The sequence below is a fragment of the Nesoenas mayeri genome (genome assembly GCF_963082525.1).
Source record: "Nesoenas mayeri genome assembly, chromosome: 23".
In the NCBI taxonomy this organism is placed as follows: domain Eukaryota; kingdom Metazoa; phylum Chordata; class Aves; order Columbiformes; family Columbidae; genus Nesoenas; species Nesoenas mayeri.
In genome coordinates, this window is record NC_137574.1 from 378,951 (window position 1) to 445,025 (window position 66,075).

General features: G+C 63.7%; 6 protein-coding genes across 8 annotated transcripts in view; 1 reads left to right on the forward strand and 5 right to left on the reverse strand.

The window, feature by feature from the left end:
- FANCE (FA complementation group E) overlaps window positions 1–3,171 on the reverse strand; it is a 3,979-nt gene extending 808 nt beyond the window's left edge. Inside the window, exons 1-9 of one of the 2 annotated variants that reach the window (XM_080358272.1) lie at window positions 2,964–3,171; window positions 2,617–2,839; window positions 1,705–2,338; window positions 1,578–1,622; window positions 1,215–1,274; window positions 990–1,106; window positions 791–914; window positions 173–248; window positions 3–69 (exon numbers count right to left, since the gene is read on the reverse strand). In XM_080358272.1, coding sequence (XP_080214398.1) covers window positions 3–69; window positions 173–248; window positions 791–914; window positions 990–1,106; window positions 1,215–1,274; window positions 1,578–1,622; window positions 1,705–2,338; window positions 2,617–2,839; window positions 2,964–2,994 — 1,377 coding nt within the window. In that variant the 5' untranslated portion in view covers window positions 2,995–3,171. Of the gene's footprint in view, window positions 1–2; window positions 70–172; window positions 249–790; window positions 915–989; window positions 1,134–1,214; window positions 1,275–1,577; window positions 1,623–1,704; window positions 2,339–2,616; window positions 2,840–2,963 lie in introns of both variants that reach the window. The other variant, XM_080358271.1, reaches the window with a different exon arrangement.
- Window positions 3,172–8,363: 5,192 nt separating this feature from the next.
- On the reverse strand, window positions 8,364–18,551 carry PPARD (peroxisome proliferator activated receptor delta). 2 transcript variants are annotated; one of them, XM_080358366.1, is made up of 7 exons: window positions 18,463–18,551; window positions 12,089–12,323; window positions 11,278–11,429; window positions 10,472–10,610; window positions 9,720–9,922; window positions 8,996–9,446; window positions 8,364–8,612 (listed from the first exon to the last, which is right to left on the reverse strand). In XM_080358366.1, exons 2-7 carry the CDS (start codon window positions 12,222–12,224, stop codon window positions 8,365–8,367), a joined length of 1,329 nt encoding a protein of 442 aa, XP_080214492.1. In that variant the 5' UTR covers window positions 12,225–12,323; window positions 18,463–18,551; the 3' UTR covers window position 8,364. The 2 variants fall into 2 exon arrangements, with proteins under 2 accessions (XP_080214492.1, XP_080214491.1); XM_080358365.1 differs by having other exon boundaries at window positions 8,996–9,449.
- A 4,160-nt stretch (window positions 18,552–22,711) lies between these two features.
- On the reverse strand, window positions 22,712–32,446 carry DEF6 (DEF6 guanine nucleotide exchange factor; the record flags this gene model as incomplete). The annotated part of the gene is made up of 11 exons (XM_080358191.1): window positions 22,712–23,028; window positions 23,129–23,219; window positions 23,582–23,780; window positions 23,872–24,038; window positions 24,483–24,781; window positions 24,860–24,968; window positions 25,067–25,213; window positions 25,290–25,517; window positions 26,976–27,161; window positions 28,451–28,591; window positions 32,339–32,446. The coding sequence occupies 11 exons, from the start codon at window positions 32,444–32,446 to the stop codon at window positions 22,835–22,837; spliced, it is 1,869 nt and encodes a 622-aa protein (XP_080214317.1). The 3' UTR covers window positions 22,712–22,834.
- A 549-nt stretch (window positions 32,447–32,995) lies between these two features.
- ZNF76 (zinc finger protein 76) lies at window positions 32,996–37,282 on the reverse strand. The gene is given in 8 exon segments (XM_080358126.1): window positions 32,996–33,332; window positions 34,031–34,167; window positions 34,377–34,396; window positions 34,398–34,605; window positions 34,868–35,047; window positions 35,385–35,510; window positions 35,818–35,893; window positions 36,963–37,282. Coding segments are annotated over 8 exon segments (1,173 nt in total). The 5' UTR covers window positions 37,209–37,282; the 3' UTR covers window positions 32,996–33,152.
- Window positions 37,283–37,285: 3 nt separating this feature from the next.
- On the forward strand, window positions 37,286–40,360 carry RPL10A (ribosomal protein L10a). The gene is made up of 6 exons (XM_080358125.1): window positions 37,286–37,306; window positions 37,535–37,609; window positions 37,699–37,779; window positions 38,097–38,245; window positions 38,773–38,945; window positions 40,153–40,360. Exons 1-6 carry the CDS (start codon window positions 37,302–37,304, stop codon window positions 40,321–40,323), a joined length of 654 nt encoding a protein of 217 aa, XP_080214251.1. The 5' UTR covers window positions 37,286–37,301; the 3' UTR covers window positions 40,324–40,360.
- A 4,040-nt stretch (window positions 40,361–44,400) lies between these two features.
- Window positions 44,401–66,075, reverse strand: part of SCUBE3 (signal peptide, CUB domain and EGF like domain containing 3) — a gene marked incomplete at both ends in the record, with an annotated part of 26,932 nt that continues 5,257 nt past the window's right edge. The window contains 22 exons of the mRNA XM_080358273.1: window positions 44,401–44,550; window positions 44,711–44,790; window positions 44,967–45,119; window positions 45,529–45,726; window positions 45,970–46,131; window positions 46,205–46,372; window positions 46,641–46,802; window positions 46,903–47,106; window positions 47,381–47,542; window positions 47,613–47,729; window positions 47,806–47,898; window positions 48,168–48,284; window positions 48,668–48,790; window positions 49,844–49,960; window positions 50,812–50,934; window positions 52,155–52,271; window positions 54,811–54,858; window positions 58,874–58,990; window positions 59,785–59,910; window positions 61,147–61,281; window positions 63,504–63,629; window positions 64,138–64,260. Of these exons, the coding sequence (XP_080214399.1) occupies window positions 44,401–44,550; window positions 44,711–44,790; window positions 44,967–45,119; window positions 45,529–45,726; window positions 45,970–46,131; window positions 46,205–46,372; window positions 46,641–46,802; window positions 46,903–47,106; window positions 47,381–47,542; window positions 47,613–47,729; window positions 47,806–47,898; window positions 48,168–48,284; window positions 48,668–48,790; window positions 49,844–49,960; window positions 50,812–50,934; window positions 52,155–52,271; window positions 54,811–54,858; window positions 58,874–58,990; window positions 59,785–59,910; window positions 61,147–61,281; window positions 63,504–63,629; window positions 64,138–64,260 (2,921 nt within the window). The remainder of the gene's footprint in view (window positions 44,551–44,710; window positions 44,791–44,966; window positions 45,120–45,528; window positions 45,727–45,969; window positions 46,132–46,204; window positions 46,373–46,640; window positions 46,803–46,902; window positions 47,107–47,380; window positions 47,543–47,612; window positions 47,730–47,805; window positions 47,899–48,167; window positions 48,285–48,667; window positions 48,791–49,843; window positions 49,961–50,811; window positions 50,935–52,154; window positions 52,272–54,810; window positions 54,859–58,873; window positions 58,991–59,784; window positions 59,911–61,146; window positions 61,282–63,503; window positions 63,630–64,137; window positions 64,261–66,075) is intronic.

Below are 66,075 nucleotides of genomic sequence, written 5' to 3' on the forward strand. Positions count from 1 at the left end.
ACCTGCCGCCCCAGCACGGCCTGCACCACGGGCAGCAGCTCCTCAGACAGAGGCAGCTCCAGGACCTGGCTGTGGCGGCGGAGGGTGAGGAGGAGCCGCGGTGCTCACGCAGCCTCGCGGGAGCTGCGGAGCCGCCGGGCAGCGGCAGAGCCGGCGCGGCGCCGGCGCTCACCCGAGCAGCAGCCGCACGCAGTCCGGCGCCAGGCACTCCTCCACAAGCTCACACACCAGCTTGGTCTGCTCAGCACCTGCAAGGGAAAGCAGAAGGGGGCAGAGCCTCCAGACCGCCCAATCCACAGGGACACGCCTGACCCCTCCTGGCACCCCTTCCCGCAGGGGTGCACCCCAGTCAGGACACCCAGGAACCGCAGTGTGCCCCCTTCTGCTGTTGGGGATAACCCAGCTTCTTTACCCAGCCGCAGCAAGGGTTTAATTAGCACCAACCCTAAGAAAAGGGGATGCTGCTGCGGCAGAGGTCCGTGCAGGACCCCCCTCATGCCAACGGGTCCTTCTTGGGGCAGTTTTGGCCCCAGCGCGAGGAGCTGCCAGGAACCCTCCAGCTCACGGAGAAACGACAGCCGTCCTTTGTGAGAAGCGATGCTGGAACCAGCCTGGCCTGCTCTCCCCCTCATCTGTAAACCCACCCGCAATCCTAACTCCACCTGCCCAGATACAACCAGCACCACATTCTGGGTGATAAACGCCCCCCAGGAGCCAACACTGCAGCCGGGGCTCCCCTCCCGCTGGGTGCGGCTCAGCCCCCCGCCGTGTCTCCGCGAGCCCACCGCACCTTCCCCCGGCTGCCGCAGGACCGCCGCCACCACGACGCCGCAGAAGGGCTGGTAATACTTGGAGCAGAACGACGCCAGGGCAGCCATGAGGTGTCGGGAGGGCGGGTGGGCGAGGGACCGGACCTGCGCAGAAAGGGCAGGAGGTGGGGATGCGGAGGGGGGAACGGGGGTGCAGGAAACCTCTGCCCCCACACTTACTCGCCCCAGGAAGAGCTGCTCTGCCAGGACGGCCGCGCTGGTGTAGCTGAGGTCGGGGCTGAGCGCCAGCAGCCAGCTGCAGAAACGCAGCAGGACATGCTCGGGGCACGTGGAGAGCTGGAGGAAGGAGCACAGCCCCTGGAGCTGGGGACAGAGGGGAGAGGGGTGTTCGGGACAGCAGCAGGCTCCCGCGGCACTGCTGGTGCAGGAGGGCGCTGAGCTCACCTGGCCAGGAGAGCAGTTGTTCAGGACACGCAGCTCGGGGGGGACGCTCAGCTCCGGGTGCTACAGGAAAACAGGGTCCCTGAGTAACAAGTCAAACAAAGCAACCCACAAAATACAGCTCTGGGGCTTTTCTGCTCCCCGCGCCCCCGCCTGGGCCAGCACAGACCCCGCGGGCTGCCGTCACCCAGCAGGTCCCCGCAAGGCAGAGGCAGGTGTCAGCGCCCCAGCCCAGAGGTGGCCATGGGGCGCTTTACTCTTCTCCAGCCACCCCTGCGAAACCCACCTCCCGTCCCTCTCCCACCCCTCCGGCATGACCCTGGTTAGACCATCAGCTCCAGAAGAGACACAGAAGAAGCCACTTACGTTGGATTCCTTCTGCAGCAGCATTTTCAGCCTCGGTCCATGCACCTGGGGAAAATGAGGTGAAGGAACAGAAATCGGATTGCAAAGGCTCCCTGGCTGGAAGGGGGAAGCAATCCCTGCGCAGTACCTGCAGAAAGGACTGGAGCTCCGCTGCCAGCTCCGCCTGGGAAACCTTCCCAGGGCCGCCGGCCGCGTCCTGCTGGGAGCTCCCCTGAGCAGCTCCGGACGGGCTCCGCGCAGACCTGTCCCCCAGAGGCTCCCCAGGCCCCTCCTCTTCCACCCCTGGCACATCCCCGCTCTCCTGGGCTCCCGGCGGGTCAAATGCTGCCTCCTCCAGCAGCGGCCTCTTCCCCACTCTCCCCTCGTCCATCTCTGGGCTCCCCTCCAGCACCTTCTTGCGCTTCCCACCCTGAAGCGCAGAGTCTGCCACATCACCAGTGGCACTGGGCTGCTTGCTGAAGCACCAGTTCAGTCTTCTTTGCCCCTCTGGCTCGTTCCGGGCAATTCTCCGACACAGACACCAGAGCTGCTGCTGGCACGCTGCAGACAAGGGAGGGCGAGGTGGGGAGCACGGCTCCCGCTGCGGCCCCCGCCGGAGCAGGTTCCCCAGCGCCTGCACCCAGGGGTCCCCGCGGGAGTCCCGCTCCACGGCCCGGAGCAGCCGCGCGAGGCAGCTCCCCGGCACCACGGCGTGCACCGCGAGGAGCAGGGAGAAGAGGTTTCTCTGGCACACGACCGGGAGCAGCAGCAGCCGCGGTTTGCTGGAAACGGAGAGAAAAGGTAGAGATGACAGGTCAGAGCAAAACCCCGAGTCTCTATCGCCAACCCGCCTCACGGAGCAGAGTCGAACAGGACAGGAGGCAGCAGACGCCTCCGCCAGCTCGTGCAGACACACGCTGGAAGACCCGCGGGTCCCCGCTGCGATCCCGACTTCACGTACGGACTGTTGCACAGCGGGAAGACACACAGTGCAAAACGGGGCACGCAAGGCGCCAAACCTCCCACAAAACACCGAGTTCAAGAAAAGCAGCCGACTCACACAGCCAGGGCCCCCCCCGGCCCCTCCAGCGCGGGCTCCTCGGCACACAGGGCTGCGACGAGGTGCTGCCAGGAGAACGCCGGCCCCGGCCCCCGCTGCAGCAGCCGGAGGGCGCCCAGCGGCCCGGAGCGGCCGCAGAGCGCGCGGAGCAGGAGGCGGCACGGCCGGTCCAAGCGCTGCAGCCACGGGGGCTCCATCGCCGCCGGGGGCGCTTCACAGCCACCTGTAAGCACACCGTGGCAAGCCCGGGGTGGGTCACACCGAGAGGGGTGCGGGATGATGCCGAGCTCCCGAGCCAGCCCGGGGGTCTGACCAGCAGCAGCAGCAACTTCGGGGGCCGCTCTCACCTGTGCGCGGGGGGTCCGCGGTCCCACGCATCACCGCAGGGTGCAGAAGCGCCGCTGGGCCGGGGGACCCGGAGCTCCCGGAGCGCCCTGGAGCCCTTCGGCTCACAGCTCCCCCATCACCAGCTCCGCGCTCCCGGGGGCTCCCGGCCCCGGCGAACCAGGGAGCGCAGGATGCCCGGTGGCCCCCCCGGGACCGCCCGGTGGCCCCCGCGTTCCACCCCGGGACCGGCAGCCCGCGCCGCTTCCGGCCCCGCCCCCTCGAAAAGCGCGGCACGTATGCAAATCAACCCCACGTGCAAAAGTTACGCGCCATGCAAATGAATCCTTAAAGGAAAAGCGTACCCCCCCGACCCCGCAAAGCGTTACGTTAAGCAGAGCATTTTATTTGGCTAAAAGCAGATTAAAACAGCCCCACAGCTGCCCGGCTTGCCCCTCTCCGGCCCCGTGGGTGTTAAAACCTCCCACCGGCCCCCCAGCTCCTGCGGGGTCCCCCACGGGTGCAGAGTGCGGCACCACCAAGGGGGGGAGGGAAAGAGAAAGGGGCAACTGTGCCCCACTGCCCAACACCCCCAGTTTCCTGAGGATGTGAGACCTGCTGGGGGCTCAGTCATGGACACGGGGGTGGCTGATAAACACCAGCCGGACTGTTTCCCACCCCGCAACACTCTCCGTATCCAGAGCCCTCCAAACCAATAGTGGGAACAGCTAAACACGACAAAAGCAGATGCCTCCCCCTCCCAGAAGACATTTCCTCGCCCTTAACAGCACCCAGACCCGCAGGGGATCTCATGGCTTAGTCAGAGTCACTGAAGGTGGTGAAGAGCACCTCGTGGCCATAACCTGAGTAGTGAAAGTCCGTGCCCAACAGGGCCAGCGTGAGAGCCCATTCCAGCGTGCAGAGCTCCTCGTCCTCCTCATCAGAGCTCCCTGAGGCAGAAGGGCTGAATTCCTGCAGCACAGGAGAGGGGATGAGCCCTGGCCCCCAGCCCCACTGCACGGCTGCACTGCACCCAGCCCCAGGACACGCCGCTCCACTTACCACAGGCACCCCAAGCCGCTGGCGCTGGCGCCGTGGCGGCCGGCCGGCGGGCAGCTCGTGCAGGTAGATGCAGTCTGACCCGAACGGGCAGCGGCCGCGGTTCCGGACGAAGAACTTGCACCTGATTTTCCTGCAGGATTCGAAGCGCAGGCGTGAGCACAGATCCCGGAGCAGCACAGGACCCGCAGCGCCAGGCACTCACCCTGTCCGCGCCTTGAAGGTTTCGATGAGCTTCTCCTTCTCAGCCCTGTCTGAGACCCAGTATTTGTGGGGGATGTAGTAACTGGAGGTGACCCGGCACTCTGGACAGGCCCTGGGTAAAGGCAACGGGTGCAGGTGGCTCTCCCGAAAATGGAGCAGGGAGCACAGGCTCAGCACCCACTGACACAGCCTCACCCAACATCCCTATCCCAGCTCCAAAGCGCCTGTTCCTGAAGTAAAGTCGCCACAGTCCCAAAGCAACACCACCAGACCCAAGAAAGGATTTCAGGATGCAGAAGCGGTGATGGTGACCACCCTGCCATGTCCCTGTCCCCACTCACTTGATGACTGAGCTCTGGAAGTCCTGGCTGCGGCGCCACTTGCGGATGCAGCCCACGCAGTACGCGTGGCTGCAGTTTGGGAGGATCCCGAAGAGCCGCTCCTCCGGCAGTGGCTTCTCGTACACCCGGTCCATGCAGATGCCGCACACCACGGCCGCGCTGCGGGCCCTCAGTGCTGTGCTGGAGACCAGGGCTGCTGCAGCACCCGGCTCTGCAGGGACCTGCAAGCAGAGCAGCGCAGAATTGCAACCCCTGTCTCCGCTGCCCCGGCCCAGGGGACCAACACGGCATGAGGGGACTGCTCAGCCTCAGGGGACGCCCAAGCCCACCTCCGCAGGGTCGGTCTCCGTCACAGCCTCCACCGCTGCACCTCCGGGGTCAGAGCAGTTTGGATCCAGACGCAGCGCGCGCAGCTGGGAGCCTGCAGGCAGGAGAGCTCTTAGAGGAGAAAAGCACGTCCAGCCCCACCATCAAAGAGACAGGCTGGCTGCTGGGAGAGCACAGGCTGGGCAGTTAAGGTCCCCACCCTAAAAAAGCTGCTAAGAGAGCTTTGCACAGCCCCAGCTGGGCCCTGCCTGAGCTGGAGGGAGGATGATTTGGTCAAGAGCAGGCACAAGTACAGGATGATCCACCGTGATCGCCCCAGTATCCTCAGCTGCAGACCTACCTGAGGCACCCCGAGCTTGTGCAGGGACGGATTCTCCACCCATGGCCCCATGGGGGACATTATCAGGTGCTGGGATGTTCTCGTCTTTCTCTTCCTCCTCCGCATTTGGGAACTTGAGGGCCATGTACATCATGCTGGGGACAGGACGGGCCACGCTGCGCTGGGCTCCCCCCCAGCCCCTGGCCGCAGCCACGGGCACGCTGCCGGGCTCTGAGACCCAGTGGCTGTGGGACACGGCGGGCACAGGACCATAGCGGGTCCCCACCGGCACCAGCTCGTCTCGGATGTGCTGGTAGCTGGAGGGAACCAGGGACACACAGACAGAGGGTCTCATCAGTCCAGCACGACACCTGCTGGCTCCCAGCCCGTCCTCGTGGCACCAGGTGGCACCAGGTCCCTCCTCGCCGCTCCTCACCTGCACCGCTCCCCGTAGCTGCAAAACCCGCTCTGGAAGTACCGGCAGACCGGGGCTGGCTTTCTGCCGTGCGAGAAGCGGCAGTTCTGGCCCCATTGACAGGATCCACGGGCAAAATTCCTGCCAGGTGGAGAAGCCCCATGGCCAGGGTCAGATCCCCGCTCCTGGGAGTAGATCCTGCTCCATATGGCCTGGGTGGGGCCATATTTTTGGAGCCCCCAGGCTTGCACCTGCGTTCAGGAGCCCTGCCCAGGGCTCCCCCTGCCCCATCCAGCCTTATCTCCTGGCTCACTGCAAAGCAAACAAAGCCCAGGGCTGGGCCCGACCGCGGGGGCTCCGGCAGCCGTTGCACGAGCCTGGGGGCTCCCCCCGGGGCCGGGGGAGCACAGACCAGCGGGGCCGTACGGAGCGCTGGGGTGCCCCAGCTCCCCGTGCGGACACGGAGGGGCCGAGCCCTGGGCTGGGGGCTGGCGGCGCGGGGGCAGCCGGACGGGGGGACGAGTTCCAGGGCATCACAAACCACCCGGCCCCGCAGCCCCATCTCGGCCCATCTCCCCCAGAGCTGCTCGCAGCCGCCCCCCCGCTGCCAACCGCGCTACCTGCACACGGGTCTCGGACACCCCCCCCGGGCCCGGGGCGCCCCAGACGCCACCAGCGAGCGCGGCTCCATCTGCTCCGGCCGCCGAGGGGCCAGGAGCCCTCCCGGGGCTATTTATGGCCGGTGGGTGCAGCCGGTCCCACCCCGGTGACCGGCCCCACCCCGGTGACCGGCCCCACCCCGGTGACCGGCCCCACCTCGGTAACCGCCGCCTGCCCGGAGGCCCCGGCGGCTTAACCCCCGCCCCGCCGGGCTCTGCGGGGCCCCCCGGGGTCCGCGCGGCGCGGGAACGGCTGGGGACCCCGCCGGGGGGCCGCAAACTCCGGGCTGTCCCCGACCCATCGCGGGGTGCCCCTGGGAGTCAAACAACGCAGCCAACCCCAGCGCCTCTGCGGGACACCCTTCCCCGCCAGCCCCCCCGGGAAGTCCCGTCAAGAAGGGCCGAGTGCTAAGACGTTCTTAAATATTTAGTTCAGGTTTATTTAAAGTCAAGTCAGTTCGCGGACACTATATTATTAAAAACTCGTGGAGGTTTGTACTTCTAGCAAAAATATACATTTCAGTTTGGGGTTTGTTACACTGCTGAGGAGGGAGAGCAAGAAGCTCCCCGGGTGACGAGCACTCACGAGCCCCACGCGGCGGTGCCACCGGGGGCTTTGGGAAGGACGAGTCCCTCGGCTCCGGGCAGCACCCGAGCGCCTCCGGCTCCTTCCCCGAGAGCGCTTCAAAGTGCTTCAGAAACGGTAACTCGTAACTCCTGCGAGGCAGGGACGGGAGGGGGCTGGGCACGCAGGCGGCAGGGAAACTGAGGCACGGCCAGGAGCCCGAGGGCGGCAGCGGGGGCGGGTTTGGGACCAGCCAGCCCCGTGGTGTGCAGGGGAAGCCCAGAGCTCTTCCCCTGTGGGTTTTGAAGTAGTTATTGCACCAGGGAAATCTGCTACCCAAAGAAGAGGAAAATAAAATAAAAGTGACTAATTTGTTCCCACAGCCCCTCCCTGGGAAGATCAGTGTTTCAATAAGGCTGCTGGGGACACGGGGGAGCACGAGCTGCAGACGGGGAGGTCCCGCTTTTCGGGTCAGACACCACTGTCCCGGGAGGGGACGAGCCCTTCCCGGCTGTGCCCCCGCCAGCGCCGCGCCGGGTGCCGTCCGGGCAGCGCCGCCGCGATCCCCGCAGCCGCGTGAAGCCCCGGGCGGGCCCCGGAACGCACAGCCGTCCCCGCGCTCGGGACGGCGGCAGCAGAGGGCACAGCAGCTTCCGCACAGCTGCGCTCACCCGGAGGCTCCTGCTCACTGTGAGCATCCCGGCCCCTCCCTCCCCTTCTGTACAATCTGGCATCTACGCCGTGCCGCACGCTGCACCCCGCGCAGCCCCAGCCCTGCCCTGGCCCTACAGACCTTCCTGGTAACTCACGTCTGCTCAGAACAGCCCGGGGAAGCAAACAGACTCCGGCCTCTGCTCTGAAGGTGAATTTTCATGAGCCAAACTCTTTCCCTCTCCCCTCCTCATCCCTCCGTCTCTTGTACCGAGGTGCCGGGTCCCCCTGAAGCCGGGGCACCGGGAGCAAAGGCTGCCATGCGGCTCGCACCATCCCGCTGGAGACAGGAAGGGAACTGCAGCTGAGGGTCTGTGCCAGGACACCCCGACCCAGCTTCAAATGCTCTGGCTTTTCTTTGGAAAAGAGAAACTTGCTTTTGTCACGCTGTCCCAGGCTTCCTGGCTCAGGACTACATCTCCGGAGTGCAATAGAAGAAAGAACACAAAGACACACGGTAAGTGCTGTCGCTGGCCCCGCGGGACACCCGCACCGTGCCCGGGCCACCTGGCGACCGGAGCATCCCGCACCGTCCACCCGGGACACGTAAAGCGGGCAGCCGCGCCAGAGCTGCGCTGCAGTAACGGACACAGTAGCTTACGATTTGCCTTTGTAAATCTGTTAGTGTGTGTTAACGGAAGCCCTGGCCTAGCAGGTGGTGGCTGCAAAATCTCACGGCGTCTTGCCCTATGTACCATACATCAGGGTCACGTAGAAAAGAGTTTCCAGTATAAGAAATGGAAGACACAGGGAAACGTTTTCTTTGTTTTGTACAAAAAGTCTTGCTGGGAATCCATGGCTTCGTTCTCATAAATAACAGGTCCTTAGTACATGTCCTTGTAGATCTCCTGCAGAAGTGGGTGCAGAGATGTCTCCGTCTCTGTCTTCTTGATCTTCTGCACCAGCTGGGCGTGCTCGGTCACAAGCTGCCGCAGGTCGGCCATCTTCTGCAGCAGCTTGGGGAAGAGGTACTGGGCGTCGGGGTGGTTGGACTGCAGGTGGAACTCCAGCACTCGCAGGATGTTGTCCTGGATCTCCTCTACCTGCTTCACGTTCACCAGGCCAGGCCGGTCTGTGGGGAAGAAGCGCGGCAGCTGTAGCATTACGGTGTAGCCCTCCAGAGCACACGCTCCTCCTGGGAGAGGGAGACAGGGACTGCAACCCACCCACCGCGCCTCCAGCCTGTCAGCTAGACAAGGGCTGAAACGTGCCCTTGGACAACACATCCCACAGCACGCTAGAAGGAGATGCTGCTTCTACGCCCCTTGTTCTCGGTGCAAGCTTGCTAGGCGTCCCCACCGCAGAGCAGCTTTGGTTCTGGAACTGTTCAGCTCTTCTCCTGTCCCTCGAGACGCCCCTGGCTGATGACAGGGCCGGCTGCCGCGCCCCAGCCCAACCGCCCCCGGCACCGGAGGGCTCTGCCCAACACGTGCACGGCCCAGAGCACCCGCTCACCTCCGCACAGGATAATGGCGGCCACGAACAGAGACAGGTCGCTGTCATCCAGCTCCAGCGCGTTGAACTTGACAGCAAACTCGAATTTGGGCTCCATGATCTCGTTGAAGGGCTTGCGCAGGCTACGCAGGAACTCACGGGTCACAAAGCCGTTCCCGTTGGCCACCAACAGCCCATCCTTGTTCATGATAGAGGCCAGCATGGCGAAGATGGCCTCGTGCACCCCGTACTTCAGCAGAGTCACTTGGTCGTTCAAGTAGAGGCCCACGAAGCTGGGGATGCTCTTGGCAAACTCGGTGAGCTCCCGCACGGTCTCCACCGTGGTGCACTGGCAGCGGTAGAAGACGTGCACCCCGATCTCCTTGTAGGGGGGAATGCCGTTCACCAGTTGTTTCCACACCAGCCCCTTTTCTGCCTGCCACAGCGTGTCCATGTCGTGGATCACAAAAGGCTGCTTGAAAAAGAAACGAGCAGTTAGGAACCCGCTGTGGGGACCTGAGGTACCAGCCCTGCCAAGGACACCGGCGTCCGCCTGTCAGCGCCCGGGCGACCTGCATCAGCACAGGTGTGCAGAGCAGGGGCAGGACGCGCAGAGCCCCACGGCTGCAGCTGGGACGGGTGCGCGCGGAGCAGATCCCGCAGGAGGGAGACGTGCAGCATCTCCCCAGGAACAGCCGCCCCCGTGTTTCACAGCCAACCCCGCTGGCCCCGGGAAGGAACTTACTGGGGTGCTGCTGGCCTTCCCGGTCAAGATACCTCTCGCCTTCTTTTTGGTCATGTTGAAGTTCTTCAGGTAGGCGTTGTAGATGTGCTTGGAGAAAGCTTTCAGGTCGGCCACCTGCGGGTTCTGGCAGCTGATCTCGTTGGCCGTCAGCCCCGCCACCAGCTTCCTCTTCTCTGCCTCTGGCATGCGGCCAAAGCGGATTGCTGCGGTGGGGGACAAAGCCAGCGGGTCAGGACACTGGGGTGACCCCTGGACAGCGATGTGCCCTGCTGGCGCAGACAGAGGTCTGCTAGAACACCTGCGCTACAAACGCCCTGCTTCTCCAGGGCTCAGCTCCTCCGGCATCGACACCTTCCTGAGCCAGCGCAACCTCACGCAAAGCTCCCATCCACAGCTCTCTGGGCTCTGGCACAAACCTGCTTCCCACAGAAACACCTTTATTTGGCCAGGAACAAGATGGTTACACCTGAACTTAAAAAATCCCAGCACAGAAGATCAGTCTGTGTGCCCAGTTCCCTCTGGGTCAACCCGTAAGGGAGAGCTGAGTGCGGACAGCCAGCCCGCCACGTGGGAGCAAACAGCCCCTGCTCGTGCGGAAGAAGGGGATGAAGAGCCAAAGGCTCAAAGCATTGGGTTTGAAAGACAATCTCCTAGCAAGACGAGAGCCACAGGATAAAGCAAGCGCCATACAGCCTCTGTATGTGAACCTTCACAGAAGGGCAGCCAGCTCTGGGGACAGAGGTGACACTCACCATTATGTGACATGCCCAGCGAGAGGCATTTCTGGAAGCGGCAGTACTGGCACTTGTTCCGGTTCTTCTTCTGAATCTTGCAGGTCCTCTCGCACTTCTCGTACTTCAGCTTCATGCGGATCGTTCGGCGGAAGAAACCCTGTGGGCAGGTGGCACAAAGGGGGACGTGGAGCAGGGGGACAAGGGGACAGCAGTGTCAGCACCTGCGGTTTGGAACCGGGCTGGTTTGCTATCCCCAGGAGCCTTGCGGAGGCTCCGCTGGGCGGAGAGGGCAGCCCAGGGCCTCTCGGACACAGCAGCCCTCTGTCCCCGGAGAGCCGCTGCAGAATGCGCGGGGCAGTGCCGCTCGGCGTGCGATACTGGAGCCGGCCAGCAGAGAGGGACGGAGGAACGGGCCCTGGGGATGTCTGGCCCGCCCGGGGCGCTGACGCAGCCCTGCTGGCATCTGCGCTGGGGAGAACGGCAGAGGCACATCCAAGCTGTGGCCCGTGATCCCAGGGGATAAACACACAGCTCGCTGCTGATCTGCAGCATGAAAAGCATCTTTAAAAGCAAAGTCAGCGTCTCTGTGGGGACAGATGGATTTGCCCTACAAAATAAAGCAGGAAGAGGTAAGATTTTGGCCATAGGCATCTCAGCTGCCTCCCCCAGGACAGTGTTTGTGTGCCTGTCTCTGCGCTCCACACTCTCTGGACAGGTTGCAAATGCTTCTTTATTGTAACAACTGCTCAGTGCTCAGGCGCTGTGCTCCCGGGTCTGCTCTGCGCCCGGCAGCGCGGGACCCAGCCCTCGCAGGGCACGCGTACCTTGCAGCCCTCGCAGGCGTGCACGCCGTAGTGAAACCCCGAGGCTTTGTCTCCGCAGACCCTGCACTCCACGTTCAGCGCTCCCAAGGCCATCTCCTCGCAGCCCGTCTGCAGCTGGTCTGACAGCGAGGGAGAGGAGCTCTGCGAAAGGTCTGCACACACAAAGGGAAACATCTTTTGGTGCAGCAGCCACGGGCCCAGGGTCGTGTCTGCCTCCCCCGGCCCTGGGGCTGACCAGGGGTCTCCAGCACCGTCCCGGCCGGCAGTGAAGCCCTCAGGGCTGCGCAGGCTGCGGGCACAGGCCATGTCTGGAGCCAAGCGTGTGCCCAGCAGCCCAGAGACCGATGCCGATTCCTTCCCTCTGGCGCTCATCTCTAGGCAATGAAACCCAGCCAGCACATTTTATAACCCGCAGTTGGCAGGTGCTGGCACCGGCTGCCCCGCTGGAACGCCTGGGGCTCTGGAGGAGCTTCCTCAGCAGCAGCAAACCGCCCTCAGCTCCTGCAATCACTGAGAGCTCCAGAGTGGCCAGGGAAGCAACTCAGGCAGTCAGTCCCTGTCAGTCCTCTTGCTCTGGGCCACAAAGCTACCTTCCTCTTATTTTAATTTCCACCTATCTCCCAGCCCGCTGCCAGCAGCTGTGCAGTGACCACAGAGCAAGAAATAAGCCTCTCCACAACTTGGCTCTCGATGCGTTATTTCACAGAGGGAAGAGATTACGACAAGCCACGCTCCGTTGGCAGCTGAGCACGCTGCCCAGAGGACACGGTGCCAGGCGCTGCCGCACAGACCAGCTCCCGGCCCCGCTCACCTGTGTAGCTGCTGGAAGGCAGTGAGTTGTCTGGTCCTGCACTTGGGTCCGAGGCTTCGCTGGCCACCATCACTGTCTTTTCCTCTTCCTCCTCCTCTTCCCTGACCTCAGGTACTTCCTTCTGTAGTTGTTCCATAATTGATCACCCCTCAGTGCCAAGACTGCAGTCCCTGTCATAGCTCTGGCATCATCCGTGTCTATCTGAGATGGACCCTGCCAGGCTGTTCCTGCTGGCCTGGGGAGAGAGAAACGCGTGGCGTGAGCTCCGAGCGCCCGGCCGAGCGCCGCGGCGGAGACGAGCACAACCGCGGCCTTCTAAAGGTCACTGCACTCCGGTGTCAACGCTGTGAGACTCAAGGAAGCAAAACCTCGCTGGAACCATATTTAAAGACAAGCCCCCAGCCCGTGTGAGCCATCCACAAGACCAATGGCTTCCTGCCGGCCCCCGCGCTCCTTCTTGTTGCAGCGTCTGTGTTTATTTTCACTCCTCGTGTTGTAACTGGCCCCGGTTCCTCTGCCAAGAGCCGCTGGGCTGAGCGTGTTGCTGTTGCTCTGCGCAGCTGCCACGGGGCAATCAGCGCGATCCGACGGCCGCACAATCCAGCCACTGTCTTAATCCCGGGTTTCCTGTGGGAGGAACGGCTCCGCGCTCCCCCGCCCCGCGCTTCCGCTGCTTGTTTGCCTAAGTCCATCCCAAATAGCCCACAAAAACCTCGAGCTGTGCAGCGATGCGTCGCCAGCACCGTGACCATCGTGGAGCTGTTCCCACCTCCCCCCAACCGCACCGATCTTGCTCGAGTGCCCGGCTCACGCTGCAGCGCCCCGCGCCCGTTCACCTCCAGATCCCGATTCAACCGACTCCCGCTCGAGTGACCAGTATCTCTAGCCCAGTTTATGTAGAGTTGCACCCGCTTCCTTAAAGGAGCTACTCTTAAGTGGAGAAACATCCCCCCGAGCAGGCGCTGAACCCAAGCTTTCAGCAGCAAGCCGCCGTTGCAGGCACGGGTTACAGCGCGCAGCCCGCGGGAAGCAGCACTCGCAGGGGCACTCGCAGACGCCGCGCAGCGCGTTGCTGTCGGAATACGGTGGGCACGTCCCCAGCCGCACCCTGAGCGTGCTGCTCTGCACCGCGTGCTCCTGGGGTGACAGCGGGGCTGTGACACGCAGCTTGCTCCCCAAAACCCACCCAAGCAACCCCAAAACTGCGCCTGCAGGCGGCCTGTCAGGAGCCAGGCGCGCAGCCCTGGGAAGGGGCCGCAGAGGGCGAGATGTGCTCAGCCTGCGGCGCTGGGCTCAGCTGCCCGCGTGCGCAGGCGCTGCGGGGGGATCAGGACTCGGTCAGATCCCACCCGTCGAGCGGCTGGAGGGTCAGAGAGAGAAAAGCATTTACCAGAAGGCTCTGAATGTGTTGTTTTAGTATCTCCTTGCAGGTCAAGGGTACAGGGGCCTGGGCAGGGAAGCTGTGGGAGCTGTTTGCACACCTGCCTTGCCCTCAGCCCTTCCCCTGCTTTCTAAACAACAGCAATCGAGGGAGAGGAGGAGGAAAAAGGGCAGAAATTCCTGCCCGGTGTAACGATCCCCTTTCTCCACTCAGCAGCTGTTGCATTGCAGCGGTGGAAAGAGAGGATGGAAACACGGACAGGGACCACGAATTCCTTCCAAAGCTTCTCCAGAGAGTCCAGCAAAGCTGCTTCCCTTCCTCTTCCCACAGGACGGGACGAGCAGAGCGCCAGCGCCTCGAGGAGCGCTGCCCTGCCCCAGCGCCGCTCCGGAGAGCCGGAGCCGCCGTGGAGGGGTTTGTGTGCCGGCTCCGGGCTCGGGCGGGCGCGGGGGCCGCCCCGCTCCGCACCGCAAACAGCACAGGGCAACGAGTTTGTCTTTCCTGAAAGCAGGAGCTGGCATCTGTGCCAAGCTGAGCCACATGGCGGGAATCGGGGGAGAGACGTGGCACAACAGAAGGGGTAAAAAACCAAGAATAAAAGTTAAAAAGAGACAAATCTTCGGTGTGGATCCCCTGCAAGAAGGCCGCGCTCCTCCAGAGCCCCGCGAGCCCCCCGCCTCCTCTGCGCCGCCCTGCAGCTGGCGGCCTGTTGGCCCCACGAGCAGGCAAACCCGGGGCCGGCTCTCAGGCGGCAGCTGGCGGGGGTGTCTGCGTCCCGCGGGGCCGTGACCGGGCAGCCCCCCCACCCGTGTCAGTCCCGCGTGCAGAGCGAAGCATCACGGGAACAGGATGTGCGTTTCCACACGGACACCCAGCACCGCCAGACAGACAGCCACGCGATAAGAGCAAGGAAGTGCTCGTCATTAGGAGGACCTCATCTCTAACCAAGGTGTAGTTTCACTGGTGGCGAGCTCAAACAAGAGGTAATTTCGGTGTGCTCGTGGGGTGGAGAGAGGACATGGCCGCCACTGACCTCCAGAGAACACACATTTGTTTCTAATACCTCTATAGAGATGGCACTGAGCTGCCCAGCGCTGCTCCACGTGTCACCCGCGTCCCGCGAGCCGTCCCAGCGCTGCTCTGTGCGTGTCACCCGCGTCCCGTGAGCTGCCCAGCGCTGCTCTGTGCGTGTCACCCGCGTCCCGTGAGCTGCCCAGCGCTGCTCCGCGTGTCACCCGCGTCCCGTGAGCTCCAGCCCTGCGAGGGGGCAGTGGCTGCTGCCAGAGCTGCTGATTACTCAGGAACGTGTGACAGAGGGTGCAGGAGGTTCACTCGCTCGCCCTCAGTGGCCACGGCTTGCCAAAGTGAATCACGCACCTACTGCGTGTTTGCCTCACCCACTTCCTGGACACTGAGGAAAAAAAGAGGTTACAAAACTCGCTGGATTCTTCTCTTTTTGTACCACAATTGATGCTGTCCCCGAAACTGCGTCACAGTATTTTGCTCCAAAAGGACCTTCCTGCTTTTTCACGTGTGCTGAGGTGCCAGAGGCAGAAACAGGAGCGGATCCGGCACCGGGCAGTGGCCTCCAGGCGCGCGGGGCCCCGCGGGCCGGCTCTGCTCTCCGGGCTCGTGTCCACGCGCGGGTCGCACGCGCTCCCACGGCCGGCGGTGGCAGATGCTGCGGGGGGTCCATGTTTCTGCAGGAATCGTCTCTGCACAGCTCTGCAGGGAGGGGCTCAGCGGTTCGTAGCTCTTATCTGGAGTCCCGCTTCATCACCCTCAGCAGACGCTGTCAACCCCCGTAACTCCATTTCCTTCATCATCAAAAACACCCCAACAACCTCAGGACTTTTAAAGTGCTTCCTTCCTGATCCTTTCCTTGCAGCATTAGCTCACGGAGACGGCATGTTTTGGAAGCGCAGAGGAATACGGCTGTGCCAAGTGTCATTGTTTATTCCCGTATTATGGATTTTGACACCTGTTTGCAGTCACGCTCGCAGGGCGTCGCAGGCCCAGGTCAGCACACCACGCTGCTCGTGACCATCTCCTCCTGTTGGACGTTCCCGTACGCAGCATTTCCAGGATTACTTTCAGCAAACCAACTGGCATGGCTCACGCTGACCGATATTCGTGTTCTGCTGTCACCTCAGGACAGCGCAGAGCACCCCGGGGCAGCACGGGCAGGTGGGTCTGACCCTCCGCAACCGGGACCGCAGCCAGGAAACGCAGCTACCAGGAAGGTGACACCGCAGGGGCTTCTCGGAGCTGGAAACAGCACAGGAGTGTTGCTATTTGAGAAGATCATTAAGGCCGGCAGGAGGGAGGATCATCGTCGCGGCAGCCCCGGGCACAGCGGAGGCAAAGCTCTGGAACACGGCTGCAAACTCGCGCATCCGCTGCTGGGAGAGACCCGGAGCAGCTCGTGTGGGGCGCAGGGACGGTTCGGGGGCCGCAGGGGTCCCACGTCGGGACCCGCTGCCCGCCTGGATCTCCTGTTCATGCTCCATCACCAGCTCTCCCTGCAGCGCCAGAGGAGCCGCTGGGATCCGTTCCCCTTTCCTTCACCAGCCCCGAGGCGGGGGCTTGGCCGCTCACAGAGCTCATGGAACCCGTAAGCGGACGCTTCCCAAAACTCCCCAGGTCCTCTCGGGTGTTACTCCAGGGCACCGGGACCCCTTGTTCTCCCAGACCTGAGCAGGACACGTGGAAGGATCTGGTTTCAGGAACATCAGTAATTATAGAACAGGGATGAGGAGGGAGGAGCTGGTGGGAATGGCAGTAACGCTTTCCAAGGCAAACGGCAGGCACAGGGTGTCACGGGCTCTGAGCAGGATTTAAACGGAAAACCAGGAAAGCAGCGGACGGGCCGAGCTGCCGCGGCCAGCGCCGCCTCGGCCGCCCTCCCCGGTCCCGGCCGAGCCCCTCCTCCCCAGACACCCGTGGGCAGCGCTGCGGGTCACACTCAGGCTTGTGCCAACAGGCCATCAACGAAACGCTTCCCTATCAGCTCCCATGGGAAACCTCACCTGCCCTTTCCAGCCACCACAACCGCTCCCGTCTCCACAGCTCTGGTACGGGCTTGGACGCACGCGTTTTGGTTTCTGCTGTTCCAAGTCCCAGTTCCCAGATCAGGGCAAACCAGGAAACGCAGCATGAGGGCAACGATCTCGGTTATCCTGGGCGTGCGGGGCTGCCGCTGCCCGCGGGACTCAGAGACGTGCTCGGCCGGACCAGCACACGAGAACCCTTCGTGTTTCTGGCCTGTGCTCCTGTCCCGCCTCTCCCGCTCGGGGTTCCCCTCACAGCGCGGGCCCCGAGCGCCCGTCCGCGGGGACCCCACAGCACCCGCACGCTCGTACGTCAGACCCCTTGCAAAGCCGGCGTGAAAGACCCAACCAGGCGACCTCGGATGTTCAGCAGGTCTTGGCCAGGCCTTGGAGCACAAACATCTCCCAGGCATTTTGATCAGAGCAGTGCACAGCAGAGCATTTCAAGAAGTCAACCTGAAACCAAGACACAACTCGAGCCGGCTCTGCTCTGAACCCTCCCTGCAACCAAGCCGCTCGGTGAACATCATACCCAAGCGTGGTTTTTTTGGGGAAGATGCATTTCACAATCTCCTTGACCAAAAGGTTTCATCTCATTCTGCTCTAAACCCTGATTTGGAAACGCAAGCGCATCTCAGAGGACGGAATTTAAAAAAATTGCTTTACAGAAAAATCTTATTACTCATTGTGGAAATCACTTCTGCCTGTCTAGACTTCCCCAGTTCTCCAGAATTATTGCAGCAGTGACAAGCAGTGTATCTCCAAACAGGGACAGCTGAGCAAAACAGGGACTGCTCTGCAGCACAGCCCGACGAACCTGCGGGCACCAGCAACGCAGAGCACGGGAGCCAACCCAAATCACAAAACGCACCAGTGCCTCGAACCGCCGTGGCCGAGCAAGCCAGGCCGGGCTCTGCAGCAAACAACCGTTCAGGCACAAGCACTGTAACGTCATCTCACCCAATTAACAAACCATTTGCGTGTCAGGTCCCGCTGCACGAAGGAGCCCAAGAATCGTGTCGTGCCAATTCCTCAGTCTCTAAGAACATTTGCAGATTTCCAGTTCATAATTCAATAGCCACAGACAAAATATTCCCCGAAAGGCAACAAGATGTACTGTACAAAAATACATATTTGTCAATAGGCAACATGCTAGAGAGACGGAAACCATTAACACGAGTGAGCAATTCTGCACAACAATGCTCTTGTGATCAGCAAAGCCTCATGTGGCTCGTTACAAAATCCTCCGCACACACTGTGAAGATCCTTGGAAGTCCCTGTCCCAGATGCCAGAACAGAGACAGGACAACAGCGGCACAAACGTGAGGCAGAAAAGCACACCTCTGCCCGCGCGGCTCGGTGCGCCGCGGCACGCGCGACCCACCTGCTGCGCGCACGGCCCCGCGCCCTCGCAGGCCCCGCGCGGCATCTGCGGCACGGCGGCTGCAGCGAAGGCTTCTGCGCATCGCCCCGCGGTCTGCGGCAGCTCCCAGAGCCCCCACCCTGCTGCCGCCACCGCTCAGCTCCGTCCCGCCAGGCGACGGGGGGACGAGGCGGCGTTGGCGCTGCTGCCAGACTGCGCGTCCTGACCACCAGTGAGCGGTACCCAGTGCAGCCCCGGCCCCACGTGCCCTCTCCACTCCACAACAGCCAATTTCAGTGAACAAATAATCAAGTATTAGGTTGCTATACTTTGGCTCAGAAGAACAGGAACTCACAACATAACTCCTAAGCATAACCCATACAGATCGTACTCAGAAACTGAACAAAAATAAAGCATGGAGTTTAAATATAAAAATAAACGTAAGGAGGTATAAGCTCATGGACAAAAGTGAAACTTGCTGAAAGCAAGCCGCATTTCCCAGGTTCTTCCCTGCCCTAAGTTTTTACAAGCATACGCAGGATAGCGCTGGTAGCGGGCCCGCGCGGAAGGGAAGCGTTACCTGTGCGGAGCAGCCGTCCTCGTCCGCCTGGCGCCCGCAGCCACCGCTCAGCTACCATGTCAGCGCGGCAGCCGCCACTGCAGCGATCTGCAAGAGAACACAGGGCGAATTTCCACGGCTGTGCTGAAGGCCAGATATTTATGCTGCTGGGAACGCTGGACCGGATCCAGGGACAGCTCTGAAATTTAAACACACGCTCCCTGTGCCGCACGCCGGGACCGCGGGCTGGGCGACTCCCCCGGCGCCGGGGGCGGGGGCCGCAGTCGCCGCCGTCCCCACGGAGTGAGTCCCCACGGAGGCAGACCTGACCCCGTGCCAGCGCCGGAACACCAGGATGTCACCTTTGCCTTAGGTCACCCCCGGCCAGAGGCCGACGACCTCGAGCTTTTATGACAATGTGTGAATTTGATACTAGAAAAAGGTCCATAAGGTGCTTTGTTTACTCAGCTTGCTTAATCCACTTTCAAGAGGCTGCCAGAAAGTTACTGCAACTTTAATGAACTTCCCTCTCAGGTGGTTGAAACTTAAGGATTCGACAGAGTTCATTCACTCTTCTTGGTTTTCCTGATAACTTTGCAAATAAGCCTTGTACTAATTTCAGGCTCAGGAGAGCAGTAAGAGACCAACGCTGAAAAAAAAAGGCTTACGAGGCTTTGAACGAGAGGGCATGGAGAAAATATGTTCTATTTTTAGACACAGTTATGCAGACTAACTGGACGAACATATTAAACAAAGATGTTGTGAACATGATGGGACGTGAACCCGTGTACCCTCCCTGACATCAGCCGGCTCCGCCGCTCCCGCCTCGCTGGAAAAGCCCCGTTTTGTGCCGCTGCCCCATTGCGGGACAGCCGCGAGGCCACGGGCGCCGCCGCGACCGCGCCAGCCGGGCCCGCTTCAGGGAGCCCACAGAGCTGCAGTCTTCGGTTTCACAGCAGGACGTTAAAGCTGCAGCAGGTTTCTCATCCCCTCTCTCCGAAAACAAAACGTAGCCTGTCTGAACACCCCAAACAAAGTTTTCTTTAACCTTCCTGATGAGGAACAATAATAACGTCATGACAACCCCACTGGAACATCAAGAGCGGCCTTTCTTCATCTCCACCAGCAATAAAGCCCATCCCTGACTAAGTAACCAAGTGTAAGGTTGACACTGTCAACGAGGACATGAATCACACCCTGAGCTCCTTCGCGTTGCAGATCAGAGCGCTTTGCTGCTCCCAGAGATCTGAGAATTAAACCTACATCACTGGCTCACCTGCTCCTGCTCGCAGGTAGATGCCAGGGCATGTCCCATCGCACCACCCACAGCAGCGCTGCCCCAGCGCCGCAGCGCGAGGGAACCTGCGGCACGTCGCTCCCGCGGTCCCTCCCGCAGCCGCGCCGACATGCGATGAGGAAACCCCACCTCAGCTCAGCCCGGAGCCGTTTGGGCCAGGAGGGGAAAGGGATTCTCCGCTGAAGGCAGCAAGGGGCACACAGAGGAAGGGCAGGACAAGGGCCAAGCGGAGCAGAGACCAGCAACGGGACATGGGCTCTTCGGCAGGTCCTCAGTCAAGAGACCAGCATCGCCACCAGCCTTGGGACCCCGATCTACGGGGCGGCCACAGCTGCATCTGCCTCCCACGCTCAGATCCCTCTGCCACGAGACGTTGCGCGGATCCTACAGCATGTCCAAAGCCTGCTTCCCTCGCTGCCCACCCGCGGACAACTTGCAGGGGCTTCCCCAGCACGTGGGGGCTCAACAGAGCGACTCCTTCGCACCAGCACGACGGCGACTCGTGTGCCAGAGGCTCCCACCACAGCTGTCCAAGGGGAAGGTGGCCAAGTTACACCAGGACGCTGTTCGCAGCCATGAGACACCATCCAGCCGACGGCAGACCGGTGCTTTGGGAACAGCACAGATGGGATCAGCACAGGGGGGGCGTGTTCCCTTCTGCTCCACTGAAAAGCCACATCTTCAGCTGCTTTTCCTCCCTGTGCCTGGATCTTCCATCCAGGGACACTAAAACACACCTACCTTGTAAACAGATTTAGAACCTTAATTCAGTGGCTTCTGCAAATAGGTTGGAGGTTCCCTGATCATAAACAAATAGGGCTGTTAAACATCACTTGAGGTGGCGTCAGCACACACAAGCTTCTGAAAGTATAGCAAGGCCAGGAGGCCTTTTGATCACACAGAAAAGCGGAGGTCAAAACTCATCTGGGGAGAAAGAGTTGATGGAACAACAGGATCCTTGTTGGTTATAATAACAGAGCTTGGAGTGAGCCAACAAGGAAGGAAAAAATGCAACCTGCTGGTAGGACAAAACAAAGGAGGGAGGCAGGAGGTGAAAGACAGTGGGGTCTTTTGCTTCAAGGTCCTGCCACCTACTTCTGCCTGCTCCTTTACCTTTCACCCAGGAGTCTGCAAAGGCTAATTAAGAGTTACGCTCAACGAGCCAGCATGCAGGTACCGCCTTCCTGCGCTGGCTGCGGGCGCTCGCAGCGCGGGACAAGCGACCGTGCGCAGCCCTCGGGGGCTTCAGAGCCACCAAAGACAACAGTGCCCCTGTTTGACAGGCTGAAAAGGGACAGCATGAAACGTCAACAGCTTTTATGTGGGATCTCCAGCAGAGCGGGGGAACGCGGAGATTCGGGGGTGCGAGAAGGGCGCTCAGACCCCGTCCCCTCGGGAGACCCCCCGCTGACCAGCACGGGCGGCTCCTGACCGTCCTGCTCCTCCCGCCCCCCGGCCCCGCGGGGCCCCTCACCCGCTGCCAGCCCGCGGCCGGGCCCCGCGACACGCACGGCCCCGCAGCCAGTCCCGCCCCGCCCCCCGCACCAGCCCCGCACCGTGCTGCCGCCCGCGCCCCGGCCCTCCCGCCCCGGCAGCGCAGCCCCGCGCCAGCCGCGCTCCCTGCCCGCCCCACGGCCCAGAAACCCCTCACGCGTCCCCAGAGCGTCCGCAGCCTCACCCCATCCCGCTCCCCGCGATCCTCCCCGGCCCTGTGCTCGGGAGGCCCCGTGTCCCTGTCCCCACACGCTCCTGTCCGCGACATGTCCGTGTCCCCTCCCCACTGCTCCACAGCCCCGTGTCCTTGCCCCCCCGCCCCGCCCCGCACACCCCGCCCCGCACACCCCGCTCCGCACACCGTGCCCGCAGCCCGGCCCCGCACACCGTGCCCGCAGCCCGGCCCCGCTCACCTCCCGCCGCCGCCGCCGCCGCTCGCCCCGCGCGTCACCGCGCCCGCCCTGACGCCACCACACACCCGGCGCCGCGCAGCCAATCAGCGCGCCCGGGACGTCCTGGCCGCGTCACCACGGCAACGGCCCAAGCCCGCCCGCCGCGCCCCCTGCCGGGCGTGGACGACGCTCTCGCTAGCCCGCGGCGGCCGCGGCGCCTCATGGGAAATGCAGGCGTGGCGCACGCAGGGCGGGGCACGCAGGGCGGGGCACGCAGGGCGGGGCACGCAGGGCGGGGCACGCAGGGCGGGGCACGCAGGGCGGGGCACACAAAATGGCGGCGGCGCCGCTGGGCCCTCGGGCGCTGTGGCGGCCCCAGGCAGCGGCCGCTGTGCTGGACGGGCAGGGAGCAAGGCTGGGGCCCGGGCCCTGCGGACGGCACCCGTGCGGGGCTGCGGGACCACTGCCCCGCGGCGCCGGGCGCTTCCCGCGGCCCGTCCCGGGACGCGCCCACCGCCGCAGGAGCGGCGCGACGAGCGGCCGTGACACCGCTGCCGTGACACCGCTGCCGTGACACCGCTGCCGTGACACCGCTGCCGTGACACCGCTGCCAAACCGGGCGGGGTAGCGGAGCGGAGCGCCCGGGGCCCGCGGGGCGGAAGCCGCTCGCATCTCCCGGCGAGCCGCAGCGAGTCACGTGAGCCCGGGCGGGGCCCGACTCGCGCGCCTGCGCAGCTCGTCCGCAGCCCCGCCCCCCGCCCCGCGGGCACCGGCAGAGCCGAGCCCGGCAGAGCCAGCACAGCCCAGCACAGCCCCGCACAGCCCCGCATAGCCCAGCACAGACCCGGGCACAGCCCAGCACAGACCCGCACAGCCCAGCACAGATCCGCACAGACCCGCACAGACCCGGGCGCTGCTGCCGAAAGCACTTCATTGATCACAAGGAGGCGCTGCCCCCGGCGCGGGCACAAACCGCGGGGCCGCAGCCCTGCGCGCGCCCCGGGCCCGGCAGCGGCTGGACTGGGGTCGCTGCGCTTTTTGCGGAGCGGGCCCGAGCGCAGACCCGGAGCCGGGGCAGACGGCCCCGCCCCGCGCGGGCTGCCCGGGCCCGGCACGGCGCGGCCGCTCCCGCCGCGGACGGGGGGGTCCCGCGGCCCCCGCCCCGAGCCGGCCGCGCTGCCCACATCGCTCACGGTCCCGCGCTGCCGGGCTACTTGTTGGGCTCCGTGGCCACAGTGTCCGCGTCCGGCGGCGGCGCGCCGCTGCTCCCGCTCTTGCTGCTGCTCCTCGCAGGGTCGCTGCCCTTATCCTCCGCTTTCTGCCTGAGCTTGAGGGAGGAATCTCTGCGGGAGAGCAGGGGCTGGTAGCCCGCGAAGCCTCCTGCGCTCGCGTTCGTGCGCTTCTCTGGGCGGACAGAACAGGATTGCTCAGCTGGGTCCGAACTGACCGCTCTGCCCAGGGAAAAGGGTCTCGGGAGGGCAGGGGGTGCTGGCCGCTCTCCTACCTCCCGGCCCGATGGGGTGCATCAGCCGGTTCATCTGCACGTTCCAGTGCTTGACGTTGGTGCTGGCCTGTCGCAGCTTCTGCTGGGCTGCCTGGGAGGGCATGGAGGGTGAGACAGCTGTCCCACACCCCCGACCCAGGGCTGCGGGCACGAGGTTCCCGTCCCTGGGTAAGGCTGGGCTGGGGGTTCCCTCTGGGCTGGAGCCCCAGCTCCCCCCGTCTGCTGCTGCTCCAGCCTCCCCTCCCACACAGTCCCGCTGGCGACGCTGCTCTGGACACCGGCCCTGCCCCCGGGCAGGACACGCTTGTCCCCCCTCAGCCCCAGACCAGCCCGTGCCCACACGGGGCACAGCTCAGAGCCCCCAGCAGCACCAGCTCAGCCCCCAGAGCCACGGGGGTGACGCGGGGTCGGTTGGGAGGTCCCTGAGGGATGCGGCACCGATGTGACGCTCACCATGACATCCTGGTCCACCCGCTGCCTGTTCACCCTCACTTCTTCCAGCTGCTTCTGCGCCTCCTCCAGACACTTGTTCTTGTTCTCCATCTCCTGCTTCAGCACTTGCTTCTCCCGCTGAGTTCTGATGATATATTCCTCTTGCTCCTCCTTCAGCTTCATTAGCTGCTTCAGCTTCTCCTCTTCCTCAGCCAGTAGCCTGTCAGCAAAGAGCAAGAGGTCAGGATGTCCCCGAGAGTCCCCCAGCCCTGTCACGCCCCGGAACGTCCCCAGCACAGCCCGGCACCCACCTGGCCTGTGCGTATCTCACGGCCTCCTCGTCCTGCCGCGCCTTCACCTCCTGCTGCAGGGCCTCCTGCAGCCGCCGCTGCATCTCCTCCAGCTCCAGGATGCGCTTGCGCTGCCGCTCGGCCTCGGCCTCCTTCAGCACCATCTCCGCCTGCATGGAGGCGCGGGCCTGCGGCAGGGAGCAGCCGTCACTGCGGGCGCCGGCAGAGCCACCGCTGTCCCCAGGGCCCCCTGCCCCGGCTGGGTAGGACCAGACACCCCCCACGCCAGGGAGAGCCCGCGGAAGGCCACCTGTCCCCCTGCTTGGGGACACACGCGTCACTTGGAGCCAGCACTGGCCGCAGGGTCAGAAATCGGCTCCCTGGCCACCCTGGCACTCCCGTGTCGCCTGCCCCAGCTCCGAACGCCCCAGCCAGGTTGTCCCTGGCTCCTGCTCTTGTTCTGTCACGCGCGGTGGCACTGACGCTCCGTCCCTCATCCCCGGAGCCCCAAGGTGCCGGGTGGCAGCAGCACCACTGCAGCGTGCTCCTGGAGCTCCTGCAGCCCTAGGCACCGCGGGCAGGGCCAGGACGGCCACCGCCGAGCACCGGACACGCCGTGGGGACGCTCCCACCTGCTCGGCCTCCCGCAGCTGGATCTCCAGCGTGCGCTGCATCTCCTCGTGCTGCCGCCGGCGCCGCTGCTCCTCCTCCTGCAGCAGCACCTCCGCCTGCCGCTGGGCCTCCTTCAGCAGCTCCAGCTCCTGCAGCTTCCGCTCCTTCTCCTCCTGCAGCTGCTTCAGCCGCTGCGTCTCCTCCTCCTTGGCCGCCTTGCGCTGCTCCCGCTGCTCCCGCAGCTCCCGCCGCTTCTGCTTCAGGTCCTTGTGCAGGGACCTCTTGCCCTCCGCCTGCAGCCGGATGGCCGTCTGGATGGCTAGGGAGGGACGAGACGGTCAGCAGGGACACGGGGGGACACGGGGGGGCTGGGGAGGGGGTGCGAGGGGGCACAGACCCAAGGTCCATTCCTGGCGCTGCCGGGTGTCGGAGGCGCTCATCTCGTAGGTGCGGGAGGACGTCTTCACGCAGAACATGCACCTCTTCCCGTCCCGGTCGGGCAGCACCTACAAGGAGGGGGCACAGGATGGCGTCACCCCCCATTCCCCACCTCTCCCTGTTTTGTCCAGCTGTGGGGCTGGCTGTCCCACGCTCAGGGCTGTACCTCCACGCAGCAGTGCTTGTCCAACGCGATGCTCCCCTTCTTCTCCTTCCGGTCCTCACTCACATAATAGGACAGGACGCTGGGCTTGAGCGTGAACCAGCGCTCCGACCAGTTCCTCCTCAGCTGGCCCTTCTTCCAGAGGTAGCCCTGCGCCCAGAGACACGGGCTCAGAAACGGGGCAGGGACAGGACGGGGCGTGTGCCCAGGACACGGGGCTCCTTGCCTGTTTGAGCACATCCTCGATGACCTCCTGGTACACCTCCTCCACGGCCATGCTGACGGCCTCCGGCTCGATGCCTCGCAGGAACCGCCCCGAGTTCACCATGTCCAGGAACTGCCAGACCGTCAGCCCGGCCTGGCCCTGCGGCTCCTGCGACAGCTGCTCCTCCAGCTCACAGGGGTTCAGCTCCACGTTCATGGCCGTGCAGATCTTCTTCAGCAGGTACTCCACCTGCGGGCACAGGGAGCTCAGGGACATGGGGACATGCCCGCCCCACCCCCTGTTTTGGAGAGCCCGAGCCCCCGTCTCTGCCCAGCCGGGGGGGCAGGAGTCCCCTCCCCGCGGTATCTCCCCAGCGGTGGTGGCCGCGGCCGAGCTGCTCCGGGCAGCCCTGGGAGGTGAACATTGAGTTAGAGCTTGGCCACTGCCCGGAAGGTTTTCCTTTTAACCACAAGACTCTGAATACTTCTGGCTTGTTTGTCTGCAGAGTGAGAAGAACCTGCAGAAGCCAAGTGCCTGCGAAGGGCCCGCGGTGCCGCGCGCGCCCAGCCCGCGGGCAGGCGCCTCGGCCCCGGCACCCGCTCCTCGCCAGGTGCGCCGTGGGAACACGGGGCCGGGCAGGGAGACGGCGCCCGCGGAGCACAGGAGCGGCCTTGTGAACCGCAGTGGCTTGTTTTCCAAGCTCAGCCCTGTAGGCAGAAAGACGTTCGGTTCGTCAGGGTCCGGGGCGCAGGAAGCTCCTCTCCCGGGGCGCAGGAAGTGTGGTCGCCCTCCCACATCTGCGCAGCGCGGCACTTCTTGTCTTTTCTGCCCCCTCCTCCCGCCCTTTTCTGCTGACCTCAGGAGGCTGATGGTGCAGAAGCAGAAGCAGAAGCAGATAGAGAGCAGCTGCTCGCCCCGCTGAGCGCCTCGGGCTGTGGCTGCTCTTGGCTTCTGAGCTTGTCCCTCCTCCCCACATCTCCCACCTTCTCACGGGGTTTGCTGGACCCTCGGCGAAGGGAGAACCTTCCCTTGCAAATGCCGGCTGGAATTTGGAGCTTTGGAGATCACTGCCAGCAGCTCTGCACAGCCGGCACCCGGCTCTTAACCCCCCGGTGCCGGGCAGGGGTGAGCACGGACAGGGACAGACGGACAAGCGGGTCTGCACTGCCGCTGCGTGGTGGCCTGGGCTGTAAACCAGCCCTGGAGACACACACCCCCAGCCTGGCAGCGATTTCACAGGAGCAACCCCCCCTTGCACCAGGTTTTTAAGGGTTTCTCGTCGTCTTTGTCCCCCACGACAACCAGGAGTGCTCCCGGAGCTGGGCGCGGGGCCGGCGCGGGGCCGGCGCAGGCGGAGCGGCGGCTGCTCCTTGGCTGGGGCTCCGAGAACTCGCGCATTCATTCCACAGCAGGCGAAGCGCTCGCTGGCGCTGGCCCGACCCGCGGGGAGCAGCGCGGGCCGGCCGCGCTCCGACCCCAACACCCGTGGGCGACCCGTGGGCGGAGCTTCCAGCGCTCGGGGGTCCCGCAGCCGCCCCGCTGGCGCGGCGGGGGGCGGGCGGCCCTCTCCCCCACCCTGCCCCGCAGCTCCACTCGTGCAGGATGTGGTGAGACGTGCCAGGAAGCGATAGCGGGACATGCGCCCCCGAACCGGGCTCTGCCCCCCGCGGAGCCGCGGCAGGCGGGGTGGGGAGAGGCAGGTCCTACCTCATCCGGCACCATGACGAGAGGGTACTTGTCTTCGGAGAGAAAGTTGAAGAGACACCAGAGCTTGAAGGCGTCTTGGTGGGACACAACACTGTTCCCGTTCCGGTCAGGCTTGTAATTCTTCTTGGCCGTCAGGGTCCAGCAGAGCTCGTCAAAGTTTTCTTTGACAAAAGCACCTTCCTCCACCTGCGGGTGAGCACAGAGCCGCGCTGCCGCCGGTGCCAGCACGCTCCCGGCACAGGTCCCCGACACCAGCACCATGTGCCGGACGGTAGAGACGACCCTGCCGGCCCGCTGCGGCGCCCGAGCATGGCGGCACGCCACCGCGGCTCAGCCACCGCGGCTCAGCCACCGCCTGCCGGGCTTTGGGGCACCGGCAGAACCCCCGGGACAGCGCACACGGCACCTGGTGCTCTCCCAGCCCCCTCCCCAACGCCTCTGTGGCTTTGGGTCGCTCTCGTTATCCCGTTTGCCCAGGGAAGTGCTGGCCCCTGGGCAGGCGGAGGCAGCAATGACGCCTCCACCAGCCTCGGCCCCTCTGCCGGCACCGTGACCTGCTTCCCGCGGCGATTGTGGCGTGGCTGCGGTGAGCTGTGCCACGGACCAGAGGAGCCTGGCCACGTCGGGCCGCTCCAGCCCGTTGGCGTGAACCACGCGCCGCCAGCACAAGGACAAACCGCAGCCTGCAGCCGCAGGGCCGGAGAAAAACCTCCGGGCGGCAGAAAGCTGAGAGCCCCTATTACCAGGAAAACCCGCTTCCCCTTCTGGGATTTTATGAGCCGTGGGTTTAAAGGTCACGTCCCAAAGAGCCACAGGGGAAACGGGAAGGATTTTGGCTGCACTGAGCTGGAGATTGGACTGGGCTGGGCAGCTCCTGAGCAGCTCGGGGCAAGGTGGAGACCGGCTCGGGTCCGGCACGGGGTCCTGCTCGGGGACCGACTCGGGTTCCTGCTCGGGGACTGGCTCGGGGAGGCGCCGGGCAGGGTTGCTGCCCCTTCTTCCGAGCGCACAGTGGAAGAAAGTTGTCACTCGTTTTCCTCTCCTCACACGCCCGCAGGAAACGAGCACCCGGCCGCAAAGTCTCGCTGCACCCAACAAAGGTGCCTTTGAACCGCGCGGAAAAAAGGGAGAAACCCCCAGCCCACCCCAACTCCGCTGCTGCCCCGGCACCTCGGCATCCTCCTCGCCAAGGGAGGTCACACCTCGGGTTTAACAGGGTGGAGAGGAAAAAAAGGCTGATTTCTCACTTTAGGAAGCACTGGCAGAGCCGCGTCTCCATCCAGAGCCTTTCTGGAAAGAACTGACTTCATCCTCACCACGGAGACGCGGGGTATCAAAAAATTATCGCTCATTTCGGCACCTACCCGAGCGCTCGCTGCATCCTTCCTGCGCCCCGAGGGCTCCGGCACAGGGGAAGCGCAGCCGGGGGCTCCCGGGGCGCGGACAGCGCAGGGACCGCGGGCGCAGGGGCTCACCTTGTCCAGGATGTACTTGTTGAGGTACGGCATGTAGCCCTGGCTGGACACCGGCCCGTCGTCGTCGTCGCGGAAATGCTCCTCCAGCGCCACGGGGTCGTGGGGGATGCACAGCACCGTGTACAGGTTGTGGGACAGCACCTGCCGAGCAGGAGACACGGGACACGGTGACAGCCCCGAGCGTGGCCCGGCCCCGGCAGCCACCCGGGACCCCGTCCTGCCCGCAGCCCCATCCCGCCCGCAGCCCCGTCCCGCCCGCAGCCCCGTCCCGCCGCGCCTGGCAGAGGGACGGCCAAATCTTCCCAAATATTAATTTAGAAACAGGAAAAAAACTGAGGATTTTTCCACGTGCATTTCTTCTCATTCTTGGCACATGGGGAACTTCTTTTTTTTTAATCTGGCCGTTTCAAAGGTAACAAACAGGACACGCTTCAACCTGCAAAGCTGGGGAACCCCCGGGCCGCGCTGCTGGAGCCGCCGTTCGCCGTCGGGAGAGCAGGGCCCGGCGGCAGCCACTGCCCCCAGAGGGCACAGAGACACGGAGACCAAAATGGCATTAATTAGAAGCTAAGAGAAGGTTTTGCCTGGAACAGAAGCAGGCGAGGGAGAGCCAAAGACACACCATCTCCAAACCAGCCTGCGAGCATCACCAACCAGCCCATTCTGTTCAAATCCCCCAAAACAAAGGAGGTTTAGAAGCTCCCACGTGTCCCGCATGCTGGGGAGCGCACGGAGCGGTCGGGTGGCAGCCGGCGCCGGGACAGGGCTGCGGGAGCGCCGGCGCCGGGACAGGGCTGTGGCAGCCGGCACCGGGACAGGGCTGCGGGAGCTCTGGCGCCGCGCCGCGCAGGCACCCGCGCAGGGACAGCTCCAGGCGTTCGAGAAGAGGGGGAGGCGGCTGTGCATGCGGGCGGCGGGGCAGCATCCCTGCTCCGGCGGGAGAGAAGCCGCCCGAGGCCGCGGCAGCTGCCGCAGCTGGAGATGGTTCTTGTTCAACCAGATTTTCTTTCTCGTTTTCAGCCCCTGGACCGATTTTATCAGCAGGACCCGGCCCTGCGCTCAGACGCCGCGCGGCTGCAGCCCCGAGCACCGCTCTGTGTAGGGGTGGGGGGCTCGAAACGCCCTGCGCATCCCCCAGGATGGGCACAGATCCCTTGGGATGGATCGACAGTTTGGGAATCGCGTCCCATCCCGTCCCCCCTTTCCAACATGGGGCCTCGTCCCCATCCCTCGCACCCCTCTGGCAGCACCCCAAGTCCTTGGGGGTCGTGTGCCCCAGCCGGCACCCCGCGCCCTCCGTCGGGCACCCGCAAATCACAGCCCTATGAAATGGAAGCGGGGCAGGTGGGGAGCAGAGCCCTGGCCCCACAGAGAGAGGAGAGGGGGGATCCCCCGGCTCTGAAACAGGGACAGGAGGGGAGAACAATGGGGGGAGAAGGGGAGGGATGCTCTGAGCGCAGCCTGGTGAGGCAACGTTCCCCCTGCGGTGTGCAGGGGACAGTGGGGGGACAGGGGTCTGCCCGACCCCCAGGCAGCCCAGATCCCCCCGAGCAGCAGCCCCAGCGCTGTTCTCCACCCTCACCCTGCCCCGTCCCCCCTGCGGCCGCTGCTGACGCCAGCAGAGCTGGGGGCGGAATATTTGAGGTGGCTGGAGAATGGCCGCCCCTCTTCTCCTCCCCGTGGGAGACGCTGGGGGCGATGCCGGCGCCGGGGTGACCTTTCGGCTGGAGCCTGGCTCCCTGTGTCACACACAAACCCGCGGGCCCAGCGCGGGAGCAGCGGCACCAGGCAGCGCCGGGCGCAGGCTCCGCTCAGGACCGCTCTCCTGAGCAGGCACAGGAGCCGAGGTGACGAGAAGCACCAGGACGGGGGGCAGCGGCTCCCGCCCGCCTGCCCCGGCCACCCGGGGGCTCGTCCCTGGGAGCCACGTCCCAGGAGCATCCGCGGGGCCGGGAGCAGCTCCCGCGGGAGGGGTAACACGGCCACGGGCAGGGCTGGCGAGTGCCCGCTGGGAACAGAGCCACCCGACAGCTCCTGACATGCAGCGCTCAACCGCAGGACTCCTTCCTTCCTGTGCAGATACACACCTACGCGTACACATGCACACGCCGGCTTGCACAGGAGCGTCCACACAAAGAACTCAACTGCCAAACCCAGTGGCTTCCCAGCGCTGCGCACCAGGGGCTGCCAAACTGCCCGTGTGCCGGCGGGAGGCCAGGACAGCGCGGCGCCCGGCCGCTGGGCTGGCGCTGCTTTGCTGGCCGAACGCTGTGAACACCCGCGGTCCCGCCGGCTGCTCAAGCGCTGCCGCGGCAGCGTGCCCGGGGGGGCAGAGCGCGGCCACCCGCGCAGCACGGGGGGCTGGCGGGGCCACGGCGGCCTCGCTGCTCCAGCCTGTGGGACCCAGAGCTGCTGCTGCCCCGAACCCGCCAGCGCTCGGCTGCAATGGCCGTGAGCCTCCCCAGCCCCGAGCCAGCAGAGAGCCACCCGGAGCTGAGCTGTGCCATCCCATCCCAGCGCTGAAGGCGGACGGAAAAATAGCAAAGGATAAAACTTTCCTACTTTCCGAAACATCACCCTGGGCAAAGTCCCCACGGAGGCGCCGTCCCCAGCGCCCCCGCAGCCCCTGCACGGGGGTTGGCAGCTCCCCAGCCCCCCCAGACTCTCTAGGAAAGGCCGTCACAACGCGGGTCCGCGTGGCCCCAGCGCCGTGGCCGCAGGTGCGGATCCCTGGAGACACGCGGTCCCGGCAGCGCCGCGCACGCCGGGCTGGGCCCAGGACCGGGCAGGGACGCTGTGGGGGCGCGCAGCCGCCTTTTGGGGATTAACACGGGCATTGGGCACCGGCTTACGTCGGGATTTTCCTTAATATGTTCCTTCAGATATTTCCACAGCCCTAAGTCGGCAGCGCCGGGCAGCGGCCGGGCAGGGGAGCCTGGCTCCCGCCGCTCCGCCGGACCCCTGCAAGCGGAACTTAATCCTGGGGCAAAACGTGCCCCTTGCCGAGCCCAGCGCTCTCCCTGCAGTCCATCCCGGGGGAAACCTGTAGCGTAGAGGCAATAGCGGAAAAGAGGCTTCTCTGCAGCGTTTCACAACGCATCGGGCACGCTGGCAGCAGCCGCCGAGTCCTGACGCAAGAGCTCCCCGTGTTTTGCATGTTTTTAGCTCAGGTCCTTCCCCTGCATCGCAGCCCCTGCTCCAACCGGCATTTCCAACCCCGGCGCCAGCCTGAGAACCGCAGCGGGACATTTACATGGCAACAGAAAGGAGTCCATCGTTTGCCAAGGGAAGAAAACTATAAAGATTGATAATTATTGTCAAAGCCAAGGTGAAGCCGGCAGGCTCGACCAGAGCCCGTCCTGCGGGCAGACAGAAAGGCTTTCAAAGCCATGACGACGTTGAGAAGGGCTGAGCACCCGAGCGCTCTGCACAGCTGCCGCGGGCGTGTGGGAGAGGGGAACGCAGGGACTCGGTGGAGCTGGTGCAGGGACTTGGTGGAGCTGGTGCGTTATTTCTGGCCAGAGCACTGAGGATTTTAGTTTAACGACCGTCTGTCTTTTCCTACCGACCTGTCGGCTGAACAGGAAGCACAAACGCGGGTGCTCCGGCAAGCGAGAAAACGCAGACTGAGTTTGGGTTGTTAGTTGGCCACAAAAAGCAGAAGAAAATGAGAACAACTAAAAGTTTTCTTCATTTTCACCTAGAAAATACATTTGAGCCTTAACACCCCTCACCTGTTTTTTTAAAGGGAGACAAGGCAGAGATGGAGAACTTCACCAAACCCAGCGTGTCGGCAACAGCCAAGTCCTATTGATCCGAACGTTTAACGATTCCTGCGCGGAGCCGCGGGCGCCCGGAGCATCCCCGCCCCGCCCCGCCTGCGCTCACCTTGAGCTGGGACTTGGAGACCTTGCCGCTCTTCTCCACGTCCAGGGCGGTGAACGCGTACCAGATGGACTTGAGCAGCTCGGCGCGCAGCTCCGCTCGCAGGTCCATGGCGGCGGCTCCGGCGGCCGCGGCTCCGGATCCAGGAAACCGCCACCGGGCGGCGCGGGGCGCGGCGGCAGCGCCACCTGCTGGGCGGGCCCGAGCGCGGCACGCGGGACACGGCTCAGCGACGCGGGACAGGGCTCAGGGACCCGGCTCAGCCCCACCCCCGGGGAAGAAGCCGCATCCGGAGCTCGCGGGGCACCGACAGGACAGGATCCGTGACCCTTTGCTCAGCTGAGATCCAAAGCTCCCCTGGTGCTCGTGGTCTGCGGAGAGAAATCCCCTCCCTGCCTCCAGGAGCAGCCTCCCCCTCTGGGACGGCGCGAGAGCCGCCCCTGTGTCCAGCCTTGCAGGAGCCCTGAGGCCCAGGGGCAGCTCTCAGCCCCCCAGGACATGCAGGTGGAACTCAGAGGCTACAACACCCCACACCCCCACTTTGACAGGGCACCTTTGCCCAGCTCAACAAACCTCCTGAACGTCCTTAGCCCCTACAAAATGGTAACACCCAGCCCGCTCTCTGCCAACCCCCAGCCCCAGGGACTGAAAGAACAAAAGGACGCCTTTTTTAAAAAAAAAATAAAATACTTAAATTGTTTTTATTCTGCTCCATCTTTCCCCCCCTGCTGGCTCCGGTAGGGGGGACACCTCGCAGCGCTGAGTCTGCCACGGAAACCTGCTGGAGAGCAGAGTGTGACAGGTGGCAGAAGGGATGTCAGAGCCAGCCCGCGCGCCTACTTCCGTGCCAGACCGGCTGTGTCTTGGCACCACCTGCGTCGGCCACAATCACGGTGTGTGTGTCACTGCCCGCCAGCTCCTCCTCGAGGGCACGGCCCCGTGTCACCACGCTGATGGCACTGCCCAGGGCCTGCAGCTCCTCCTGTGACAGACTGACCTGCAAGGGACCAACGCGGATGCTCAGCCGGGCTGGCTCCTCGGGAAGCCTCGGGCAGCTCCGCAGTTCGGCCACACCGAGGTCTCGGTAACGATGAACCACTCTCTCCTCTGCACAGAGAACTCCGAGGACACTGCCCGGGGTCACGGACGGAATGGATGAAGAACGCACAGACCCCGAGGCTGCAGCCCGACCCCTCCACATACCTCCCCTTCCCTTCAGCATCTTCTCTGCAGGCTCTGAGGCGACAGCTCGTGCATCGCTGCGCAGGGAGCGCCTCAGAGCAAGAGGAAACGTTACTCGTGGCAGCCGTTTCCTTTGCCCTGCGCCACAGAAGGGAGTTTGTCCCAGTCAGCACAGGGCAGCTGCTAGAGGGAAGTACCAGAAAAGCACCGCCGCGTATAAACTACGAAAACAACCCCCGAATGCAGCCCGTGTCAGCAGAGATCGGGAGGGCTGCCAGGGCCGCACGCCTGGGCCGGAGCCCGCAGGACCCCGAGCAGCACGGAGCTGAGCCGGGACCAGCAGCCCCCGCCGCCCCCTCCGCATCGAGGCTGCGGGGACAGAGCCTTCGTCACAGACACAGCTCTCTAAGCTGTTTTCACTAAAAACAGCCTTAAACGCCAAGGCTGGGTAGAGGCAGAATCTTCCTCGGTTAAGAGCCGTCAGCCCACGCTGGAGGCTGCCGGTGTCCGTACCTGCTCTGTCCCCTCCTGAGAGATAAGCGAGACTTGTGTGGGTAAACAACCATCATCTTCCTCTTCATCTTCCTCCATCTCTGACAGGAAAGCAATATGCTGGCTCTTCAGGGAGGAGCCTCTGTCAGCAGCAGCAGCTGAGTCGGGGAAGAGCAAAAGGCGCAAGAAGTACTAATGAGAGCGTGACGCACACACCCCATCTGGGACCCGAGACTGACCCCCCTCGCAACAACCTCCTTCCAGGTACTTGTAGAGAGTGAGGAGGTCTCCTCAGCCTCCTTTTCCGTCCCCACGGCCACACGGGCCGCGCCCAGGCTGCGCAGGGGCCGGCAGAGCGCCCGCTCACCGCCCGGCCGCCGCTGCTCGTAGCGCCCGCTCGCTGTGCTCCGCGGCCTCCGGCTCGCCGTGGCTGCTGCACCTGTGCGTGGCCAGCGTGGAGGTCTGGCGGTACGTCTTCCCGCAGCTGCTGCAGGTGTAGGGCTTGCAGCGCATGTGCACCACGTGGTGCTTGTAGAGGCTGGAGTACTCGGTGAAGCGCTTTCCGCAGCCCGGCACGGCGCACAGGTACGGCTTCTCTCCCAGGGCAGAGGCCACAGAGCAGAGCTGAACCCCCTGACCCTCCGGGGAGGGATTCTCCATCAAGAAGGAGTAGCTGGAGACAGACCACTGCAACAGTGGAACAAAAATCAGCCCAGCAGAGCAAGTTCCGCTGCCTTTAACTCGCTGGCTACTCCCAGATCTCCCCCTGCAACGCCTGGCCTGGAAATGACCCCTCATTCCCTGGGTTTCGCTGCTGCCACGTGCTGACCGGGAGCAGCTGCCACGTTCCGCCCTCACCCGTGTGGATTCTCATGTGGTTCTTGTAATTGGTGGCACTGGTGAAGCCCCGTCCGCAGCTGGGCTCTGGGCACGCGTAGGGCCGCTTGCCCGTGTGCGTTCGGATGTGAACCTTGTGGATGTTGGACGTGGTGAAAGAGTGGCCACAGCCCACGAAGGGGCACTTGAAGGGGCACTCACCTGCAGAGAGAGAACGTGATGAGAGTCCTGCTGCCACAGACACCTGCATCCCGTCACTCCCCCAGGCGTTACACCAACGAGTACATCAGTGAGGCCTCAGAACACGCGCAGCTGCTGGCACGTTTCCTCTCGCAACACTGGCACCCCGACCCCTTTTCCTCTGCTGTTTGTAACCAAATCAAGAATCCTCAGCACTGCTTCTGCTACCCATGTAATTCTGTCTGCAGACGGCTTCAGCTCTGCCTCGCTTCACCCAAGATGCAAAAAGCCACATCCTGGCCACGGGCTGAGGCAGTTGCTTCATCCTGGAGCTCAGGCCTCCTCCCGCCCTGCTCATCCGTGTGTGTCCGGATGTGCTTCTGCAGATCCCCCGAAGTTTTGAAGGCTTTGCTGCACACATCTTCTGGGCACTTGTATGGTTTCTCACCAGTATGTGTTCTCATGTGGCTCTTCAGCCCATACCCTGTCCAGAAAAGAAACTACAATTTTATAATGAGAAGGAAATAATACAGCAAGCTGTGTGCCACCCCTCAGTTCACGCGGCTTTGAATGTCTGTCCTGTGTCTGCAAAGCTGAAGGGGATGAAACATCCAAACAGTCTCCCAAACTGACAACTCAGCTGCTTCCTGTAACTTGTTTTGTCTGCTCCTTTTGTCCGTTCTCTTTGAAAGCTGTGCTCGTCGTGCTCTGCTGGACAAAGCCAGGGCCAATGCTCAGGAGTGGTTTGGACTGGAGAGAAAACAAAATTTGGTCAAAAGAGAAACGGTTACCTGTAGCAAATGCTTTCCCGCAGCTGGGGAAGTCACACGTGTATGGCCGGTCACCTGTATGAGCACGTTCATGTACCTGGAAAAGAACAAACAGGTCTCTAAAATGAAGTCAAAGACAAGGAGGAAGGAAAACAGCGTGGGGAAGTCTAGCTGGCAGAGAGAATCTGAAGTTCGCTGTTGGATTTCACCTGGGCCAGTGAACAGTCCTGGGTCTCTCGGGGAGCTGAGCACACGCTCAGCCTTTTGTACGGCGGTGCTCTGACCCGGCACTAGGACACGGGGACGGCGGTGCTCTGACCCGGCACCAGGACACGGGGACGGCGGTGCTCTGACCCGGCACCAGGACACGGGGACGGCGGTGCTCCGGTGACCGGTGCTGCAAGGGCGGCCGCAGCCCCCGCAGCCGCAGCGGAACGCTCTGCTGCCGGCCTGCCGCCCCCCGGCCGCCGCGCACCTCCTCCGCCCGCAGACCCTGCGGGACGAGGGGACGGGGTCAGCGGGCGCCCGCCGGCCCACACCCGCACCCCGGTCAGACACGCGCGCTCCGGCTGTGCTCACGGGACCCCTGCCCACGGACACGGCAAAACCCGGGCGGGCGGGAACCAGCGCTCCCCACCTCCCAGCTCGCTGGCGTTCCCAGCGCACAGCGCACCCCTGCCGCCACCTCCCGCCCCGCGGTCCTCCCGCACCGGGCTGCGGGAACCCGAGCGGGCCGGGCCCGCCGCCTGACCGCCATGCACCGGGGTCCGCCCGCCCCGCCCCCTGACCGCCATGCACCGGGGCCCGCCCGCCCCGCCCCCTGACCGCCATGCACCGGGGTCCGCCCGCCCCGACCCCTGACCGCCATGCACCGGGGCCCGCCCGCCCCGCCCCCTGACCGCCATGCACCGGGGCCCGCCCGCCCCGCCCCCTGACCGCCATGCACCGGGGCCCGCCCGCCCCGCCCCGCAGCCCGCTATCCAGATTCCGAAGTCCGAGGCCCCGCCCCCGGAACGCAAGCGCCTCTTGCGGGGCAGCCAGTGCGCATGGGCGGAACCTGGCAGCGCATGCGCAATGCGAACAGTGAGGCCGAAAGGCGCCCCTTGCCCTCACGAGCCTTGCTCTGGCGCAGTGGGACCCGCCGCGGGTCTCCGCGGTAAACTGACCAGGTTGTGCCCCGGGAGCTCCTCACGCAGCGGCCGCGTCCCGCGTCCTTCCCGGCGGCTGCTGAGTGGGGAACCCAGCGCTGCTGCGGTGCGCGCCCTCACGGCCGCGGGGGAAGAGCTCGTGCTCTGGGCGGGGAGCAGACAGACCGAGCCGCTCGTTTGGCGGAGGAGACACGGACGAGCGGCGAGGGAGGCGGGCACAGCTTCCTTCCGGCCGGCACAGCTTCCTTCCGCCACACCAAGCATGGCGCCGCGCGGCCGAGTCTCGCGAGACCCGCCCCTATTTAAAGGGCGCGGCGCGAGGCTCCGCCCTCTCGGCCCCGACGCGCCGCCGCCGCCATGAGGTTGGTGCCGGCACGCCGGGCCATCGGCCGCGCCATCGGCCGCCATCGCCGCCATCCGCGGGGCCATCGGCCGCCATCGCCGCCATCCGTGCCCGGCGGGCGGTCGCGGGGCTGTCGGGGCGGGCGGCGGCGTCCGATGGCGGGGACGGGTGGCGGGGAGCGCGGCTGGGCCGGGGCGGGCGCAGGGGCCCGGGCGGGCCCGCCCTGAGCCCCCCGTGTCCCCCGCAGCAGCAAGGTGTCCCGCGACACGCTGTACGAGGCGGTGAAGGAGGTGCTGCAGGGCAGCCGCACCAAGAAGCGCAAGTAAGAGCCCCCGCCATGGCTGCCGGGCCCGGCGCGGCCCTGCCGGTCCCGCCGCGCTCTCACCGCGCCGCGTCCCCTCCGCCCCGCAGGTTCGTGGAGACGGTGGAGCTGCAGATCAGCCTGAAGAACTACGACCCGCAGAAGGACAAGCGGTTCTCCGGCACCGTCAGGTTCGGCATCCTCTCGCTCCCACCCGGCCTTGGGCCCGCGCCCCCGGCTGCACCGCAGGGGCCGCGGCGCCGAGCCGCCCGGGGAGCCCGGACCGGCCCCGCGCAGCGGGTGCGGCCGGACGGACCCCGACCCTGGGTCTTAAAACATGAGGGGAGGTGCGGGAGGCCGCAGTGCCGTCCCCACCGGCCTGCCGGGGAAGGCAGGTTGCAGGCTGCGGAGGAGGAGCCCCGGCGCTGCGGTAGGTCCCTCCGTGACGGCTCCACGGACACGCGCGCGGTGCTGGCGATTCGGGGTGATTCGGTCCTTCTGTCCCCAGGCTGAAATCGACTCCACGCCCCAAGTTCTCGGTCTGTCTGCTGGGGGACCAGCAGCACTGCGATGAGGCCAAGGCGGTTGATATCCCTCACATGGACATAGAGGCTCTGAAGAAGCTCAATAAGAACAAGAAGCTGGTGAAGAAGCTGGGTGAGTGGCGGTCTGGGCAGGCCCTGCGTGAGCAGGAAGGTTTTCCTGGTGCTTGGATTTCCGTGCCATGGTTAACTGCAGACCAGAGTCAGCCTGGAGCACAGAAATCTGTCTGGAAACTCCCCAGAAGAGCCAGCAAACTGAGTGGTGTGGCCGTCTGACGGGTCCGCCCCTGGGAGGGCGGTTGCCCTCCTGAGGGGGGGATGCAGGAAAATGTTCCCGTCTCTGAGAGTCCCACCCTGCGCTGGTGCTCCTTGCTCTACCAGTCAGGGAGCTGGAGCGCAGCAAAAGCAGAGGAGGCAAAAATGTGCTTCAGTCCTGTGGTACTGACATGAACAGAATGAGATTTGACTGGTGTGACAGGAGTAACTTCTAATCTAATATGAGTAAAACCAGCTTAAGTTCAGCCATGCAGGACTGTGAGAACCCTGGGGTGTGTGTGTTGAGGTCAGCGCGGTCTCAGCGGAGCCGTTTCAGGCTGGTGTAGGAGCCCAGTGTCCATCTTGACCGGAATTCTCTCCTGACAGCCAAGAAGTACGATGCCTTCCTGGCCTCTGAGTCCTTGATCAAGCAGATTCCTCGAATCCTGGGTCCGGGCCTGAACAAAGCTGGCAAGTTCCCATCCCTCCTCACGCACAATGAGAACCTGGTGGCCAAGGTGGACGAGGTCAAATCTACCATCAAATTTCAGATGAAGAAGGTAAAACGGGGCTTTTCCTCTGCGAGGCAGCTCCAGAGCTGCGGGTTATTTGTGGCGGGCGGTGACGCCGGTGGCTGCCATCTCCCGTGCGGGCAGCAGGCGTCCCTCGAGCCTCTGCAGAGCAGAGCAGCGGGTGACGCATCCAGCGTTCTGGAGCATCCGGCCGCTGCCTGGAGAGGGGGAGTGATTTATCTGTGGTTGAAAGATCTTAGGGCAGATGATGAGCTGATGTTGGTTCAGTGCTGAGTGCAATCCATCATAATTAACGCTGCTTACAGTAAGCGGGAGACCCTGGCAGCGCGCGGCCCGGGCAGGTCCCCGTGGGTCTGTGCACGCAGCAGCGCTTTGCCAGAGGCGCGTTTGGGACTTGACTCTGCACGTGAACTTGGGCGCAGCTCGGGATTATCTGATCTTGCTGACTCCCCAAACCAAAATAACCCTGTTCAGGCATTTTAATCTGGTGTCAGCAGTCTCAGTGTGACTCATGCGTATTATTCAGAATTAACAGCTTTGAGCTGAAGTGCATCCCTGTGCTCCAGCTGATCTGGGCCTGGGGGCACAACAACTGGGAGGACACAGCAAATGGGATCGTTTGCAAATGCTGCAGCATTATAAGTAACTGAGCTAACGATGTCCCAACACTTGGCCTGTCAGCTCACTTGTAAATCCTCTTGTCTGCAGCCCGCGGGGAGCGCTGACTTACGGCTCCGCAGCAGGGCTGGCAGGCAGAGCCTTGGCCTCGCTGGCTTCGCGTGGAAAGAAAGAGCTGGTGGCTGGTGCCCAGAACAACGTGCGAAGCTGGTGCCCTGCTCAGCAGGGGAGGTTGGGGCTGATGGACCGTCGGTGGTTGGCGGGTCCCATCCCAGCACCGGCTCACGAGCGGAGTTAACCCAGCTCTGCCTCAGCTCACTTTGCTGCGTGTCCTCCCCTGTGTCCCCGGCTCTGTCACCTTCGTGCTCTCAGCTGGACCTACCCGAGCTGTGGCTCAGAGGTGACATTCAGGTGCTGCCAGAGGTTCATGGGCCCCACGTCCCGAACAGAACGAGCTCTGTGCAGACACCCATGGGTGAGCTGAGGGGTCGTGTCCAGCTGACAGAAATGAGATAATCTGATACTCCGATGGGTTGGATCAGCCCTGGGCTGTTGGCCCGGAGCTGGCTCTTTGGGTTTCCTCTGCCCGTGTGTGACCCCGCTGTCCCTGTCCCAGGTGCTCTGTCTGGCTGTGGCTGTTGGCCACGTGAAGATGACAGAGGACGAGCTCGTGTACAACATCCACCTGGCCATCAACTTCCTGGTGTCCTTGCTGAAGAAGAACTGGCAGAACGTGCGTGCTTTGTACATCAAGAGCACCATGGGGAAGCCCCAGCGCCTCTACTAACGGGGCAGCAATGCAATAAATTTTTAGGACACCTCCAGCTGCGTTGGGTTGTGCTGTTGGGGAGGGTTTGCTAAGGAGCCTCTTGCTTCCTTGTGGCTCCAAAGGTCTCAGAAGCTGGAGACACAGAGGTATGAGCCGATGGGGACGTGAGCTCAGGCGGAACATGAGGCTGCTGGCGTGTTGAGTGTCTTTTCCCCTGGTTTTCTGCAGCAGAGACTCAGGCGTGGGTTCCAGAAACTCTTCTAAAATAAATAATCTTTGCAAGGTGCAGCACAGAGCAGCTCAGGCTGAACAGGGACCCTCAGCAGAAGAAACTCAGACAATTCTGTCCCCCAGTGCAGCCCCCAGCCCGTGTGTCACTTGGGGTATTTGCAAGATGCGTTTCTGTCGGAGGTGGGTGTGCTGCCCCTCGGCTGCTGCACCGTGAGCGACGGCCCGCGCCCCGGCCCAGGGCTTTCTGAGGACGGGTCCTGTTTCCCGCATCTGGAGCGGGCTGGGGAGCATCGCCACGCAGCGCACGAGCCAAGCGGCGCTGGAGCCGCCCCACGGCCCTGCTGCAGCCCCGAGACGCCCCAGTTTGCCCCAGCACCCTCCCAGTTCACCCCGTAGCTGGTGCTGGTCCCCAGGGCCGTCCTGCAGCCCGCGGGGCTGCTGGGTGTCCCAGCTGGTCCCCGTTACCACTGCAGCCCGATCGGGGGGCGCTGGGGATGAGGTAGAAGTGTCTTCCAGCCCCTCTGGGCCCGTCCCCATCCAACTCCGTGTTCTGGGCTAAACATGAGATCTGTTGCATCTAATTATCGTATATAAATAAATACATTGTATAGTGACTGGTGAGCTTATGGAGCATGTAGGATTTAAGCTGGGGGGGAAGCCACTACACCCTTGAAAAGAGCTTGTCTTAGCATCCAAGGGAACAAAACAATGAAAACAGCTTTGGATCCTGCTGTTAGAAACCTTTAAAATAAGCACCAGAGCCAGTTTTTGAAAGATCAACACAACACCAAGAAATTCCATTTAATAATTAAAAAAAGACAATACAAAATGCAAACATTTCTTTTTACAAAGTTCAGATACATTTTTTTCTTTTAATCAAGTGCAAATAACTCCATGAACTACATCTTATTAATCAGTTTTGCTGGAGATGCTAAGTTGTGGCCCATTGCAAAAGGCAGATATAAATATTCCAACATAAACCAAACCCAACAACCTTTACTTGTGCTCACTGCGTCAGAACATTCAGCCGAGGGGGCTGGCGCTGCCTTCGCAGCCTTTCAGCGGCTTCCGAGCCGCGGGCGCTGAGAGGCTGAGCTGAGGGGCTGAGCTGAGGGGCTGAGCTGAGGGGCTCAGGGGCTGAGGGGCTGAGCTGCCGCGGCTGCTGCTGCTGCCCAGGGACTTGGGGGGTTTATTGGAGAGATGTGAAAGGAGACGTGGCCGGGGGACGTGCTGCCCAGCCCTGCCTGGGAGCAGGGAGGCCGGTGTGGTGACAACGGCGACACCAGGACCCCCGAGCGTCCCGCCCCGGCAGGGCCGGAGCGGCAGTGACCGCGCCATGAAATCCCAGAGTCGAGACACAGGAGTGTCTGCGCGGGCCGGACGGCGGCTCGGTCGGGCCAGCTTGGGTTTAGTTTTGCCTTTTTTTCTTCTAAATGCGAAAGATTCTTTCCTGGGTCATCGCTCCACCGTGACCGCCCAGAGCAGTGAAACACCAAAGCCCCTCCAAATCCCCACGGCAGCTTCTGCGCATCAAAGCAGCTGCTTTAGACACCAGCCCAGTGACAAACAGCTCAGCCCGCAGCTGCCGCGCTGCCACCAGCCCGGGAGCCGGGCGGCAGGAGGGGAATGCAGCTGGGGCGGATCAGGACAGACTTTTCCAACCGGCGCATTTGGGGAGAAACCGCAGCCCCTCGGCCGGCGCTGCCGGCCCCGCAGAGCCCGAGCAGCGTGGTGCAGAGCCTGAGCAGCGCGGTGCAGAGCCCGAGGAGCAGTGCGGCGCAGAGCCCGAGCAGCGTGGTGCAGAGCCTGAGCAGCGCAGTGCAGAGCTCGAGCAGCGCGGTGCAGAGCCCGAGCAGTGCAGTGCAGAGCCCAAGGAGCGCGGTGCAGAGCCCGAGCAGCGCGGTGCAGAGCCCGAGGAGCAGCGCGGCGCAGAGCCCAAGGAGCGCGGCGCAGAGCCCGAGCAGTGCGGTGCAGAGCCCAAGGAGCGCGGCGCAGAGCCCGAGGAGCAGCGCGGCGCAGAGCCCGAGCAGCGCGGTGCAGAGCCCGAGCAGTGCGGTGCAGAGCCCGAGGAGCAGCGCGGCGCAGAGCCCGAGCAGTGCGGTGCAGAGCCCAAGGAGCGCGGTGCAGAGCCCGAGGAGCAGCGCGGCGCAGAGCCCGAGCAGCGCGGTGCAGAGCCCGAGCAGTGCGGTGCAGAGCCCGAGGAGCAGCGCGGTGCAGAGCCCACGGGGACCACCCGGTGGGCCTCAGCGGGGACAGAGCGGGGCGGGCAGAGCAATAAATAACGGTTCAGTAAGAGCAGGGCTCGCCCCAGATGTGCTCGATAGCGGTTCAGTAAGAGCAGGGCTCACCCCAGATGTGCTCGATAGCGGTTCAGTAAGAGCAGGGCTCACCCCAGATGTGCTCGATAGCGGTTCAGTAAGAGCAGGGCTCGCCCCAGATGTGGTCGAGAGGACAGCGAGAGACGAGCAGAGACAGGAGGGACCTGCCAGCGAGGTGCAGGCAGGTCGAGCACAATTAGTCCTGGCAGCTGCAGGTCTCTGAGAGGATGACGATGGGGATGAAGGTGCAGGAGGTGGCACCTGGGAGCGCTGCAGGGCTGGACGGGCTGAGGCCGCCACGCTGTGCCCCCAGACCCTCCCCAGGACTCGGCTCGTCCCCCCGCAGGGTCACACCAGGTGACGGGGCCTGGTGTCACATCCTCCTCACAGCCGGGCTGGAGCCACCTCAGACTGCAGCGCCAGTTCCTCCGCGGACACCCCGAGGTGCTCGAACCGCAAAAACTCACCCGTCACACGCCGAGCAGCAGCGGCACCATCTCCCCCAGGCGCGTTTTATCGAGGACAAACACGGCAGGAAAGGTTAAAGGCATGAAAACGCCACCGCCGGTCAGCGGCAGCCCAGCGCCGGCTGCAGTTTGGGTGGGTTTTTCTGTTACAAACGCACATTCTCATTTCTCAGGCAGGTATAAATATTGTCATTTCTAGTAGAAAAAAACTTCCCTCTAAATAATATAAAGAAGACTCAAATGATTGCACTTAATACATACGAAGAAGGTAGAAAGGAGGATACCCTAGTGCACAAACATCGACTCCTGCTCTTCACAGAGCTTGCTTTTCCGAGTTCCTCTTTGGCAGAGCTTGTAACAAAGTCTGGTTTCTTGGCATAAGTGTCTGGGACGGGGGAAAAAAGCCCAGAACCCGGTTAAAGTCCCTCTCCTTCGCTCCCTGTTTCCTCCGGTGCAGCCAGGCATTGTTCTCGGGGCCGTGGCTTGGCCGCGCTCCCCGCGCAGCGCCGGCGCGGCTCTGCGGCAGGACGGCCGCCACAGCCGCCGTGGTGCCACTCGCTGCTGCGCTTCGCCGACCTCTGAGTTTTTCCTTTTCATCAAGTGTGCTTTTACAAACGGTTTCCCCGGTGTCTGCACAGCGGTGCGGATGGTGCCCACGACCCGGGCGCTCGGTAGATACGGCGTCACCTTCTGGCGCTCCCCCGCGAAAGGCTCCGTGCGGCTGCAGCCATTGCCAGCTCCGTGGGCTGGAAGGAGAATGACCCCCGATGTCCTGGCGGCACCAGGGGACGGGGACAGATGTGGCATGAAGGAAACCACATGGAGGACGCAGGTTGGTGAAAGGAGCAACACTTTGGCTTCTTAAAATGAAGAAGCTGCTTCAGAAGAGAGGAGCCACTTCCCCGGTGCTGGACGGGACGCGGCTCTGCGGGGGCGGCGGAGGAGCCGCGGGGGGACGCCTGCGGGGCAGGAGGTGACGGTCCTGCCGGAGCCGAGTGGAGGAAGGAGAAACTCGGACAGGAGAAGGAAGGGAGCAGCGGGTTTCCTCGGCAGGCGCTCTGGGGCGGCGGCACGGGGCGCTATTTGTAGGGCCGGAGGAAGCTGGAGACTTTGGAGCGGAGGAGTTTGATGAAGGAGCGGGGCAGCATCTCCTTGTGTTTCTCCGTGTACTTGAAGTAGTTCTGGGGGTGCGCCAACACGTCAAAGAAAGCTTTGATCAGCTTCTTGTCCTGCGGGGAGCCAAGCGGGAGCTGGGGTCACCATCCTGCCCTGGGCTCCCCTGTGATGGTTCTGAACCGAGGCCACAGGTGCAGGGGCCCCTGGGGACACATCCCGAGGGAAGACGCTCCCACGTCACCCCACAGCGCGGGCCCGGGAGGACGCGCTCACCTTGAGGATCTCCTGGTGGTTCTCGGAGGCGTAGAGCCTGCCGTCCCGCACGATGTCCTCCACCAGCTGCTCGTAGTCCTCTGCAACGCCAGCCCGCAGGCGCGCTCAGGGCACGAGCTGCCGCGTGTCCCCAGACCGCCCGTCCCACCCCGTGTCCACCCCGCCCAAATCACAGGAGATGTGGGTTGAGGTGACCCAGCACCCAGCGGGCCGGGGGACACCAGCGCACTGGGACGTCCCCGCGCCCTGCGCTCACCGTCGTAGGTGACGTAGGGGATCTGGAAGCCCCGGGCGCTGTTGGCTTCGCTGGTTTTGAAGTTGATCCAGAGCTTGCGGGAGCGGGCGGTGAAGGCGATGGGCCTCTCGTAGGTCTGGCACGTCTCGTAGGTGGTGATGGAGGACGGGGAGGCTGCGGGGAGCGGCGAGGGGCTGCGTGACGCTGGGTACCCCCAGCTCTACCGTGCAAGGGGGCACGGGGAGGGGGCTTGTCCATGTTCAACAAGGCTGAGCCCCCGCAAGCCTCACATTAAACACCGGGGATGTTGTTGTTCCTGCCTTGCTCTGGAAAGCTCTCAGTGGGGCTTTTATCCCCCAAAAGAAGTGCTGAGACCCAGAGGTGCAGCCCAGCGCACAGTCAGGCCGTGCACATCCCCGGATCCAGCGAGACCCGCTGCTGCTGAGCCCCCGCTCACCCGGTCCCCAAACAGCCCATCCCTGGGGATGCCCCGTCGTCCCTTCGCCCAGGGCAGCTCGGCCAAGCCCCGGCCCGTTCCTCCCGCAGCTCCTCCCCGAGCACCGCGGTGCGCTCCGTTACTTACAGTTTTTCCGCATGACCAAGACGTCGCCGCACTCGTCCTCGGAGGGGAGGAAGATCTCTGGCACCACGATGAGGATCTTGCGCTTGGGCGGCGGGTTGATGTTCCAGGTACACTCGACGTTGGCGGGGTAGTTCCCGGGGTAGTTGGGGGACTCGATGTAGCCGGTGTACTCGCCCAGCTCGCCCCCGCACTGCCGGTCTGCAAGGCGTGGAGAGCTGGTTTGACTGGGAACCAGTGGCACAGCCACCGGGACTGGGGCGGTTTACCGGGCAAGCCGGGAGTGCTCTATCAGCACCGCTCCAGGCGTCCCCTCACGCCTGCCTGCATGCATGGAGCACAAAATGACACACACCTCTGTTTCAAGGGATTTTTGGAATACTTTTGAGGAAGGGCCCCAGCTGACGCCATGCCTGTCCCCCCATCACACCCCAGCTCGCCTACTTTTGCACTGGGACACCGAGGTGGAGCCATCGAAGTCGGTGGTGGTGTTGCCGGGACAGGCGATGCAGTAATTCTGCCGAAAATCGGGCTGGTAGGTGCCCACGGCGCAGCGGATGCAGCGATGGACACTGGTGTTGTAGTAATGCCCGGGGGAGCACTGGACTGGGGGCAGAGCAAAGGGGCCGCGTCAGCCGCCGGCACGGCCCCCGGGGGTCCCTCCCGGGACAGGACGTACCTTTGGTGTCGCAGTCCTGGAAGGACACGGCTCCCTCGAGGCGGGTGCTCAGGCCGCCGCCGCACGGGAAGCAGAGCGCCCGCCCCACCTCGGGCTGGTAGGACCCGCGGGGGCACGGCTGGCACGGCTTGAAGCCATCGAGCGAGTGCTGGCCGGGGGGACACTGACCTGGGGCACAGACATCGCTCGGTGCCCAAACCCGGCGCGCCCCAGGCTCTCCCGCGCCCGGCTCCTCTCCCCCTCCCAGCTCTGATAAACCCGGAGCAAGCGTTGCCCTTCCCGGGGTCCCCTCATGATAAATGCCCCGAATACCAACTCCTGTGGCTCCTGGAGACGCTCGGGGCTTCCCCTCCCCCCGCTGGGGGTGACGGCTGACGGGTGAGGTGGCAGCCCTGGACATGCCGCGGGTGTCCTCAGCCCGCTCTGTGCCCCTCACCTGTGCAGCTGGTGATGTTGGTGGCTCCCACTGGTCCGAAAGCGTCGCTGCGGGGACACAGGTCACAGGAGAGCTGTCCCTCCTTCTCCTGGTAGGTGCCGGGTGGGCAGGGGACACACTGTTCCGTCTGACCGTGGTAATACGTGCCCTGCGAGCAGCTGACTGAGAGCCGGGGGGATGTCAGTGACGTGGCGGGGCGGCGGTCGCTGCCAGGGCCGCGGCCGGTCCCCCGGCGCCCCGCGGTGCTCCCTGCCACACTTACCACACTTGGCGCCCAGGCGCTGCTGTCCCGGCCCGCAGCTCTCCTGCCGCTCCGGGGCCACGCTCAGCTTCCGCGCCACCTCGTACTCCATCCCCGCGAAGCGCAGCAGGAACCGCTCCTGGTTGATGGATTTCTTCAGGGCTTTGATGGCCGATTTCAGCTTCTTCTCCACTTTCTGCCGCAGGCAGTGCAGGTTGCAGCTGGCTGAGGGCGCAGGGGGAACGGGGGTTCAGGGGGGCGGGGAGCGATGGAGAGGGAACCCAGCAGGATTAAAACCATCTCCCAAGCTGTGAGTGCTGCCCAGCACATCGCAGCTGGGTGCGGGATGAGAACCGGTTCGACTCTCCTTGATGCATGGGGATGGCACTGTCCCCTGGTCCCACACCGTCCCCTGGTCCCACACCGTCCCCTGGTCCCACCACCATCCCCTGGTCCCTCTGCCTGCACCCAAGATGGGTCAGGCCACCTTCGTGCCCACCTGTGATCTCCTCCGGCTTGATCTCTGCCTCGAACTCCAGCGTGATGCGAGTCACCTCCCTGTTGGAGGAATTGCGAGCCCGGCGGCCCTTCCCCTTCTTGGACGAGTCACACTTGAGGTTGACAAAGGCCACGTGGCAGTCGGAGCAAGGCGCCGAACCGCCTGCGTGGGGGGACACGTCAGCACCCGTACCTGCCGGAGGGACGGCGCCCCCGCCCCCGCCGTGCCTCACCTGCCCCCCCGGCCTTCCCGGCCTCCTCCTGCTTGCCCCCGGCCCGTGGGTGCAGGTGGCACTTGGCGTCCTTGATCTTGAAGGAAGCCTTCTGCTTGATGGGCGCAGTGACCGTCTCTGAAGGACAAGGCGGGTGCTCAGCGACCCCGGAGTGGCACAGGCGGTGGTGGCCATGGCCCCGGAGCCCCCTTACCGAGGCACTGCTGGCTGCCGTTGCTGGGTCTCTGTGGGCCGCTCTGGCGCGGGACAGGGGTCCCGCAGCTCACTGTGTAGCTGCTGTCAGACTCTGCGGGTGGAGAACAGGAGCTGGGGGACGCTGCAGGATGCTCTGCCGGGGGACGCAGGGCGCATGGCTGCGCCGTGGGGATCGTGCGCCTGGACCCATCCCACGACCTGCACCCCGTGACGAGCCCCCGCGCAGCCACGTCCCTCCCTCAGCCTCCCCTGCTCGGCTGCTCCGCGTGCCAGCCGTGCAGCCGCTGCTGTCCCCTCAGCCTGGGCCGCGCACGGAGAACGGGGACCCGCCCGAGCCAGGGCTGGCGGCGGTACCGGTACCTGGCAGAAAACGGGCCTTGGAGGCGCAGGTGAGGGCACAGCTGTCCTTCTTGCCTGCCTTGTTGCAGGTCAGGGTGGCCCGCGGTGGCACCGAACCTGGCAGGCATTTCAGCAGCTCTGAGGGACACGCGCCAGCTGGTGATGATAAGCGGGGACACCCGTGGCCGGCACAGCCTGGGGACCCGTGAGCGGCCCCTGCACCCTCCCGGCTCACGGGGTCCCTGGGGAGCAGAGGGTGCCAGCGTGCAGCAAGGGGACCCCGGCCCAGCATCCCACCCCCCAGCTCCTCTTCAGAGCTGTGGGATGTGACTGCTGGGATTTCAGTTTTTGGGGGGGCAGCCTGCCCAGAGAAGGAGAGGTGCTTCGGTACCAGGGCACGGCCAGGGCCACGAAAACAGCTACTTTAGGACATTTGCTGGCACAAAAGCTCACGGCCATCCTCAAGCATAGCCAGAAACACAACAAGATGACCAGCCGCTATATGTTCCCCCACAACGTACCTACACAGTCCTTTTTGTTCCAGTGCAGCTTGCAGCCGGCGGGACAGGTACACTGGTAGCTGCCGGGCGTGTTGATGCAGCCAAATTTGCAGCCACCCTGGTTGATGCTGCATTCGTCGATATCTGCAGAGAAACACGGGGAGATGGTGGGCAAGGGGCCGCGGTGGGGGCCGAGGGGACACCCCGGCTCTGACGCCGAGTCGCTGCGTTGTCTCAGGGCTGTGACTCCGGACAGATGAATCAGACGTGCAGGGCGGGGCGCTCCCAGCCGCGTCTCCTCCCGCGGCCGCGCCAGCCCCGGGCCGAGGGAAACCCCGCGTGCGGTGTCGCCGGGGCCGCGGTGATGGCTGAAGCCCACCCAGGCCGAGCCGGCCCCGCGGCGGCCGCGAGCTGCGGGGAGCAGCAGCCGGAGCCGACATGGAAGCACTTAGCAGCCCAGTTCAAAGGCAGCTGCTCAGCAGCTCCGGCCCCTCTCCCCGCAGCGGGAACGCTCCACCCTGGCCTAAAATGGGGGTTCAGCCCTCCAGGTCTGGCACGGAGCAAAGGTGGGGAGCAGCCAGGGATGGAGCTGCCCCCAGACACCCCTTCCTGCCCAGCTCCCCCTCTCAGGAGCATCGGTGAGAGCCAGCGACGCCTCCATTGCAGGGTCACACCAAGTGTCCCGGTGGCTGCGTGTTTTGGGAGCACAGCGAGGGTCACCTGCCCTGGCAGCGCAGCACGTGGCCTGTGCCGCTGTGTCCCCGGGCTGATGGCACCGCTGCCATGACACGCTCCAGCAACCCCCCCAAAGCGTCTCATCCGCCTCCCTGCTCCCCGGGGCGCTGCACGCCCCCGCCCTTGGGAGCTTTCTGCCTGTGAAACTGAAATCAAACCTTTTGATGTTCCCCCTCCCACCCCAGCCCTGCTCCCTGCCAAAAGCGCCGGGGATTTCTCCCCCTCTCCCACTTCAGACAAGTCGCAAACTGTTCCTGTTGCTGTTTGAAGTTGCAGATACCGGTGTCTGGCCGCGAGCCCCCTCCCTGCCTGGCCGCACATTGGGGCGCGTGGGGAACTGACCCTCCCCACGGGCCTTGGGCGGTGTCCCCGGGGTCCCACAGTGACTGTGCCCTGGGGCTGCCCTGTTCCCAGAGCCCAAACCCGGTGCAGCGACGGCCCGTGCAGCCGTGCCGGCCTCACCTCCGCAGTGCGTGAGCCCGTACAGCGTGTAGCCCTTGTTGCAGAGGCACTGGAAGCTGCCGGGGGTGTTGATGCAGAGGTGGTCGCAGGTGCGGTCGAAGGAGCACTCATCGATGTCTGGAGGAAAGGCAAGGGGAGGGGGGCTGGCACGGGGGAGGGACAGCCCTGGGCACGGGGGCTGTGCCCTTCCTGCTCCGGCAAGCTGGGGGCTGCCCTGGGCTGCTCCATGGATCCCGCACTGGGCTGCTCCATGGATCCCGCACTGGGATGCTCCGTGGATCCTGCACTGGGATGCTCCGTGGATCCCGCACTGGGATGCTCCGTGGATCCCGCACTGGGCTGCTCTGGAGCGCAGGGGGATGCAGCACCAGAATGCGCTGGGATGCGCTGGGATGCTCTCGGCCTCTCGGGAAGGGAGGAAGCAGCCGGTGCGTCGGCGCACATGCTCTAGCAGGGCACTACCATTATGCTGCTGCAGAATCGCTGCCAAAAACTCGTGGAATAAAAGTGGAACTTGGGAGCAGCCCAGAGGTGCCAGGGTGCCCTCCAGCACACACAGAGTGCTGCTGCGTCCCCAGTCTCCTGGCGTGGGTGCTCTGGAGCAGATGGCCCAGGGCAGGGGCCACGCTCCCGGTGCCCGGGCAGAGCCCACGGGGCTGTGGGGAATGTGGTGACGGTCGCCCCAGCCCTGAGCAACGCCGGAGGATTTCACCCGGCACCGCCCAACCGCTGGCATTCGCTCTGCTGCGAGAAGAGCCCGGAGACCCCCAGTGCGGGAGCAGGGTGGGCTGGCAGCCCGGCTCTGCAGATCAGAGCGCTGAGCTCAGGGCAGAGCCCAAATCCAGCACCAACCCCCCAAAGGACGCACGTGGTCCAGAGCAAAGAGGAACGAGCACCCGGGCCGGCGCTCCTGCGGCAGCCGCCGTGGGGCTGAGCGTGCGGGGGCAGGCGGGTGTCCCTCCTCTCACCTTGGCAGCTCCTCTCGTTGATGAGCAGCTTGTAGCCCTTCTTGCAGCTGCACTCGAAGCTGCCCACCGTGTTCCTGCAGATGTGGTCGCAGCCGCCGTTGTTGAGCCGGCACTCGTCGATGTCTGGTGGGGATGGGACATGTGTCACAGCTGGGATGTGGGGTCCCTTGCTCCACAGCCCGTCCCCTTTGGGGCCTGATGGTCACCGGGGGAACGTGGCCGCTGGTTTTATCCGGGTGCACCGGGGGAGCTGACACAGGAAATGGGGAAGGCCAGGGCTCCGGGCTCAGCTCCCCGCGGCGCTGTGCAAAACGTTTCGTTTCTGCAGGTCTCAGAATCACCCACAGGGCAGCCAGGGGCTCCAAAAAGCCTTGAGCTGGGGCAAAGCACCAGACCAGAGCCCCCGGGGTCACGGCTTCGGGCTGGGAGCTACACTTGGCGACCAGGAGCAGCGGGAAGAATGACCAGGCTGGGATGGGAAAACCCTCCTTGAAAAACATCCGCTTGATAAATAAATACTTTTCAACCCTCAGCTCTCTGCCTGCCATCTCCTTCCCACCATAAACAAAACCAAAATGTCAAGGCACAATAACTCCGAAGAGCCTCAACAGCCTGGAAAGAAGCTGGGACTTGGTTTTTGGCTTGTTACTTTTCCTTTTTTCCACTAATCACAAAATTTACTGCTAGGAAATGACCTGTAAAATGGAAGCAGAGCAGGACAAGGCGGCCACCGGCCCATCCCGCCAGCCCCAGCGCTGGAGCGGCGGCTCTGCCTCTCTTGGGCTGGGACTTTGCGTTTACGGCTGCAAGGGAGCGAGCTGTAAACCCGCCCGCAGCCGCAACAAAACCCCCAGACACAGGGGACGGGACTCCAGGTTATTGCACGTTCCTGGCAGCGGCAGAGTTGGGGAAGGGGGGGTGCTCTGATAAAGCAGCAGGGCGGGGGTTCTGGAAGCAGTCAGCAGGTAGGCAGGCAGCCCGCGCTGGGACAGGCTCTCCTTTCACCCGGGGTCGAGCTCCTGGAGCTGCCAAAAGACACGATGCAGGCACGGGCCAGCGCCGGGGTCACAGCGTCCCCTGGCCCGGGGCGGCAGGTTTGGGGTGGCCGGGGTGACCTCAGCGTGCGAGCCCGGCTGCTCCCCGTGCAGAGGTGGGGGGACGGGGCGTCACCGGGAGCATGCGGTGACGCGCGGTGTCTGTCCCCAAGCAGGACACGGTGCTGGAGCCGCCCGGGCAGGGGGCACAGAGGGACCTGCGCATCCCGGACACCCGGAGCAGGTGTGGGCGGACAGGGGGTCTGAGGCACCGGGGGTGTGCAGTGACACCCGCCCACTCGCACCCACCTTTGCACGTCTTCCTGTCGGGCTGGAGCATGAAGCCCATGGGGCAGCTGCAGTGCACGCCCGTGGCCGCGTCGTGACACTTGCTGTCGCAGCCGCCGTTGTTCACAGCGCATGTCTCTGCACAGACAGGGGAGAGAAAGGCCCAGGTGTTGAAAAGGCTGGGGATCATGCCACCCAGACACCCCCACGCCACCCAGACACCCCCACGCCACAGCCTGGCAGAGACAGGGGGTGCAAATCTCCCTGCAGAGCCCACCAGAACCACCCTTGGCTTTCGTGCAGCTGTAAGGAGGTCATGGAGCCCCCAAGTTAACAAGCACCCCGGTGCAGCGCGCGAGGCGGGGGATGCGCAGGCAGAGCCGCCGTCTGCCGCGAAACCGCTGGCGCTCGGGGAACGCGGCGCTGGTTCCACGCGGCTCTTTGCTCCCGAAACGCAGCAGCGTGTCACCGGTCCCTGACCGTGACCCCGCTCGGGCGCGCCGGCCCGTCCAGTGCTGCGCGCTGAGCTGGGAGATGCTTCACAGAATGAGAACACACACAGGGAGGCAGCGGCCGTGGAAAAAAATCCAATTAAAGAAAAATGCTAATTATGTCAGCATTATCAAAGTCAGCTGTTGCTGGTAGGACTAGAAGGGACACTAATTTAAATGAAGCATTTTCAGCTTGACAGCTTCCCTGTGAGATCAATCCTCAATTTTGGTCCTAACCACCAGAACAATGGTTTGAAGTGCATTAAGTTGTTCACAAAGGATAATAAAATATTCCTTTCAGAAGGCTGGGTGCTTGGATAAATGAGGTATTTGGGCTTCAAGGAACCCAAGATGAAAATGCCTTGAAGAAATTCCTTGGAAAGAGTAAATCCCAGGTTCTCCTGCTCTTTGTGGGAGCCGCACGGGTGGGAATGACTGAGCCATCCAAGCATCTGCCGCAGGGTGAGGAGCTGGGATCGCTCTGTGCTCCTCTTGCTGCTGCTATTTTTATTATGTCCCATAATAAGAGAACAAAAGGGACCATTTCATGAAATTAATAGCCAGCACAATTACAAAACTTAACAGCAAGGGAGAGATTTCTGCGGATATTATTCCTCCAGCCAGGTCCTTGTGCCACAGGCAGCCCGGCCGTGCCGGGACCGCGTCCCCCGCGGCAGCGGGTGAGGGACGCAGGGCGGGTGACTGCGCCAAAGGGAAGGGAAACTTTCTGGAAGCCTGAGGATTATTTCATGCCAGCCTTTGTTGCGGCAGCTGATGCAGCAGCATCCCAGGGAGGTTGGATTCAACAGGGTCGCCGCTGAGATGAGACGGTGGGTTCGCTGCGGCTGCTGCTCGCGGCGGTACCGAGGAGCCAGAGAAGCGGCCGCGGCGGGGAGCCGGGGCTCCGCGGGGAGCGCGGCACCCTGGGCACGCTGCACCGCGCTCACAGCGTCCTCCCGCGCTGAGCACCCGCCTCCCCCGGCCCCTCTGCACCTTCGGGGATTTGGGCTGAGCCGCCAGGCCAGCCCTGCCCGCTGTCCCGCGGGTGGGAGCGGAGCCAGCGCGGCTGCAGCACCGCTGCAAAGCCCTCTGCAACGGGGCACCGTGTCCTCGGCTCGCACTGAGCACGGAGGGGCTGCCGGGGTACCTGTGGGGCAGCGGCGGGCGGCAGCGCGGGGCCAGGGCTGGAGCGGGGCCGCGGCATTGTTCAGCGGTGCCGGCAGCGCGGGAGCTGCTCCCAGCCTGGCGTGACTCACCCAGCCACACAGGGCTTTGGCGAGGCCCCATCGCTCGGGGAGGGCGAAGACAAAGCAGCTTGTGTGCGCGCACACACACACACACACACTCTTTCCCACCCTCCTACATCCCAGCTCCGCTCTCGCTTCCCGGCCGCCGCGCTCCCCGCCGCCGCTGCGCCGCGCACCCACGGCTCCTCCCGGCTGTGCCGGCAACTTGCATGCACCCAGCACATCCATGAACAAGATTCGCTATCGCCCAGTTGCTGCCCCTTCAGAGAGCCTTGGTTTCCTTGTTGGTGGAGCGGAGGCATCACCTTACCTTCGGGAAGGGCTTAGTCACCCCACAGGGATTGCACAGAAATCCTTGGGGAAGCAGCTGAGGTGCCCAGCCCGATAACGGGTCATCGCCAGCTCTGCAACGTGCTGCAGCTCTGGGCTGGGTGCCTCTGTGCGTGGTTAACAGCTTTGCTGAGCCAGACCCTGGGACACCCCAAAAGTCCCCGAGCCCGCTGAAGGGACTGCCTGCAAGCGGGTGGGCTCCGGGAAGGGGTGACTTTGGGAGCGCACAGCACACAGCGCATGAGCATCCCCCTCTCCGGCACCGCTCCGCTGGAGCTTGCTTGGTGACGGTGGGGGGGCAATCATGGCCACAGCCCCTGGGAAGCCGATTATCACTCCCTGCACCAGGCTGGGTCGACCAAAGCAACGCGAGGGCCCCACCTCATGCAAGCGCAGCCAGGGGAGGGGGTCTCTCTGTCCCCGAAAAGCAAAGGCCACTTGCAGCCCCAGATCAGGCCCTGAGGGGTTTAAAAGCAACAGCGGGGAACGGGTTAGTGAGGCATGCGGTTAGCGCGACAGCTCAGCCCCCGAGCCCTGCACGGCCTCGAGATGAGAGACCGTCTACGGTTAGACCCCCTTTGTAGAGATAGAGAGAACGAAAATATTTACCATTAGAAAACGTCTCAAGGATAACGTGTTGCTGGAAGTGTCTCTCCCCTGTTTAACATTATAAAAAAGTGATTTAGAAACAGTGTCCAGCAAGGAGCTTGGTTGGTGTCACACGTCAATGGGTTTGACTCCACAGCTTTTCCAGCCTGGTGGAAATTGTCCCTTTGGGTTTTTTCTCCCCCACCTCCCAGAAGAGCCAAACCCGAGGTTTGGGGCCGGTGCTATCGGCTCCTCCATCGCCCTGCCGGCAGCATCCCGCAGCCCCTCCAGCCCCGGTCCGTGCTCTGCGCCAGGGAGGAAGCGTTACCAGGAGCGTTAGTGCAGCCGTTAGTCTGGGAACCGCGTCCTCGCCCCGCGGAGCTGCCCCCGCACGTGCTGGGGGCGCTGCCGCCCCAACGGCGCCGCCAAAACCGCCCGGACACGGGTCGGGAAATCAGCGATAGACCTGAACTGGGTTTAGTTTCCTGCTCCATCTAATCGTATTTCCTCCCTGTCCACTGCCTCCTGCTCTGCTGGTATTGGCTGCGGGTGGGGGGCGGTGATGACCCTCTGCACCCCAAACACCGGGGGAGGGAGCTGCGCTGGCGCCCGGGCTCGCAGATCTTCCCAGAAAGCCGAAAGCCGCAGCAGCCCGGATGCGTCCCCCACCGGCGCTGCCCCCGGTGCTGCTCTTGGGTGCTGCCCTGGGTGTCCCTGGGCACTGTCCCCGGCACTGTCCCCGGCGCTGTCCCTGGGCACTGTCCCCGGGCGCTGTCCCTGGGCGCTGTCCCTGGGCACTGTCCCCAGCACTGTCCCCGGCACTGTCCTCGGCACTGTCCCCGGGCGCTGTCCCCAGCACTGTCCCCGGCACTGTCCCCGGCACTGTCCCCGGGCGCTGTCCCCGGCACTGTCCCCGGCACTGTCCCCGGCATTGTCCCCAGGCGCTGTCCCTGGGCACTGTCCCCGGCACTGTCCCTGGGCACTGTCCCCAGCACTGTCCCCGGCACTGTCCCCGGCACTGTCCCTGGGCACTGTCCCCGGCACTGTCCCCGGGCGCTGTCCCCAGCACTGTCCCCGGCACTGTCCCCGGCACTGTCCCCGGGCGCTGTCCCCGGCACTGTCCCCGGCACTGTCCCCGGCAATGTCCCCGGGCGCTGTCCCCGGCACTGTCCCCGGCACTGTCTCCGGCACTGTCCCCGGGCACTGTCCCCAGCACTGTCCCTGGGCACTGTCCCCGGCACTGTCCCCGGGCACTGTCCCCGGCACTGTCCCCGGCACTGTCCCTGGGCACTGTCCCCAGCACTGTCTCCGGCACTGTCCCCAGCACTGTCCCTGGGCACTGTCCCCGGCACTGTCCCCCGGCACTGTCCCCGGCACTGTCCCCGGCACTGTCCCCAGCACTGTCCCTGGGCACTGTCCCCGGCACTGTCCCCGGCACTGTCCCCAGCACTGTCCCTGGGCACTGTCTCCGGCACTGTCCCCAGCACTGTCCCTGGGCACTGTCCCCGGCACTGTCCCCGGGCACTGTCCCCGGCACTGTCCCCGGCACTGTCCCCGGCACTGTCCCCGGCACTGTCCCCGGGCGCTGCCCCGGCTGCCGTAGGGCGGCTTTGCCTTTTTTTTGGTCTTAAAAAAAAAAGGCTGCTTTTCGAGCATAAATATAAACATATAAGGTCATCAGGCTCCCCTCCCGGCTCCCCCTCCCCCTGGAGCCCGCAGACATGGTGGGAGCCATTAAGGCTGGCCCCGCTTCGCTCAGAGGCATGTTATTCATTATCTGCATTTTTAAAACAGCAATAAAAAGCGGAAAAATGAAAAACACCGGCCGTGGCCTAATGAAACTGTCATTCAACGGGGCCGGTCGTGCTTCCTGCCGCGTGGTGTGATCTGAAGGGAACCTGGACCAGGGGCCTGTCCCGGCAGCCCATCAAATGCATCGCATACAATTTCAAAGCCCATGGCCCGGGGAGCGAGTTTGCGTTTCCCCTCACTGGAAACTTTATTCCCCTTGAAATAGTGAAATATTTCAGAGGAAATGGGGAAGGGGCGGCAGAGGGAGCGCCGGGGAGGGGGAGGGCTGAGCCCTGGCTGGAAAACAAGAAAGGGCGGTTATAAATATCTGAGCAGGTACCTCGGCCGTAAATCTGCCGGGCAGCCCGCGGGGCGGCCGCGGCGCCGGTGCCCGAGCACGGTCCCGCAGTGTTCCCGGGCAGCGGGCGCTGGGCGGGCGTCCCGCAGGGGGCTGAACACCCGAAAAGTTCGAGAGAGGTGCAGCGGTGGCTTTTGGGCTGGTGCTGCTCCTCAGATCCTCCATCATGCTGCTGGATCTGCCCCGGGAGGCGGGCGAGGAGCGAGCTCGCCAGAACGCGCCGGCTCTGGCGGGAGGTGCCTCCCCAGCAGATACGGTGCACGGTGTGGGGACAAACGGGAGATTTGGGCCAAGACCACGAGGATGAGCGATTTTGGAATCCCCAATCCCACTCTCACACCCATGGTACCCACAGTCTGACCACTGAGACCCCCTGGCAACCAGAACTCCCTTGAGCATCCCCCAAGTCATGAGACGCATTGCTGAGCTGGTCCCGCAGCCCCTGCACCCAGCTCGGGCGCATCATCCTGCTGCCCAATGCCCCGACTGCTCACACCGACAGAGACAACACACGCAGAGGGACCTCGGTCCAGGAGGAACGCACGGGCCAATGCACTGCAGGGTCCCCAGGTCCCCGAAGGAGGGGACAGCAGCCCCCCGGGTCCAGGCGGTGGGAGGGGGAGCGGTGGCTGCAGCAGCAAACACGAGGGTGACTGGGACAGGGAACCACGAGCACCTGCCAGCACGCCTGGCACTAATCGCCGAGCCTGGCAGCGGCTGGGGGACAGCGGTGACACCGGGTGGCCGCGCAGGGGGGTTTGCTCTGGGGACAGAGGTGACACGGGGTGGCTGCGCAGGGGGGTTTGCTCTGGGGACAGCGGTGACACGGGGTGGCTGCGCAGGGGGGTTTGCTCTGGGGACAGCGGTGACACGGGGTGGCTGCGCAGGGGGGTTTGCTCTGGGGACAGCGGTGACACGGGGTGGCTGCGCAGGGGGGTTTGCCCTGGGGACAGCGGTGACACGGGGTGGCTGCGCAGGGGGGTTTGCTCTGGGGACAGCGGTGACACGGGGTGGCTGCGCAGGGGGGTTTGCTCTGGGGACAGCGGTGACACGGGGTGGCCGCACAGGAGGGTTTTGGGGAGCTCGGCCCAGGCAGCCCCCGCGCAGCCGGCTCCGGGCTCCTGGAGCTCCGGCTCCGGGGCTCTGCCGCCGCTCATCCCCGCACGGGGCGTCTTGGAAGGCGCGGAGGCTTTTCTGCTCAGGCACCGCGGGGACACGGCAGCCAAAACCTCTCTCTTTCTTTCAATTCCTTGTTCTTTTTTATTTTGCAATAAGAACTCAAGTGTCTAGAGCAATTTGTGGACCTAATCACTCCCCGAATATAACATTTTTTTAAATGGACTCAGCTGTTAAACAGCACAGGCATATGAAACCAGTAAAGCTTCTATCTCTGCTTGATGTTTTACAATCTGAAAACACACACAGGAAAAGGACAATTCTGGGGGTGGTTGAGCTGTCAGGTTGCTGGGGCCTGGGGTGTTTTTTTGCAAGACGTTTGTTCCTGAGCCGAGGGCCTGCGGTGCCACGTGGGAACAGATCACCACTGCCAAAGCTGTCCCCTCTGTGTCCCCCCGAATGCTGCCAGTGACAGTAACAATCCCTAGCGTGGGGACATCTCCCCTGTCCCTCCAGCAGCGGGGAGGCAGGCAGGGTCCCCTGCCCCCTCCCGGCAGAACCGACCTGTCCCCAGATGTCCCCTCAAACGTCCCCACAGCCACTTTTGCTCCCTATGGTTGAGCAGCGACGCACCCCCGCAGGCACCCGCAGCGTCCCTCACACACGCTCGAGTTTCTCCGGCCTCAGCAAAAGGAAACGCCACATTCCCAAAGCTTGGAAAAAAATCCCTTCCTCAGGCCAGGAGCAAATCACCAGGGAGGGGGACGAGCCATCCCGCACCCGACCCGCGTCCCCACGGCCAGGCCACGGCTAACCCACCTATGCACGTCACCCCGTCGGAGTGCAGCAGGAACTTGACGTGGCAGCCGCACTTGGGCCCCTGGTCGGTGTCGTCGCAGGTGTGCTGGCAGCCCCCGTTCCCGTAGTTGCAGGTCACTGCGGGAGCAAAGCACCGTCAGCCCCTCTTCCCACCCAGCATCCCCAAAAGCACCATAAAGTTGGCTTGGACAAGCCTCGTCCCTGCCCCAGAGCTGTCCCTCCCTTCTTCCCTCTCTCACAGATCATTTCCAAAGCCCTTCGACTTTCCCTGCGGGATCTTGGCATATGCAAACTGTTATGTGGTTTCTTGCATCTTCCCTTTGCATATCTGGTGGCCCGTGGCCGTGGTTCTGGAGTTACAGGGGAAGGTGGAAGCTGGCTGAGCTCCGGAACGGCTCCGGTGCTGCCGGGAAGCCTGTCAGCGCTCCCGAGGGCGCGGCGTACCCGTGCCGTCCACCGAGCTCCGCTTCCTCAGCACGTGGGAAGCAAAACAGAACTGCATAAACACATATATATCTATTTAGTAACCCTGGCAGTGCCAGGGAGGTGCTGGCAGGAGCTCAGACGGGCTGAGAACACCACAGCCCCTGGGGAGAGGATTCCCGCGTTCCGGCCGTGCCCCTTGTGCTCTCCCGGCTCCTCCCCTTGGGACAGCGAAGCCGGTGGGGCAGGAACGGGGGACACTGCACCTCTGGGACCCCGTCACTGGCAGAGGGGATGCCAGGAGCATCGTCTGCAAGGGCAACACAGGCAGAACTGGGCATGCTGGAGGAAAACAAAGCCAGAGGGCTTCAGGCTCCGCAAACCAATTGCTACCTGTGTGTTCAGGGCTTTGCAGCTGGGCCAGGACAGTGTGTGGGGACAAGGCTGGTGGTCCCTGGCAGGCCGTGACCCCCCTGGAGTGTCCTTACACTTGCAGTCGCGCTGGTTCTTGGTGAGCTCGAAGCCGGGGCGGCACTCGCAGGCGATGCCCCCCTTGGGGGTCTCCCGGCAGATGTGGGCACAGCCGTGGTTCTTGTTCATGCAGTTCATTCCTTCTGAAGAGAGAAGGAAGCAACGAGAAGTTCCAAAAGCGCAGCAGCACCTCTGGCCCCGCCACCCTGCAGGCAAGCCGGGTCCCGGCCACCGGTGACCCGCAGAGACCCTGCACGTCCTGGCGTGGCCATGGGCTCGGGCGCTGGCAGCCGTGGCTCCCACCGGCCCCGCATGCTGCTTTCCTGAGGCTCCCCGGCCGTTCCCCGGGCTCGGCAGCCTCAGCGCTGCACACACCGCAGCGCAGCCATGCCCCTGCTGCAGCCACCGCCGGGCAGGGACGCGCCCCTTCACCCTTCCTCTCTATCATCATCTTCCACCTTGGAGCTGCTGCCAGGACCTGCTCACCCCTTTTGCTTTCGGCGGCTCTGCTGGCATCGCCAGGCTGAGCACAACAGGGTTTACAGGCACTGACAGCCCCGCGAACGCCAGCCCTTGGCCTCTTCTTACCGGGAGGGACTGGCCGGGGCAAGGGAGCAGGTCGTGGTGCCGCAGGAGCCCTGGGACCCGTCCCCTGGCTCTCTCACCCCAGCAGCATTTCATCTCCTCTGCATCAGGAGGGGGAGGAAAGCAAGAGGGAAGATGAAAAAAGAAAGGAGAAAGCCTCCTGCCCGGGCAGGAGAGAGACACGGAGCTGGCGGGACCCCAGCAGGAAGGAAGCAGCCGTAGCGCTGAGGTTTAGCTCTCTAAAGCACTCAGCTCCTGCCTTGGCAGTGCCCGAGAGCCAGGAGTAAAGTCAGAGCAGATTTAACGTCGGACTCCAAATGGGAAGGGGGAAGGAGGAAAGCAAAACACTCAGCTGGCGGCGGAGATAAAAATCAGCAGAGACACAAAAATCTCTCATTTCCTCCTATTTTGGCTAAGAGATCACTCCAGACGGCAGCAATTTAGAGCTGATACCAAGATGAAGAGCTCAGTGCTGCGCAAGACTTGGCAGGAGAAGGTGAGTCGCACAGGGTGGTGTGAGGATCTCCGGGTACCTTACATTTAATAAAATACTTTGGATACAGGATTAATGTCCTCTGTGCAATATTATTTTGCTTGATAAAGGGGTATGTGTGGGTTTTGCTGCAGAGATGTTTATTAGCCCCACAGCATCCTCTCTCAATGTGCTCCCAATAAATTTGCACACCAAGAAGGGTCAAGAACCAGCACCCAAAGCCAAGCGCCGCGTGGCCAGGGGCGGTGGGGACAGACCTGCCCGCCCCTGCCGGGCATGGTGGGTGACGCCGCGCACTGACCTTCGGGGCGCTGGATGCAGGTGTGCTGGTTGTCGCTGAGGAAGAAGCCCTCCCGGCAGAAGCACTCGTAGCTGCCCATCATGTTGACGCAGGTCTGCTGGCAGCCGCCGTTGCCCTCCGAGCACTCGTCCAGGTCTGCGCGGGGAGGGGAGGGGTGAGAGGGCGCTGCGCACGCCGGGGGCTCGAGGACCCGCGTGGGACAGATCTGCCGCGTTCCACTTCACATCCCACAGCCCCCGGCTGGAACAGCAGGAGCTGCCCCAGGGCTGCGGGGTGAAGGTGAAGCACAGCACAGGGCGCCTGCAGAGGCCATACAGCTTCCTAGCTATGGGCAAAGAGGGTGTCCTTGTGCAGACAGCAACGCCGACCCACAGAGAAGGGGATCTGCCGCGTCCCAGACCCGCGGGCAGGATGTGCCCCCTCCCCGCAGCACCGGGGTGCTTGGCCATGCAGCTGCCCCCAGCCCCAAGGAGCCCCTCGCCAGCCGGGGACGCCTGCACTTCATTAGGGGCTGGGAAACCCTAGCCCAGCGCAGGGATAATTATTGTAAGGAGACTCAAATCCCCAGCAGATCTGCTGCCCTCGGGCCTGTTTCGGTTTAACGAAGCGCGGCTGGAAGGGCTCGCGATGCGCAGCCGCGGCAGCAGCAGTGCCCTCGCCCGCTGCTCCTGCCCCAGCCCTGCGAATCCCTCGTTTAACCAAGAGCAACTGCCCGCTGCTTGCAGCTTCCTCCGAGGCTCGTCTCGGCCATGCTGTGTCCTGCAGATGCCAATAACTCTCCTCAAATCCCCCTGCTTAGAACCAGAGCTTAACGTCTCGCAGCTTCTCCTTCAAGCTCTGCACAAAAATTAGGAGGCAGCCGTTCAAACCCGATGGCTGAAACAAGACCCCGCTGCCCTAATACCTGTTTTATTAAACGCAACAGAGATGGGCAGAAGCCAGCGGGGCCTGTGTCAGGACGGGGGCTCAAATTCCTGTCCTGGTTCAAAAGGTCGCCCAGGGTGGGCGACGCAGGGGCAGCCGGGCAGAACCCCAACCCACCCCAGCTTGGGCACTGCCCGCGGCGCCAGCAGAGCCTGCGCACGACCCCGGCTCCGCCGCTCTTGGCCAGGAGGGGATGCTGGCAGGACGGGAGGGATGGAGCATGGAAGAGAGTGCCAGGTTGGTCCCTGCTGCCCCCGCGCTAACCCAGCCGGGCGCAGGGGGTCTCCACTTCCTCGGCTGTGAAAGGGTTCCAGGGGCTGAAGCCGGCTCAGCCCTGCGGCAAAGCACAGGGGCCGAGGTGCCTCGCTGGGACAAGCCGAGGAAGAGCTCCATGGGGGAGCTGGGGCTCCAACCCCCCCAGGCCCTCAACCGGCTGCTCCCGGCGCCTCCATCCCCTCCCACCCTCCTCTGTAAACACATGACGTCCGTGGCTCGCCGAGCCCGGCTTCTCTTTCTTCTACTCGGGCTCATCCTCCCGCGGGAGAGGAAGGCAGAGCCGCCCGCCCGCGCCTTCTCCCAGCTGTGTAAATCTCCCCCCGCCCCGAGGAGGCTGCAAAGATCCCGATGATGCTGGCTAATGCAAAGCGTATGTGTCCATAATCCCTTCCCCTCCTCCTCCTTCCAGTGATGAGCTCATTAATGACCCCTCTGCAGACACTAATTAGAAAGTCCCAAGAGCTGCGGGCGGAGGGAAGGCGGGCGGTCCCGTGCCCGGCCATCCCACCCGCGGGTGCCGCCGGAGGAAGCGGGTGCCAGGCCCGGCCAGCGCCGCGGCTCTGCCGGCAGCTTCGGCTGCGCCACGGCCGGATGGCGTTTGGGGCGGTGGGGAGTGGCGGGAGGATGCACGGCCGCTCCGTAGGCAGATGCCGGGTTTGTCTTGGCGCAGGGATTATTTACCCAGTCCCCTTGCTGGTTCCCATCCCCACCGTATTTGCTATTAACTCATCTATTTAGGCAGGTGCGGCTCTGACCTCAGGCAGGAGCAGAGCAAGCGGCAGGCGCGGGTGAGCCCACTGCCGGTCCTGACTTTGGATGCAGCCGTGGGGATGCTGCAACGCACTCCCAGTATCCCCAAACGCGACCCTCCCTGTCTCGCCTTGCCCCAGCGTCCCCCGGTCTACCAAGGGAGCAAATGTCCCCTCCCGCACAGGGCATCCTGCCCCAGCGTCACCCCGTGCAACGGGCAGCAGTCCTGTCCCCGGAGAGCCACCAAGACATGGGACGTGTCTGCAGGCGGCTTGCTGCCCTGGCAGCGCCACTGCGCTTCCCCAGCTCGGCAGCAGGTCTGGGGCTGGTGCCGAGGTGCCAGAGCTGCCGAGCAGCGGTGACGCGCCGAAATCCCACCCTGGCACGTGCTGGGGCCCGTCTCTCACCTAAGCAGTTGTGGCCGTCGTGTGCCAGGCGGAAGCCGTCGTAGCAGGTGCAGCGGTAGTTGCCGGGGATGTTCACGCACTCGTGGACGCAGCCCGCGTTGTCTTCCCGCTCACACTCGTCCACGTCTGCAGGGAGAGGGGCAGGAGCTGCGGGGCTGCCTGGACCGCGCCTTCATCCTCGGCTCCTCGCGCCTGGGCCACCCCAACCCCGCGCTCACCCCAAGCAGAGCTGCCAATTGTTCCCCTGCCCTGCCCCTGCTTTCCTGTGCCGCTCCTCCAAGGAGCCCATTTTCTTTCCATGCTGCTCCCAGTTGCATGTATCTGTCTATCTATATCTATATATATCTACATCACCTCTATCTATGTATCTTATTTTTAAGCTTCTCATGCTTTATCTGCTAACCCAGTTTTACAGCCTTCGGGTTGGAAATCCTGCAGTTAAAAAAATCCCAGCTTTGCTTAAAACAAGCCCCAGGTGACCTTCCTAGGCCTGGGAGCCCCAGCCTTGCAAAGGCGGCTCTTCGCAAGCAACCTTTTGCAAGGGCAGGGGATGCTGCTGACGAGCCGCCTCCTGCCTGCGCCCTGCCCGCCTGTCGGTCCTTGCAGGGGCCCCGGCTGGGCCGCGTGTCCCTACCTTTGCAGTGCTTCCCATCACCGGTGTAGCCAGACTTGCAGATGCACTTGTAGGACTTGGGGGTGTTCTGGCAGATGGCGTCGATGTGGCAGTTGTCGGTGCCCTCTACGCACTCGTCGACGTCTGCGAGGGGAGAGGCAGGGGAGCGACGGGCAGAGCGGGGGCAGCGCTGGGCAGAGCGGGGGCAATGGAACCAGGAGCCCCCAGCTCTCCAACCCTCGTGTGAACCCGAAGGGCTCGGGGCAGACACGCCGCTGCTCTGCTCCTCCACAGCTCCGCTGCACCCAGCCCTGATGCAACTGGTGATGGGCTCGCTGTGGGACACCGTGGGTCTGTTCCCAAACAGCACCAACCGTGTCCCCTGGGACCCCCAACCCTCTCACGAGTCTGACGGTAGGAAGCACGCTCAGGCACCCGGAGCCCAGGCTGGAGCCAGCCCAGGCAGAGGTGAAAGTCTCTGTCTCCAATTAGCCATTTCCTGAGCCGACCAGTCACCCAAATAATCGTCATCGCTTTCTATTCTTAGGCGCGGAGGAATGTGCACGAATTAGCAGGGACCGCACTAAATAAACCTGGGAGCCAGGAGCGGGAAGCAGGAGGGAGAACTGGGAAAAACATCACGGGTACAGCCAAAATCCGTGTCCCACTCAGCCCCCTTTGCCCCTCAACCCGCTAATCTGGGATGCAGCACTGTGGTACCTGGGACATCCAGGGAACGGGGACACGGGGGTCCCTTCAGCTTCCCTGTACCCCAGAAAGAGATGCCTGAGGCTGGTGAAACTCTCAGCTGCCTTTAAAATGCTCCTTTTCAGCAACCCCCAGAAGAGAAGCGCTCTGGGACGTCCCCAAAGACACAAAACGTCCCCAAAGACATGAAATGTCCTCAAAGACACGAAACATCCCTGCCAGGCACAGGCGGCCCTGCCGGGACGGGGCGATGGCCACAGGAGCGCCGGCCCAGACCCTGTCCCGGCCACCCCGGGTTTGTGCCGGGAGATGTGAGTCACCCGCCGGGAGAAGAGCTTTGCCTTTGCACCGGGGAGGCGGCACGTGCCTGCGCATTGTATAAATATTTACAGCCCGCATTCATATTTGTTATTCGACATTAGCTATGGCCCGCGGCCACCACGGCCTCCCTTGGGCCATTAATCATGGGCTGGAGGCTGACCCACCGCGGCGGAGACGATGGCGGGACGGCACGGGGACCGGCATCCTGCTCCTGGCCACAGTGCCATCACGCTGCCACCACCCCGCGCCCTGCAGCGTCCCAGGAGAGCATCGCTGCCCACCCTGCACCCAGGAGAGCATCGCTGCCCACCCTGTGCTGAGGTCCCCCAGAGATCCCCCAGGGATCCCCCAAGCCCCGCGGGAGCGCACAGCTCGCTCCTCCCAGCCGCATCCGCAGGCCCCAAGAGCCTTTGGTGCAGGAGGAAGAAGTTTGGCCGATGTGAACCAAAGATGGACTGAATTTGCAAACCCGTCCTGACCCTCTGCTGGCTCTCCCCCCAGGTTACAAATCCCAGCTCAATGCTTCAAGCCGATGGTCCCACAGCAAGAGCTGCTGGGTGCCAGCACCCGCACAGCCACCAGCACCCAAACGGTACAAACCACCACTGACTGTCAGCTCCTTCCCTTAAAAACACCCAAAACGTGCAGCGTCCATCACCTGTCACATCATTGACATTTTCCCAGCCTGTTGCCAGAAATCTCACTTGTTTGTTTGTTTGTTTGATTTTCTGTTTCTTTTTCCTTCTTCGCCCTCAAAGACAATGAACGACACCCACACGGGGCTGAACAACAATGAACGGCACCCACGCGGGTTCCACACGACGAACGGCACCCACGCGGGCTGCACACGATCCGGTGCCTTTCCCGCTCACGCATGCATATTATTTTTTTTCTCTTTTTTTTTCCATTCTGCAAGTTCTAAACTTCTCT

Bases quoted from the DNA above. Each gene is read 5' to 3' on its own strand.
- PPARD (XM_080358365.1), bottom strand. From the start codon at position 12,224: ATGGAACAACTACAGAAGGAAGTACCTGAGGTCAGGGAAGAGGAGGAG. The intron at 11,430-12,088 runs GTGAGCGGGGCC...TTGTGTGTGCAG, and splicing joins GCCTTCCAGCAGCTACACAG to ACCTTTCGCAGAGCTCCTCT. The intron at 9,450-9,719 runs GTAAGTTCCTTC...TTCTTTTTCAAG, and splicing joins GGAAGGCCAGCAGCACCCCA to CAGCCTTTTGTGATCCACGA.
- RPL10A (XM_080358125.1), top strand. The intron at 37,610-37,698 runs GTAAGAGCCCCC...TCCGCCCCGCAG, and splicing joins AGCCGCACCAAGAAGCGCAA to GTTCGTGGAGACGGTGGAGC. The intron at 37,780-38,096 runs GTTCGGCATCCT...TTCTGTCCCCAG, and splicing joins CGGTTCTCCGGCACCGTCAG to GCTGAAATCGACTCCACGCC.